Source organism: Hakea prostrata, chromosome 2 (assembly GCF_041222555.1).
Source record: "Hakea prostrata isolate BN-2017 chromosome 2, UWA_Hpros_2, whole genome shotgun sequence".
Taxonomy (NCBI): Eukaryota; Viridiplantae; Streptophyta; class Magnoliopsida; order Proteales; family Proteaceae; genus Hakea; species Hakea prostrata.
The window spans coordinates 25804012-25876100 of record NC_142601.1 but is presented as its reverse complement, the minus strand read 5'-3'; the positions used below and the strand labels follow the sequence as shown (position 1 = coordinate 25876100).

Below are 72089 nucleotides of genomic sequence, written 5' to 3'. Positions count from 1 at the left end.
CTCCGCTAAATCCTCAATGTGTTTTGACCTGGTAGTGCTCTTCACTAGCATATCGTCAACATATGCTTCCATGTTCGTCCTGATCAAGTCTTTAAAAATTTTGTTGACAGCCCTCTGATAAGTAGCCCCTGCATTTTTCAGGCCGAACGACATGACTTTGTGGTAGAAGCTTTCACGATCGGTCATGAAAGCAGTAAACTTCTCATCCTCCTTACTCATGAGGATCTGGTTGTATCCTGAGTATGCATCCATGAAACTCAATGTTTCATATCCTGTGGTGGCATCTATCAACAGATCTATCATGGGCAGTAGATAACAATCCTTTGGACAAGCCTTGTTGAGATCTGTGTAATCTGTACACATTCTCCACTTTCCATTTGCCTTCTTGACCATCACCATGTTGGCCAACCAGACTGGGCATTCTATAGGTTCAATGAAACCAGAGTTCTTCAATTTTTCAACCTCACCCCGAACGGCTTCGTGCTTTTCAATGGAGAAATTTCTCCTTTTTTGAATTACCGGTTTCACCTTCGGATCTATCCAAAGTTTATGTTCTGCAACCTGCCGATCAATTCCCGACATATCCTCTGCAGACCATGCGAACACATCGTTGTTCTGTTGAAAAAAAAGACTTCAGCTCTTTCTTGAATTCTTCTAGCTGTTCAGACCCGATGTAAGTAATTCTTTTTTCGTTATCGGGATATAACTGAATTTGTTCCAACTTCTCGACTGGCTCGAGCCTTTGCATCTCTGCCTTGTCCCGATTGTCTTGTACTTCTATTGGTAATGTAGTTACCTTCTTCGGGCCCTCCTTATCCTTTAAATATGCTACATAGCACTGTCGAGAGATCCTTTGGTCAGAAGAAACCTGACCAATTCCCATTTCTGTCAGGAATTTTATCTTTAGGTGCTTTGTTGAAACTATAGCACCTAACTTCGATAAGGATGGCCTTCCGAGGATGACGTTATAACCCAGAAGTTCTCGAACCACCAAAAAGTTTACCCGAACAATAGCCTTTTTAGGTAAGCTTCCGATCGACAGATCTAGCTGCACTGATCCTTCTGTTATTGCGGATGATCCCGCAAAACCATACAAGTGTGTAGAGGACAGCTCCATCAAGTCTTCATCCACTTTAAGCTTTTGATAAGCTACATAATATAAAAGGTCTGCAGCAGACCCGGTGTCAACTAACACCCTATGCACTTTGCGGAGTGTGATTTCTACCTTGATGACTATGGCATCATCATGAGGTAAACAGACGCCTCTTTCATCTTCCTCGCTGAAGGTGATCGAACCCTCACCATTCGGCCTTTTCCGCTTCGTGTTTCTCCCAGTTCCAACAAACTTGGATTTGGCTTTTAGCTTCCAGAACGACTCAAGTTCGGGATGTAATATCCAGCCCTATTCTAACCCTGACCCTAACCCAGATCCACTATTGTATTCAGGTCCGAAGACCCGAAGCGGTGGTAGAAGAGACCTATGGACCATTCTGATTGATGATCATGATTCGAAGACCGAGCCTATGGACATTGATGATGATACCCCTTGCTTAAATGCATTATCAGTGTTTAAGGAAAGTCTGCGCATCGGAGAAGATTAATCTAGTTGATGTACCTAATGACCTCCTGTGCACAATCCGAAGGTATTCCCCGAAACTAGACTTCTCGATTTAATTGTGGAAGAAAACCTCACTCAAATTGACCTTGTATAGCCTTTCAAATCCCTACTTGAAGTTGCTGAACTAAACCTATTTTTCTGCTGAGAAACATTTTGGTCGATCCTTTTGGTCGATGCCATCGACCAAAACCATCGACCAAAGTTTCCTAGTCTGCCAAGTTAATGATTCCATGGAATATTCCTATTCTATTTATTATGACCTCGAGCCTTGAGACGTTGTGCAATCATTTTCTCACCTGAAATCGTGGGGAGAGCTTCCCAAGGCATCTCCTTGGCTAATGTGAAGGGCACCTCATCTAAAACTCATTGTTTACTATTGATTCTTGTCTACATCCTCCACACCAAGGTATGAATCACCATTCCACTCTCTATCCTACCATTTTCTATTCTTTTCTATTCCTTTCTTGCTGGTGAGACATTGGAAATGGTGCTGCAACCTTGCAACCACCACTCCAAGTGTCTACACATGATTAACCTATGATTTTCTTAGCCATCCATTGATGTTATGCCTCCACCTCATGCCTAGCATATGTATTCCTTAATTTTTCTATTAACATCATGTCATTTTGTACCAAACTGAGTTGTAGGGCATGCTATGTTCATGTTTATCACTTCTATATGATTCCAATCGAAATTCTATTAGTTCCCCTAGCTATTACATGCCATTTCCATGACAATGCAATCAATCCCAACTCATGCCATGATGTTTGTCACTTGAACTTGTTAGCTCAATTTGGGGCTTTTTGTTTGGACCATTGGATTGGGTAAATTTCTTGACTTATAGTGTCCTACTACTGTTGTTAAGTGTTCCTCCAAGTTTCAGATTGATCCGAACACCGGAAAACCAATTTCAGATGAAAACACCCAAAATCCATCATTCTGTCCCGAAGGAAATTTTGGTCGATCCTTTTGGTCGATACCATCGACCAAAGTTGTTGCTGACAGCAACCTTAGCCAATTTTGATCCAATTAATATTCAATCTTCCTAATTTCTTCTCTAACTTATTATTGATGTTTGTTTAGGGCCTTAACAATTATTTTGGACTATTTCATGGTACTCTCAATTCATCATCAATTCAACCCAAGGTAAGGATGGTTATCTCCATAAACATATAGATCACCAACTTATAATTTATGTTCTTGTTTATGAATAGAACCTTTTGATTACTTTTAAATCTTTATAAGACTGTTATATATGTGTTAGAATAGTAGTATTGACATCTTCATACTTTTGTCATGTTACCTTACTATTCTTGTTTACTTATGTCTATGATGATTCATTTCAATATCATGATTTAAATTTTATGATAAGATGCATTGGATGCATGAAAGATGATGAACTTGAATATGTGATTGCTTACGTATGACTTGGGATTGGGGAGTGTTCTATTGACACTTCTGTCCTTAGGCATCGGAGGGAATAGTATGGGATGTTCTCCGATGGTGCCTATAGACACCTTCCCGGGTTATTGGATGACATACATAGGACTGTCTAGTTGGTTGGCTAGGTTTATCCTTGTCGTGTCAGACCTGAATCGGAAGGGCATTGAGACCGAACAACCCGTGGTAGTGGATGGTTGGATGGGCGCTCTAGGCCGGTAATGTGAAACCCAGCCCTGACCCTAATCCGGAAACTCTGTTTATTGTAGGTCCAGTGACCCGAAGTAAGGCAAGAAGTCATCTATGGGCCATTTCTGTTGAAGATTTGATGGCTGGATTGGAATCCATGAGTGTTGATGCTAGTGTTCCAATGGTGGAAACTGCACCCGGATGAAGATTGGATTAGTTGATGGTCTTGGAGTGGTCTCTGTATTGATTCAAAGGCATTTCTAACTCCTAGGTATGTCACTCTAGAGGTGTGCAGAACCCCTTGATGTTTGGACTTGATCTGAGCCTTCAATTCCCTGTTTTGAAGTTGCTGTCTTGATTGGTCGACTCATTGGTCGATTGGATCAATCGACCAATTGATTCTGTTTTTGAAATTTGAATCCTGTCACTTCTATTTAAGTCTAATCTCGGGAATACTCCGCCTCATCTGCCTCCTAAGCCTCTGGAACGAGTTAGAACCCTAATCTAACCCATTCCCTTGCATTCTTTGGTGATCTCTTTCAAAGACTTGAAGGATTCTTCATCTTTCTACGGCAAAGGTATGATCTCAACCACTCTCTCTTCTATCTCTGATTTTCTTTCTTTTATTTTGTTTTCATTGAGATCAGAAAGGTGATGAAGCATTCTTGTAATCATCAATTCTCTGATCTCACCCAATTCTTTAAGACTCATGATCATCATCATGTTCTTAAACCCTATTTATTGAATTCTTGAAAACCTAACCCTAATTCCTTGAAACCCCAACCTGTGTGATTGTCTGGAAAACTTTTGGTAACCTCCCTTGTGAAGGAAAATCTTCTTGAGTAATATTGTGTTAACCTAAAATTTAATCATCTATACTTTCCTGTTTTGATTTGTCTTTGTTCATTCAGATCTCACAATTATTTTCCGAGGGAACCAAAAAGGGTAAAACCCTAATTCTTGGGTAAGATCAAGAACCTCTAGTTTAATCATGGTAACCCAATTATTATGTTTCCTTTACTAGATCTGAATTCTTTCATATTCTAGTTCATTATCTTTAATCTTTCTATTTTTTTTCCCTCCTAACCTATGATAACCCTAATCAGGTTAACCTCATGATTTCTAGGTTGTAACTTGAGAACTGTTTTGAGTTATGGTTTGATATCCTCTATAGCCTAGAATACTACCATGATAATTCCCCTCTTAATTGTACCCTTTTGAACCATCGAATTCGGTTCTGGATTCTCAAAATTCGGATTCTTGGGAGGCCTGTCTCGCATTGGTCGACTCATTGGTCGACTGGTCCAGCAGAACCAATCAATCGACCAATGAGTACAGCAACCTCAATCTTGGTCTGTTTCGATTGATTTATGATCTTTTCCTTTATGCATCTTTCCTAACATGTTGTGTGCATTTGTTTAGGACTGTCTTCTCAGGTTTTGTCAAGATCATACTTGATTCTTTAAGTTTCCATTCGAGTTAGAAGGTAAGGACAGTTGATTCCTTAACTAAATAGATTGCTTGTTCTCTGGTTTCTACTTTATGAAACTATGAGATTACCTACTGTTATTGTATTTTAATTCTGATCTCCTACTGTGGGAACAGTAGCACTTAATTATATCATATTTTCATTGTTTATGTTATATGAATTACTTATTACTGCTTAATCTGATATTGCTTTTACATTCTCTTTTATATGATGAACTACTAGTTGTGTATGTCATGACTGATCTGAGAATGTGTTTGCTTAAGTTTGGTTTGGGATTGGGAAGTGTCCTTTTGACACTTCTGTCCTTAGACATTATCGGAAATAGTATGGGATGTTTCCGGGGTTGCCCATCGACACTTTCTCGAATCAATGATTGTCATACCTAGGGATGTCTAGCAGTGTTTGGCTAGGATATACCCCTGTTATATCAGACCCAATTCGGAAGGGTATTGAGACCGAACGACCCGTGGTAGCAATGGGGATTCACAGGCACTCGAGACCGGTGAGTTATATCCGTGAGAGGACGGGAATCACATTGTGGGGGCCATTTATTGGAGGGTTGCATATGGCTAGACTTGGGCTCATGGGCGCTCGAGACCGGTGAGTTATATCCGTGAGAGGACATGAGAGCTTCCCGTTTACCATATGTGGATAACCAATAGGGTTGATGAGTCCGGTGAGTAATATCCGTGACTCTAGTGTGAAGGATACAGGAAAGGATCCCGAGAGGGGAGGAATGGAAGTATCTGGGAACTGACTTGATGTAACTAAGTAGATGACTTGCATTGGGCTAGGCTTTTCCCTGACATGCGCCGGTACTTATGCCAAATGGTTGTGAGAGAGTGTGTTGACTTAACCCCCTACCATGGTTTGTCCGAGAGGGATGCCCGGACCCACTACCAACAGGAGCCGTATGCGTGACCTACCCAAAGAAGTACGGTGCTATGACTTAAAGCATGTCTGCCATAGAGACCAGCATACATAGAGTTAGATGCATACATACATTACTTGTTTCATACTGCATTGCATCATGTTATGTTTTGCCACATGTTATCTATGATGTTATGGATTAACTACCTTACTGAGTTTCTTCAAAACTCATTCCCGTTGTATATTTCTTTTTGTTAGATTATCCCGCAGGTACGTGGAATACTATGACGAGCATAACAACGAAGCACAAGCTGATGAAGCGTATTACACGCAAAGTGCTGGCAACGATCAAGATTACTTTGATGATCCCCCGGCGGATCAAGCTGCGTACTACTTTTGAGAACGACATTGAGTTAGAACGGATTCAGTGGATTGATGAAGTCCATACTTATGAAGACGTTATCTATAAACTCGAAGACGCTTGATCTTAGTTTATTTATTAGCACATTTGTTTCAGTTGTAACCCCTTTTTGATTTTTATACTACGTTCCGCTATTTTGGTAAAGTGAGTTTCCGCCTCACTTCACCCCTTTTTGATATCATTGGATATCTGGTATCTTTCCGCACTCTGATTATTCTGATTGTTCATTTCTTGTTTTGAACCTTGTTTATAATATTAAACCTTGATTTATTATGTTCATGATTATGTTATTGCATATGTGGGGGGATGATTTCCTCGATACTTGATCTTCGGGGCTGTGGATCACACTCTCGGGTATGCCAGTTAGGGTACCGGCTGGGAGGATGTGACAAGTAACCAATCCGGTAGGGGACATAAACCATGCTACGGATACCCGAAAGGGGCCATTTATTGGTAGGGTTGCAAATGGCTAGACTTGGGCTCACGGGCGCTCAAGATCGGTAACCAATCCGTGAGAGGACGTGAGAGCTTCCCGTTTACTATTTGTGAATGACCAATAGGGTTGATGAGTCCGAAATCTGGGATTTCGCTGACTCTAGTGTGAAGGATACCGGAAAGGATCGCCGGGGGCGAAGAATGGACGTCTGGATCTGACTTGACCGACTGAGTAGATGACTTGCATTGGGCTAGGCTTTACTGTGACATGCGCCAGTACTTATACCAAATGGTGATGTGAGAGAGTGGTGACCTATTCCCTTACCATGGTTTTTGAGATGACTTTATTGAACTTCCCTGGCAGACCCAAGATATCTTGTATGATTGAGGGGGAGTGACTGACCACCCAACGAAGTATGGTGCTATGACTTAAAGCATGTCTACCCTAGAGACTAGCATTCATAGAGTTAGAATCATAGTGCATCACATGTTCCATATCACATTGCATTATGTATGTTCTGTATGTGTATGATTTCTAATTATGGAATAACTACCTTGCTGAGTTCTTCGAACTCATTCCTTTTGTACAAATGTTTTTAGATTATCCTACAGGTACCGAAGACTATGATGGCACCCCATTCGAGACGGACTATGATTCCGCATACTACCCTTCGGGTAGTGGCATCTGTGAAGATCCGAGTGTTGGTGCCGATGAGGATTACTATCCGCACCAGGGTTAGCCCCACGGTTGTGAGGGAGCGGCAAAGCTAGGTTTACTTCATTCGTACCATTGAGGAGACTATTATTAGAGTAGAGGAAACCCTAGCTTAGTGCCCCATTCCCCTGGTGTATTTTTGGAGTATTTGGGCCTGTAATTAACTTGTTGGATTTATCTTTCAGATACTTGGACATGTAATTAACGTTATCACACTTCTTTTCCGCTGCTCTGAGAGAGTAGAGAGTGATTATCATACCTTCTCTCACCTTTATGATTATGATTACACTTTATTGTTATCTGGTATTCCGCACTCGATTTATTTAATCTTATCTTATTCATGATACTTAGTATTAATTGTTTTTACTTTGATTATCTTTGTTCATGATTATGTCATTGTGTATGTGGGAGGCATGGACCTACGAATCTTGATCCTTGGACTGTGGATCACATTCCCGGGTATTCCAAATGGGGTACCGGCTGGGTGGATGTGACACGAGACCTCCAAATATTGTTAGTATGGGCAACCGAGTGGCATCGATCACTTCCTTACCTTTCTTAGATTTAGGAGCCTCCGTCAGTTGTTCTGGACTAACCGAACGTTCCCTCTTGTTGCCTGTGTCTCGCGGTTCCGCTCGTCTTCCTCTGACGAAATTGGACAAGTGTCCTTGAGATATCAATCTTTCAATATCTGCCTTTAAATGTTTGCAATCATTGGTATAGTGACCGTAATCCTTGTGGAAACGGCAATACCTTTCTCTATCCTGCTCCCTAGGCTTCGTGGGAAGCTTTGGAGGCCATTTCAAAATATTCTGTCTCTTGATAATATTTAAAATATCAGCCCGAGGAGTATTTAATGGAGTATACTCACTTTTGCCAGGAGATCTCTGCCGCCATACCTAGCGAGGCTTTCCAACTCGATCACGAACATTCTGCTTCGGCCTCTACTTGTTCTCAGGGGCCTTCTGTTCTTTTGTAGAGGCTTTATTGTCCCCCTTGCGTGCATCCAGTATCTCCGTCACCTCTGCCTGTTTCTGACACCTTTGCACTAGTTCAGCATAAGTGGTAGGCATGTCCTGAAGTAGTAACTCCAAGAGTCGTCGGTTAGTGAGTCCAGTGAACAAAGCAGTTTTAGCTACCTGTTCACCTAGATTCTCTATCTCCATTGTGACCCTGTTAAAATCTTTTTAGGTATTCCCGAATCGATTCGTTTTTCCCTTGTTTGATAGTGAACAATGTTTCCTCGGTCTTTTTGATCTGGATTCCGCTTTGGAATCGTCCTATGAATTTGCGCGCCAACTCTTCAAAATCTACGATCCTTCCCAACGGGAGATTTGAAAACCATTTCTGTGCTGCTCCGGTCAAGGATTAACCGAAAACCCTGCAAAGGATTTCATCAGAATTACCCGCAACAGCCATAGTCTGCTGGTAGTAACTGATATGAGCGATGGGGTCTCCCGAACCATCGAACGTGGTAAAGGTTGGTAAACGGAAATTGTGAGGAAATTGATATCCGACGATGGCCTCAACAAACGAAGTTTTTTGAATAACCGAATAAATATCATCAGTTGTTTTCCCTCTCGCCAATTGTCCGAGTTTTTGATTAATATTGGCCAATTCTTGACCAATATGCGCTGATCGATCTCCAACGACACGATCATTCTCTCAAACCGCATGTCTGATAGTTGGTGAGTGAGTTCTTACTCCTGCACCCAACCTCGTATTTGAATTGATTGTGCTTCCTTGCGGTCCTTCAAACCGATCATCTCTCCTAAGGAGTTCTCCAGTTCTCCTAGGTTCTCTTTCTCGCCTCTAGTCGCCTTCTTGGAAATTTTGACCGACATTCTGGTCATCGATCAGTCTTTGCTCCCTTTGTAATGCGCGCCTTCCCGCATCATGTTGATCAAGTGCTTGTGGGGCCACCACCTGCCTGGTCAACGTACGGAGTGTTTGACTCACCTCCAATAACTGGAGTTTCAGTTGATCCAGTTGATACTGGAGTGGATTTGGAGGATTATTAATTCCCTGACCACCATCTTCCAGCACTTCAAGGGGTCGACTTCCCTCAAGGATATCTGGATTATTTGCTCCGAGAATTTGAACGCCAGCATCTCACTAGGCCGCAGCAGCCGCTGCTGCTGCTGCCGCTGCCGATGATCTAGTAACCATGGGTTTTTGAAGCGTTTCCCACAGAAGGCGCCAAATGATGCGTCCAAAATTTGCTCACCCCTTAGATCTCCTCTGGATGACCTGCAAAAACGAACGTCAGATGTGGCCCGACCGCTGGGATCGGGAATCCACCTTCGAAGGCTAAGTCAGTTGATGAACTTAATCATAAACAACTCTGCTTGAGTGCAGAGCTAAGGAATGAATAACGAAAATACGATTCAGATTGTATGTGTCCTTCTACCTTGTGGGTAGGTGATGTCTTATATAGTGAATACCTTTGAATCTCCTTCGTTGGATGTATCTGAGCCTTCTTCGGTTATCCGTCAGATCTTAACGGATAGATCTGTACTAGGTTGGACTAGTAGATGACTCCTCTGATAATACGGTCGTTGTATGGTAGTTATCCATATAATTGCGATAAGCACTAGCCGCAAATGCTGCCACCCGTCTCTTTGATGATTAGTCCATTCCGATCATAGCGGATTAAGGCGTGCTTGTGATTGAGTTAATTTACTTCCTCAGCAAGCTACCTTTTGGACCCGACCTGCTCGGAAGCGAGTCGATTCCTTTCGTCCTGACAGGGGTCAAGGGTCGAACCGAGGTTGAACCGAGTTCGATTATATTTTCTCCATATCAAGTTGATAAGAAGAAACCAATAATTCATTCTTCAAGGATGATTAATGGAGGAAGATAAAGAATCCCAACAAGGAAGGAATCCCCTTGATAAGAAGAGCCGGCTGACAAACCAAACAGCAGCAGTTTTGCAGAGACACCCCCCCCCCCATCTTCTCCAATCTTACACCTGGTGGTTTCTCAAACCTCACTGGGTACTCCCTGGGAGATTCCTCTATAGCGTGGAGCCAAACCCCTTCGATGGGCTCATGGATTTTGCATAGTTTGCCAGGCAAAACAATTTACACTTTTGCATGCATTACGGTCAACCAAGGACCCAAATGGAATTCTCTATATTTAAAACAATCTTGTCAGACACCCAAACCCAGGCCCACACCTAGGCCCATGGATCACTGGTAAATGTTCTTTATCTGATCTCAATTTTCTTTAACTGCGCCCAGTTAAGTATAGATTACAACCCCAACTCTTCTCTAGTAAGGGCTTAAATGGATAATCAAAATTTGTCTAATTACTAATAGAATACAAATATGGTAATGCACTTTTTTGATCGATCATTATCCATTCAATAAAATAATCAAATTAAATTAATTTTTTTGGATTTTTTTCATATTTATAAAAAAAAAAATTTACTCATGTCATAAATAATATTGATTATGGATATCCATCACCCCCCCCCCCCCAATAGACAATACTTCCAATTGAAGATCTCAACTACCTCAGCATACAATCTTGGTGATTCACATTCCCATCTTAATTGAAGATTACAGTGATCTCAACACACAATGTTGGCAGTTAATATTTCCATTCTATGCACCTTCTATCTTGGGTGGCAATCTATCTTTTCATATCAAGAATATCTTATTGTGTGTAAGAATCATATATTGTATTTCTTTGTAGACTCTGATATTTCCATATCAAAGTAGATGTTCCTTCTACTATAAATATGCAATGCACTCAACTGAATGGACTAATTCTGATTGAATTCATCTTGTTTTTCTTCTTTGTATCCAATATCTTCTTTATTTTATAACACGTTATCAGCATGATTCTACTCGAAGTAATTGTGAACGACTCCGCTTGAAATATTGCGTTTTGAGAAGAAAGACAGCAGACTATGTATCATTATGTTTTCTATTCCAAAGTGAAAAGAATGATCGACCTCCTCGCACGTTTTTGTAAACAATAGAGTTTACCTTGTCCATCTTGAAATGTAAGTGCATCATGATAAAAAGGTATGTGTTTTATTGAATCTAAGAATCAAACAAATAATAATATATTAGATTTTCTTAACAATTGTGATTTGTCATTAATAATTGATTTTATTTATTGTATATAGTGGTTGCTAGCATTGCACCACAAATATTATTAAATGCACCTGAAGTTGCAAGATTTAAAACTGTAAATGAATACAGTTGTACAGATGCACATGAAGTTGCAAGATTTGAAACTGTAAATGAGTACAGTTCTGCAGATGCACTTGAAGTTGCAAGATTTGAAACTGTAAATGAATACAGTTCTGCAGATGCACATGAAGTTGCAAGATTTGAAACTGTAAATAAATACAGTTCTGTAGTTTTTTAAATTAATTATCTATTGAAATTATAAGGAGAAAATATTATTCATGAAAATTTGCCAGCAAATTTTCAAGTTTCAGATTTGTTGTTACAATAAAAATATTGTAAAAGGAGTTTTAAGAAATACTCTGAATGATATCATGCCTATTTGTGGCTGAGTAAAATAATGGACTATTAATGAAAAGTCATGAAGCTCGTCTTATTGGTTCTGTTCCATTCCCTAAAGTGAATGTAGCAATTCATGATATGCCTGAAAAAAAAGGCAAAATTAAAATTATGGTCATGACTGTGAAAGAGGATGAGGCAAAAGACGGAATAATTACCGTCATTATTATGGAAATAAATAAGAGAATAATAAGGATTCTCAATATAACAATTCAAGAAGTGAAGATAATATTTGTTACCGATGTGGTATGAAAGTTATTAGACATGTATCTGTCATACTCCACAATATTTAATTAAGCTTTGTTAAGCCTTAATTAAAGAAATAAAAATAATGTGGAGATAAATTGGATTTTCCAAAATCATGATACTTGAGCAATTTTTGCCTATAAAAGGAATGATTTTGATGGCCTTACAGATATACATATCTAGATGCTGCAAACTTCTTTGAAGATAATAGTTGAAGATTTGATTATGTTAGTCGAGTTCAAATAAAAATACAATTAATATTATATTAGTTTGTAATTCTTTTCTCTTCAAATCTCATCTCATATGTTAGTTTATCTTAAATTTAATATTTTTCTTCTATAATTTTTTATTGACTTTCTATATATCTTTTGATTTATTTTGTTTCATTTTGATGAAGAATGTGAATATTCTCTTATATGCTATGATGCATATTATTCTTAGAGAAAAAAAAATTATCTTATTTGATGATGCGGAAGCCAATGTTCATATAATAATCGATAGTACAACATTGATTGGAAGCTCCAGAAGAGCTAATCTATTATTATCTGGGAGATGAAATTGGTTATAAATAATTCATTATTTTGTAGTAAATCACAAAGAAACTTATTAAGTTTCGAAGCCAATTGCCAAAGCGATTATCAGATTGAGACTATAAATAATGGTAAAAGTAAATATCTATACATCACTATAGAAGTGTTAGATATTTTCTCCCAATTTGTACTACATGAATATTCACATGGTTGAAACACATGCTTGGGTAAATCAAATGAACATTGATTCCAATAATTTTATTATTTGGCATGACTGGTTGAACCATCTCGGATCAAGTATGATGCGAAAAAATTATTGAAAATTAAATTGTCATCCATTGAAGAACTAGAATATTCTTCAATTAAATGAATTTTATTATGTTGTTTGTTCTCAAGAGAATTTTATTATTAAATATTCACCAGCTAAAGTTGAGATTGAACATTTTATGTCTTTGAAACGTCTATATGGTGAAATATACGGGCCCATTCACCCATCATGTGGACCATTCAAATACTATATAATTTTAGTAGATGCATCTATAAAATGGTCACATGTATGTTCATTATGAACTCGCAATTTGGTATTTACGAAATTGTTTGCTCAAATAATTAAATTAAGAGCACGTACAATTTATGAATTATAAGATAAAGATTGTTTGTCTTCATAATATTGGTGAATTTACATCTCAGGCTTTATGATTATTATATAACAACTGAGATCCCAATTGGATAACCTGTTGCTTATGTTTATATCCAAAATGGTTTAGCAAAATCATTTATTAAATGTCTCTAATTGATAGCTAAACCATTGTTTATGAGAACAAAGTCTCATGTCGACATGGAGATTTATATGAGCATTATTATATGCATTTGGCTAATAAGTTGTCATAAATTCTCCCCATTACAATTGGCTTATGGTCAGAAGTCAAATATTTTTCATCTTAGAATTTTTGGTTGTGCGGTTTATATTTCAATTGATCCACTACAACGCACAAAGATGAGTCCCCAAATAAATTTGGGAATATATGTTGGATATGAATCTCCTTATATAATTCAATATCTTGGCGAAGGTAGGAGATTTATTTAAAGCAAAACTTGCTGATTATTATTTTGATGAATTAATTTTTCCAACATGAGGGGGAGAGAATAAACAGTTGGAAAACGAGATTGATTGTAATGCATTATCATTATCTCATTTTAGATCATCGCACTGAGCAATGTGAACTTGAAGTTCAAAGGGTAATGCAATATATATTATGAATCAACTACCAGATTTGCTGACCTACTAAGAGTTACTAAATCTCATATTCCAGTTGCAAATGCTCTAATTATAATTGATGTCACAGCAGGCAATGCAAATGAAATTAAACCACGGTTAAAACGTGGAAAATCAATCGGTTCCAAGGATAAAATCCTAGAAAATGAAAGGAACAAATGATCAAGATGGTCATAATATGGAGACAATTGATTATGAAAATCCTGAAGACATAACTTTCTATAAAACCCCAGAAGAGGTTCAGGTACCTGAAAATAATGAAGAGATCTCGATTAATTCTGTCATTGCAGGAAAAAGATGGAACCAAAAATATAAAGTTGTCGACAACATTTTTGCATATTATGTTATTATTGAAATAATGCAACAAGAAGAGGATCTTAAACACAAATTTGTTGATGAATGTAAATGAAGAAATGATTGGCCAACTAAAAACGTAATTCAAAGAGCAATTAAGGATGTAATCCACTGAAGTATAAAACGTGGGAACAATTGAGTTCCAAAAATGAAATGAGAAAAAGAATGAAATTGTGATACATAAAGTATAAATTGTGGCACAAGAATTTTTGCAGAGGCCTGGTATTGATTACATGGAAACATGTTTTTTTGTGGTGGATGCAATCACTTTCTAATATCTTATTAATCTGGCAGTATATGAAAATTTTGACATGCGTCTAATGGATATTATTACAGGCTATTTATATGGCTCACTCGAGTGTGAAATATATATATGAAAATTCCTGAAGGATTCAAAATACCTGAAGCACATAAAAATTCCTAGGAAGTTTATTCAATAAGGCTTCAAAGATTATCAAGGCATATATGGTATAATTTCTTTAGTGGATATTTACTAAATGAAAAGTATAAAAATGATCCAATTTATTACTGTGCCTTTATTAAAAGATATGGATCTAATTTTAGTAAGTGTATATGATGATGATTTAAATATCACTGAAACTCCTGAAGAGCTTCTAAAAGCAGTATACTATTTGAAGAAAGAATTTGAAATGAAAGATCTTGGAGAGACAAAATATTGATCATTTGACGAATAGAATTATTCGTTCTCATCAATTAACTTCTATAGAGAAGGTTTTGAAGTGATTTTACATAGACAAAATATATCCATTGAGTACCCCAATAGTTGTAAGATCGTTTGACATAAATGAAATATTCATTTCAACCCCATGAAAATATGAAGAACTTATTGGTCTTGAAGTATCATATATATGTGCAATTGGGGCGTTAATGTATCTTGCTAATAATATATAATCGGATGTAGCATTTTCTATAAATGTATTAGCAAGATTTATCTCTTCCCCAATACGAAGACACTGAAATGTTATAAAACATATATTTCAGTATATTCGAGAAATTATTGACACGATATTATTTTATGAATCTGGACATCAACTTACTTGTTATGCAGATGCAAGATTTTTATCTGATCTATATACAACTAGATCTCAAACAGGTTATTTATTCACAAGTGAATATTAACTATTTTATATTTGGTTTAGATCAATGATACAACATATTCAGGAAGCATGCAGTCTTCTACTAGAATAAAGGGTTTGAACAATATTATATGCAGATTATACTGCATGCAAAGCTCAATTGAAGGGATGATACATTAAAGAAGATAGAACGAAGCATATTTCACCGAAATTCTTCTTCACTCATGATCTTTAACAAAATGGTGAAATCGATGTTCATTGACTTCGTGCAATTGATAATTTGACAGACTTATTTACTGAGGCATTGCTTACTTCAAAGTTTGAGAAGCTGGTACATGATATTGGAATATGCGTATTCAAAGATACTCAACGATGTTATCATCAAGAGGAGTAAAATACGTGTTGCACTCTTTTTCCCTTCACCAATGTTTTGTGCCACTGGATTTTTCTGGTAAGGTTTTTAATGAGGCAACTACCAATACGTATTATTTAGATATGTATACTTTTTTTCCTTCACTAAGATTTTTTTTCCACAGGGTTTTTTCTTAGTAAGGTTTTAACGAGGTTCATTATCTATTGATGGACATCCAAAGGGGAGTGTTATGAATAATATTGATTGTGGATATCCATCACCCCCCAATAGACTATACTTCCAATTGAAGATCTCAACCACCTCAGCATACAATCTTGGTAATTCACATTCCCATCTTAATTGAAGATTACAGTGATCTCAACACACAATGTTGGCAGTCAATATTTCAATTCTATGCACCTTCAATCTTGGGTGGCAATCTATCTTTCCATATCAAGAATATCTTATTGTGTGTAAGAATCATATATTGTATTTATTTGTAGACTCTGATATTTCCAAATCAGAGTAGATGTTCCTTTCTACTATAAATATGTAATGCACTCAACTAAATGGACTAATTTTATTGAACTCATCTTGTCTTTCTTCTTTGTATTCAATACCTTCTTTATTTTATAACAACTCGACATATGTGAATTTTTTTTCTTCAAAAATAAATTCAAAGGATAATCAATCGTAAATAAACTTGTGAAAATCAAAGTCTACAATTAACAGAGGTAAAAAGATGAAAAGTTGCTAAATTATTGAACTTCAAACTGTTACCAAACTTATTTTTCATTCCATAATTTAATCTCAACAAATGTTACCAAATCATTTTTCATTATTGACCAATAATGAATTCTTGTACTTATTTACTTTAAATAGGCCTAATAGAGAATGAGAATTGATACAAAAAAAAAGCCTTAATCGTGAACCTGTATTCAAACTGTATTCATAGAATCTATTCCAACCCATCAAAGGTTCCATTTTTCACTCTTCCAACAGTAGGGAAGTTGTCATTTCAGAATGCCTACCAAACTGATTAGTTTAATTTACCATAAAACAAAATGGCACTCAGTTGTAGACCTATAAGTCTGTGATTCATCTGGAAAATAACTATCGGTTGATTTATCTATCATCAGCCACCACATAAACGTATTCAATCAACATTCACATTCATGCATGCCTAAACCCTGTTTGGGTTTTGACCAAAAAAAAACCCTTGTTTGGGCTCACAACAAATTACAAGTAGCCCCTGCTATTCAAGCTAGAGCCTTGAGCATTCCACAAGGATGTGCCATTGGAGTCAAGTCACTTTGAGATATCTCTATAGTTCTTTTCCCCAGAAGGGGCTCGACTTTAGTGCTTCGCAATTAATGCGCAACACTGTTAATTGCACAGTACTGTGTTGCGAACGGTTGAGATTGAAATCTCAGTTGAAATCTCGATCTCGGCCGTTTGTTGTAGGTGTTGCGCATAAATTACACATCACCCCAGCAATATCCCCCCAGAAGAGGGTAGTCAACTAATTAGTACTTCAGGCTGGCTTTGGGTTTGGGGTGGATAGTGCAGAAAGATATCATTGAATATGGGTTGACGAAAAAAATAGCAAACAGGGTCCTCCAGCATGTCATATGCTCAAGGGACCCTTTTGTTGCTACCTCACAAGTATCTCCCATGCAGCTTTCAATCTTAACATGTAAAGATCTAATTGATGTGATTATAAAGGAGAGGTCGTAGTTATTAATTGAATCTTGAAAATACCATCACATAAATGTTTCCAGGTAGCAAAAACTAATAAGGTTGCATGCATTAATTCAGACGTTTCGAAGGGTGAAGTTAGGATTCAGCATTGAGGTGCATAATGACTTATTAACCAATTTGTCATTATTCTTAAAAAAAAAATTAATTAATAAAAAAGATTAAAATGTTAATATTTCACACATTAAAAAAAAAATTTTAAAAATAAAAAATAAAAAATAAAAAAAAAGAAAGAAAAGAAAGAAGAAGAGCCAAAAAGAGATCAAAAAGATCTCGTTTTAGATACTTAACAAAGAGTCCGGATCAGCGACCTGTACGGGGAGCACTTTGTGCTCCCCCCACGCTTCCCGACCACAAACATCAGTGGGGCCCACGGTAAAAAACACTTTTTGGAAGAAAGAAAAAAAATTCACCAGTGGGACCCACTGATGTTTGTGGTCAAAAAGCCATGGGGGAGCACAGACCCGACGGGGAGAAGATCCGGATTCCTTAACAAAGGGGTGAGGGGAGGGCGGCTGGGGAAGCTCTGCCCTGAGCGTCATTATATGCAAATCAAATCTCTCTTTTACGTTCAAGTGTCACAAGAAGGGCTTGTACTGAAGCACTTTCATGAAAGAAAATGCCGCCATTATGTTGTTTCGGAGGACTGTTCATCATGTGTCATGATCAAGGAGCGACATCTTGTTGAGATGTTGTAATTCGGTGGTAGCCGAAACCAGTAAATCGGCGAAATCTCGTCGATTTACTAGGTATCTTTCGTTCTAATATCAAAAAAAGAAAATAAAAAATAATGGAAAAAGTAAAACCTATCTCTACGCGTGAATGCTAAATCATTTCCATCCAGCTTTCACACAGCCCAAAACCCTGATTAATTACCCTCCATGTGATGTGAAGTCACTCAATCGAATATTCTCCATCCAGCCCGTCACGTAACCCAAAACCCTCATTGATTTCTTATCTTTGGGGTTGCGTGCGCACTTGGTTTTTGGGATAAGATTGAACTTCATCCCTTCATCTTCCCCATGGAGTTGGACTAAAGAAAACAAAACTCAGTGGCTTATTTTCTTCCACCGTTCCACGACAGGAATCCAGCCTTCTATGGGAAATCTGTCTCAGTTTTGTGAGTTAAAGACGTTTCTGATTGAGTCTCTGAACTAAAACCGTCGAATGGTCTTTCGTTGCCGCTGCTAGTCCATTAATTCCTTCCAATGGATGCTAAGCCATTGCCATAGCCGTCATTGGAATAGCTGTCATCACTTCAAATCTCCTTCGTCCGCAGAGCTTAGCGTCTTCTTCTTCTTCAATCTTTTCCATCAAAGCAAGGATCAATCGGCAAAGCTTATTTTTGCCCTTTTTAACCGATTAGGCATTTTCCACCAATTATTTTACAAGTTTCCGGCGATATCGTATACTTTCGTCTTTCGATCTAGATTTCGGTTCGGTAGTCACCGAACTGGGCGAATTTCACCAAAATGTTTCACCTTACTCATGATTTACCACTCTCACAACTCACGAATGGTTTTGGTCACCAAGTTGGACTCTTTCATCCGCAACTTTTAAGGATATCCAAATTCGTCCGACTTTTAATAGGATACTAATATGGTAATAACCATTTTCAACCGATTATCATTCATCATCTTTTCTGACCAAGTTATTTGGAAATGTTTTTCTTATTTTTATAATTTTTTTGACTTGAGATATTGACTATTTGTCAAGATTTTCTACTAAAGTAATTATCAAAATTGCTAAATTCTTAAATTTCAAACCTAACCCTCACAAATAAAATGGTAAAAATATCAACAGGTAGTCGAAAATGAAAACTTGTTCAATCTGTACTTGTACAAATTTAGAAGAATCTGTTTCAGAAAATAGTTTATCAAAAAACCGATAGAATATTATCTGAGTCCACCCGAATATAATAGGATGCATATATGGTATTACCACTATCGAATCCATTTACACCCCTACTAGAGGAAGCCACTTAAGTGCAACTTCTTGGTAATACCAATAAAGATCCAACCGTTCCCTATAGCCACAAAGCTTCCTCTAGTACATCCCAAATGTGAGAAGTTTCATTTCACGTGCTTGGAGTTGATGGCGCCAGCCACCACTCACAACCACAACCAACAGTTGATGAAACCAGCATAGCTCATCCAAATAACTTTGGTGGCAGCAAGAAGTTTGTACCCGCTTCTACAGACTCTCTTCATCCAAATCAAATGAAGTTCAAACGAGGACACATCCATTAATCATACATAAGCTTTAGTACATGGGTTTCATTCTTTACGCATAGTTAAGATCGGAGAAAAGACCCATTTTGAAGGTTAACCTGTTGCTGCTTGAGCTCATGCAAGAGTAACACAAGGTAAGCATACATCAAGCTCAACATATGAAGGCTGTATAGCATGATCACGTTCCCTCTGCAGCATAAGTACGCGTCCTGCCAAGAATGGAAAAAGAATCAGAAGTTAATCACACATATTTCAAATGAATTTCTGGGTTTGAAATGGGTACATTTGATATATAAAGTTATAAGATAATCTATTAAAACAAACACCACGAAATAGCGAATAAAAAAAACGAAAACACAGAGATTTAATGTGGTTCACACATCGATGTGGTATGTTACGTCTATGAGTGAAGAAGAAGAGGTTTTCCACTATATAGAAGAAGAACAGAAGAAAAATCTCACAACTAATTACCAAGAACGGTATCACAAGAACTCTCACCCAAAACCCTAATCGAAAATCTCTCAATAATATGTGGTAGGTGAACATAAGATACATATATATAAACTCTAATCAGGTAAACTGCTCGACTCATCAGGCCGAGTCGTACCATACCGCGGGGGCTCCTGCACCCCTCCACAAATCTCCGCAAATGGGTCATTCAGGTTGCCCTCCAAAATATGTTGCTGCAGGTCCATCTTCCAAAACGGGTACAAGAATTCGGGTCAAAATATAACACAATCATTTTCCTTATCGATTTTCTGAGAAGTAAAAGTTATAGCCGGCTACAAACCATGTCCAAATTATAGAAGTAGACACAAAAATCAGAAGATTGCACAAGTCAACCAAACTATGCCTTAACAACAACTCAATGGGGTCAACTACATAAGTCTTCCGTTCCACCCTTAGACGCTATTCAAAGCCAACTTTCTTGATCATAATCAACATGGATCTATTCATACTCATCTAATAGTTATTTTAGGTTCGCCACTCACTCTACCAGACTTCTCCAAGCTGGACCGAATCGCAAATCCTTATGGGAGACTTCAAAGGCCTTTGTGGCACATGCAAACGGTTCATAATAACATTTGGGGGGATGAACATTCTATTGATGAGCATGTAGCTAGCATTGAGAGATAAAAATTAGGTTACAGATATGCCTTGGGGGAAGCCATAAAGAAAACTTTGGAGTTGGAAGTATCAGTAGGCATTTCACATAGTTTATGCCTTCCATGTAGAAGCTTGCAGAACTTGCAAATAGCTCAAGAGCACTCAAGAAACCTACTGTATATTTTAATGCAAGTCAGCTACTCAAGGGTGAGATTCACGTCAGTTGACAAATAGCTTGATTTACTACTTTGATGGTACTAAAGGAATCCCATTGTTACTAAACTCAGTTGTAAGCATGGTTCACTCATGCACAACATAAACCAACAAAACTAAGAGACCAATAACTTAGAGCATAGCGGAGGAGAATACAGTCCGGAGGCTGAAGATGACAATGGCAGATGAGGATCAGGATAAGTGCAGGTTCACGGAAGGAAAAAGTCCATAACAGAGAGGGACGGCAGACCAGGTAATGTAGTACTGTATTTGAATGATCAAAACAGTAGCCAAATAGGACCTTTCACAGGGAATCAATCTTCAGATTTGATAGACTTAAGATAGATAAAATTCAGATATAATGGAAGGCTGAAAACTGAAGTGGTAGAACAAGGATATTGGTTTAAGAACAAGGACTAACTAGGTCTTCAAAACAGCAGTATGCTATAAAGAAGAATGGATGGAACAATATAAGAGAATTAAGAGAACAATAAGGACAACAAAGTAACACCCGGGCTTCACATCGCAAAGTGGATCGATTGGATCGAACACCAACCTACCTTGATCAAACACAAGGGTTCTCCAAAGAGGAGGAATGCTAGCAAGCAATTTGATTTCAATTCATAAGTTGTTTTTTTTTTTTTTCCATCTCTTACATAAGTCTCTTATATAGCACTCTAAAAAGACATAAACAATAAGGGTAACATCCAACCACTAGCTAACACAACCTACTACAAACATTAATGGAAACATCCAACTACTACCCAAGACCACTAGTCAAAAACAATAATGGAAACATCCAACTACCACCCAACACCACTAGTCAAAACAATAATAGAAATATCCACCTACTATACCCCACCACTAACCACACCACCTACTAGCTCCTTTTGTTGACTTTTCAAAGCTAGACTTGGGCTTAGTTCAAAATAGTGGGCTGATATTCTTCTTCCACTAAAGTGATCCAAGCCCATGAAACCATGGGCTCATTTTAACCCACTCCAATAGTCCTAGCCCATGCAAGCCATGGGCTGTTTGGGGTCATGTCCTTAGGCTTTAATGGGCTTAAGCTTTGGGCTATTCTCTCTTTTGTATCTGTTGCCAATTCTGCATCAACTCTCCCCGGCTTGAAAACATTCATCTCCGACGAATGGGTGACTGATATGTAACGCTCACACCAATCGGGATCGAGTTTCTCGAAGTTGCCAGCATGAATCCAAGTGCTCTCATTTCGTGGACGATTCTTCCATTTGACGAGGAAAGCATGGTATCCAGTGCCACGACGAGTGGCTTTGTAAGAGTCATCCAAAACCTCTTCAATGATGTTAGTGATTGGTGGCTTGAGTTGGGGCAGCCTCAACATTTGTTCAGTGTCTCCCTCATCAGAGTGGTGTCGCCATGAGCCATCCTTCTTTGGAGTGAGTAATGACGGTACAACACATGGACTTAAGCTCTCTTGAATGACTCCTTTATGTGGCAACTCACCCACCTGTCGTTTGAAGTCATTGTGCTCTGCTAGGCTGAGGTGATAGGTTGGAAGGTTTGGTAACACCACACTCGATACCAAATCAATGGCATGCAAAATATCGTGCATAAGAGGTAGCTCGTTAGGCAACTCATCAGGAACCAACTTAAGGCAATCAGAAGGCAATTGTTTGATAAGTGGAAGGAATGTCACCTTAGGTTGAGGGGTAACTTCTCTTGTAACAGGAGCCAATACCAGCCCTGTGTTATGGCTAGTGTGAATGAACTCCTGGTGTTCAAGCTTTACCTTTTGAGAATCACCAACATGCTCATTGAATTTAGGTAACTCTTTGATGGGTGGAGGGTGTGGAGCATGAGTAGAGGTAACAACTTTAGCCTTCATTGCTGAGCGCCTCTCTTCCTCGTGCTTGTGACTTGCAGTGAGTTGGTTGCTCAATTGTTGCAACATCCCCATCATTTGTGCCATAAGGTCAGTATCCAATCAAAAAGTTTTACTCCCAGTCATGGCTCTGATACCAAATAATGTAGTACTGTATTTGAATGATCAAAAAAGTAGCCAAATAGGACCTTTCACAGGGAATCAATCTTCAGATTTGATAGACTTAAGATAGATAAAATTCAGATATAATGGAAGGCTGAAAACTGAAGTGGTAGAACAAGGATATTGGTTTAAGAACAAGGACTAACTAGGTCTTCAAAACAGCAGTATGCTATAAAGAAGAATGGATGGAACAATATAAGAGAATTAAGAGAACAATAAGGACAACAAAGTAACACCCGGGCTTCACACCGCAAGGTGGATCGATTGGATCGAACACCAACCTACCTTGATCAAACACAAGGGTTCTCCAAAGAGGAGGAATGCTAGCAAGCAATTTGATTTCAATTCATAAGTTTTTTTTTTTTTTTCCATCTCTTACATAAGTCTCTTATATAGCACTCTAAAGAGACATAAACAATAAGGGTAACATCCAACCACTAGCTAACACAACCTACTACAAACATTAATGGAAACATCCAACTACTACCCAAGACCACTAGTCAAAAACAATAATGGAAACGTCCAACTACCACCCAACACCACTAGTCAAAACAATAATAGAAATATCCACCTACTATACCCCACCACTAACCACACCACCTACTAGCTCCTTTTGTTGACTTTTCAAAGCTAGACTTGGGCTTAGTTCAAAATAGTGGGCTGATATTCTTCTTCCACTAAAGTGATCCAAGCCCATGAAACCATGGGCTCATTTTAACCCACTCCAATAGTCCTAGCCCATGCAAGCCATGGGCTGTTTGGGGTCATGTCCTTAGGCTTTAATGGGCTTGAGCTTTGGGCTATTCTCTCTTTTGTATCTGCTGCCAATTCTGCATCACCAGGTGAAATGAAGCTGGTCCCAAATAGTTGACATGGCTAGTTTGGTGGTGCATAAAGCTGTCTCTATAAGTTTCTTATTTTTAGTTCTGCAAAAGGGTGTAATACAAACAGGACGAAGAAAACACAAAAGAAAAAAATGAACATTTGGGTTAATTACCATCTCTTATTTTGGGGGTTTGTTATGTCCTTTAATCAATTATAATCCCCTTAACAGGTATTCAACAGAAAGAAAGAGCTCAAGGCCATCCAAGCAAGCTTGAGGATGAAGGATGAGCTACAAAGCAAAATAATAATCATATCATTGCATTGAGTTTTAAGGAAAACTGTCTTGGTTCATACTGAAAATGATATCAAGATAAAGCAATGAGAACATAGCAAGACCCATATATTCCTAAGAGAAAAACAAACCAAACAAGAAGAAGAAACAGGAATGTGTTAATGAAGGCATATATCATAAAATTTAATTTTTTCTAATTTGACAGTTTCAAATAACATCAAAATGATGTCTTGTGCTGCAGTAGAAATTCAGATATGCTAGAGATATTATGAGAGAATTTGCATAAGGGTTCTCGAATTGCAAGATTGAAACTTGATAAATTTGAGAGGTACCTGCAAGTTATATGAGCTTTCTCAAATAGGTTTGCTATACCTTGGCTTTCTTCACATGCCTCATATCCCACGATTTATTCTGTTCTCTCACTTCGTTATGTTCCAAATAAAATCATAACCATCGCTCTTCAGCCCACAGTGACGAAAAAGGAAAGGACATAATCAAGAATGCTAACTATTAAACAGAAAGCACTAACTGTCAATACAAAATCATTGTAGGAGACTAATAATGGAAATTGCTATCATTTATGTATATTTGGCCTGATATGATCTTGGTAAATGTAATTTTGTCGTCCAGAAGTAATTGTTCCTATGTTCGGTAGTCTTTGAATTCCATCACCATTGCCAGAAGGCATTTTGAGAACCAAATCTGCATAAGGAGGATTGATGTATCTACTGGTTGCGGGTACTCCCCTGCTCATATCCGTAAAAGTATCAAGATATGACTTCTGAGTAGAGATATATCCACCCTCCATGTAAGGGCTGGCAGTGTATCTATCTCTAGCAGCACCTCCAACTCCCATGTTGGGATAATTCCTTGTTAAACTAAGATGAGAATCAGGAAAGGGGCCCAACAAACTCATCTGGGAATGACGAGTATTTTCAAATTTCAAGTCAGTTGGTACTCTGAATAACCCAGCACATCCAACAGGGATCTCCATGGCATCACAGATCTTAATTGCTGGAAAAGGAGCATCTGTGGCTCCCACCATTGGCCCCTCTATGCCCGATAATGGTGATCTATTGAGTTCATGTTTCAGAGATGATTTAGCATGTTTCAGTGCCTCCAACACACCATAAAGGCTATCTTCTGATTCATGCAATGGCACCACTTGGGGTTTGCTCTGCCCAACCAATGAGTCTTGTTTGCAAAAATTGTCATATGCATGGGATGCAGATTTATGCACACGGCAATCTTCAGAGGATGCATGCAATGGTTGATGAAGAGAGTTGTCCAACAAGTCTAGCTTTTCCTTCTCCCTGGTGTTAGTTTCTGTTTTTGGTTGGCTTGGAAAATATAAACTAGTGGAGAATTTATCAACCATGCCGCCGTGCGGTTGAACCGATAGGCAACCCATTTCAGCATGCACTGTAGGAACAACTCCATTCGCAAGGGGTTTGTCTACTTTATCTCCATAATGACAACCATATTCTGTATCTGATCTCACTCCTTGAACATGAGATGGAATGGTGTCAGGTGGATCAACAGTTTCTGCCTTGATGTCATCCCTTTCTTCAGTGATGTCAGACTGATTCCCAGGTTCACCTGGATCCTGCATGTTCCATGGTCAATAATAGCAGATGTTAGCTTTTGGTAAAAAACCCAGAAAGGAGGGGACCATTACAAGAAAAGAAAATTAAAGAGTTTTTTATGTGTGGGTCCCTTTACTAGACCATAAACTAATGTTGGGTCCCCTTAATGCAATATAGTACGTGTGGGTCCCAAGCAGACTAACACCGTTAGCCGTCATTAAGTATGTTCAAATTTCAAAAGTGAAAAGACCAAAGTACCCCTTAGGTTATTTAATACATTGTGTTAATTTAAAAAAAGAGATAATTGGTCATTAAGCATTAATTATATGGTTAAAAAAAATATACATATCCAAAAAAAGGGGGGAAAATCTATAATAACACAATGTATTAAATAACCTCAGGGGCATTTTGGTTCTTCCATGTTTGAAATTTGAATATACTTAATGGCGACTAACGGTATTAGTCTGATTAGGACCCACATGTAATATATTGCACTAAAGGGACCCAACGTTAGTTTGCGGTCCACTAAGGGGACCCACACGTAAAAAACTCAAAATTAAAAGAAAGAATAGAAGTCTAAAGAAATAGACCAATTTAAAATGGTACAGAAAAATATGGATTGGATAAAACAAATATGGAAAATCTAGATGCCACCATGTCTTGTGAAATAGAAGTACATGAGTACATCCTTGCAAGTGAGGAGCAGAAAAACATCTCCTGGTCAAATTGGCTTAATATGAGTAGAAGAAGCATTTGAAATTTAGAAAGATGTATTTGGTACGATTTTCGGTCAGTTCTCTTAATTTAGGGTAAAATTGACCATTGTAATCTATGTGGGTCCTCAATTCAAATGGACTAACCCAAGTACTGCAAGTTTAGAAACAATGAAGAGCATAACGTTCAATTAATATTCAAATCTGACCATGATGATTCCCAAAATCAAAATTAAAAGCAGAACTACCTAGCAGATAAATTCAATGAGGAACTCAGGAACACTCAAAAATTTGCTCATCATATCTATAGTTTAAGTTTTTTGATGCACCCGGTAAAATTATAAATGATTGATTCCAATGAAACATGTTTTCAACAGATGTTCAAAGAAGGTATTACTGAAACAAAGCATATCAATATATTTAAAGTTCAAACGATGCTGAAGAAGCACACCAGATTACAGGTGCTATTTTCTCTAAACTTTTCTTCCCACTCTCTCTGAGCGTTTTCTTCTGCTTCATACTGAACAATGAGCTGGGCCTGATGTTCTAGTGCCCTTTCCATATCTGCATTTCACCCAATTGATTGGCATAAAGACCATTATCATACAAATCTATGATATTCTTCAATTGAGACTGGGACTCTATACCTTCGAGAAACAGTTTCTCTTCCTTAGTTTTAGATCTTTCTTCTGCAGTCTCGATTGAACGATCTTTAGAGTCATTGGAAGTGTCTCCTGATGTGATAGGTTCTCCATTTCTTTGAGAATCATGCTGGAAAGACTCACCTCTCACTTCATCAGGTCCTGATCTGACATCACCAGTAGATAATGCATTGAGACATTGCAAGTGATGGTAGCAGTACTTATCTAGCAGCAGTTATGCATTGGGAGGTTCTTTGAGAGATTTATTGGATTTATGACATCAGTCATATGATAATGAAAAACAAATTCAAAATCAGATGGTGCATATGCAAATTTAAAAGCCAATTTACAAGATTTCCAGAGAAAAAACAGCGAATATTAAAAAGAAAAGGAAAAAGCATTGAGAGCCTGACCTTATTTCTTTTCTTTTTATCTGGCGGCACGATTTGCCCAAATTTCTTCTGGAAGAAGATCCACTTCTAGAAATGAAACTGCTGCTCCTCCTAGTCTGATCTATGTATTCTGACTTGGAAGAAGTTGGACTCTTGGTGCAGTTTTTCCAAGATAAACTTCTACTAGTTACAGAAGTTTTCAGCTCTGAACCAGAAAACTCCAATTTGTTAGCCCTGGCTTTCAAAGTTACAGAGCTGTCCTGTTTCTTTTCATGTCCAATACTCTCAGATTCACTTTGGAATCCTTCTTGGTCAGAACTTGAGTCAAAAGTATCTGAGAAGTCACTGACTCTATGGTGTCCCAAAATTGCTAGAACCTCAGCAGTTGCTTTCTCGGCTCTGTTCCTTTGAAGAGTCACAGATTTTAGTTGTTCCTCCAGTTCCAACACCTATGTTTTTCCCAGAAAGAAAAAGAAAAAAGGAACAGATATTACTGAGAAATAGAAAATTGAGTGTAACTGAGAATTTTATTTTGGAGAAATTACTGTTACCCCTGGAACTATTGCACCTTTACTTCCCAAACCCGTACTTTCTAGATTTACCAATACCCTTCATGCCTGATGGTGTCAAGTTTCTTTTAGCTGTCACTGTAAAAGTCCTCTATACCCTTACATTTTTTTTCCAGGCTTATCACTAAAAGTTGAAATTTCCACTTGCCCCTTTATGCATTTAACATTTGAAACCCACCCAACCCCATCCATATCCAGTGCATCCAGTAAGCTCAAACAGAAGCAAATCCAAAGGAGGAGGGAATGAATCATGATCTCTGGCCATCTCCAGTGAAGGCCAGCAGCTCCATTTATGTCCCTCCAGTATGCTAATAAAAGGGCTTTTCAACGTTTAAATAGAATAAACTGATTAGTTCTTTGAGTAACTGGTTATTCCTACTTATAGATTTCTTAATCTTGTTCCGCTTTTGTTGTAGGAACTGCAATGCCCTGAATTTCGGATTGATTCTAACAGAAAATAAAATTCTGCATTTTTCATTTCAATAGAAAAGAGAAGGGACGTTTTTAGGGATTGCTGAGATACTATACAGTACAATCAATCAAAAGAACTCAACCGAATTTCAATAAAAAAGGTCAGGTTTAGTAATCAACCCAAAACAAAAGAGAACATTTCCATCTAATTTATAATATTTTAGCAGCATGGCCAAGTGGTAAGGCAGGGGACTGCAAATCCCTTTTCAATAGTTCAAATCCTGGTGTCACCTGAGCAACCAAAGAGTCACAATACCTTATATTCTGCTATTCTGCTGATATAATTGGGTCTTTGAGCTTTCAACATATCAACTGGCAAAAACCCAAATGAAAGAACTTGGGAGAAATCAAAAGGAAGGTTCGGTTTGTGATTCAAAGTTTTTCTTTTCTTTTTATTTCCCCCCCTTTCTTAAACTTCACTTTTGGATTTCAAATATCTTATCTAAAAGGAAAAGCTCATTGCTATTGTTCTTTTTTTTTTTTCCGGGTGGGTTTTTTTGGGAGGTCGAGTTAGGAAGGATTAATCATCTGTTAGGGTAAAGATTGCTTATTTCCTGGAAGAATGTGTACAGGTTTTGAAGACCAATGCCTAACCAAAAGTTTGTTTGGTTTTTCATTCCAGATGTCAGAGAGGATAAAGGATCTCATGTGTTATGCTCAGAATGAACTACCTCTACCTTCCTTAAAACATTCTCATTCACTGTTGAGATGATAGGAGGAAGAGTTCCCATTTCTCCAGACTCTCAACATATGCTGCCGGGAAGATTGAAATTGCTTTGTGACAGTTGGAAAAAAAGTGTGACTGGGCTTTGATTCATCCGATCATGAATGCAATTTGAAATTCAGAAACTTGTGGAAGCTTTATCTTGCAATGCAAAATGGATGCTTACCCCAAAATGCAACTTAGGAAGCAAAGGAAGCTAACTTCTAGTGAGTTTATCAGTCCATCCATCACCATGTGGATACTCTAGTTTTGGATTCACTTTCAGTCTGCTAGGAGACATGAATTCAGTCTGCTTGTTCAACTCATGTCTCCTACAAACCTTCTCTATGTCAGTTCAAATTTAATTCCTAATCTTCTGATATACATTCCTTTGTATTTCTGAACACAAACCCTATTCTTAACCTTCCATCACCATCTCAGAACCTGGCCTGTTGTCTTCTAGGAATACAATTCCCATCATCCCATTAGTCCGCCCTTCAATAAAAACAACTTGACCAAAGTTTCAGTCTCACTGAACCCTACTTTCAGAGCTACAAAAAATGTATATTCCAGTTATAGTACGACCCCAGTTTCTATTCAAATTACTTACTCAGATTTCAGACATGACTTCTCTTAGATTCTGCTGAAACCAACATATTCAAGTTTTAGATATGGCACTAAAAGAAGTGTTTTAACTTTTTCAACACTGGAAGAGTGGTTTCAGACACCATCTCAGAACCTGCCCTGTTCATTAACTAGGGAACTTGGTTTAACGCAAAAAAGGGAGGAAAGAATGGAGATAGAATAAAGAATTGGGGCAAACAACAAACCTATTCTGTTTTTTGGGTATTTTTTTTCCTCTTTGGGAATGTTTTGGGTATTTTCAATAAAGGCTAAAATATAATTTACGTTTGGGGGGTATATAGTAATTACATGAATGCCTATAATAGTCAGGGCTAGTTGGAAAAAAAAACACATGCCACATCAGCAGTTAACATACCAGGGTTAATAGTAGGGGGCAACAGGAAACATATGCAAACTACAGGGTTTGATTAGTAATTTGCAAAAGTGTAGGGGGCCAACTAGTAATTTTGCAATGGTTCAGGGGGTACCAGTAATTATCCCTTTTATGTTTAAAAAGAAAAGAGTTCGAGAACATACCAAAAAATGGTTTCCAACATCAGATTAAAAAGGAAAGGGGTTCACTAAAATAAATAAATACATAAAACAAACCCTTTCAGCCAGTTCATCAGCTCTCTGTCTAGCACTCTTTGATACAGATCTTTCAGCCAGCAACCGAGCACGAAGAAACTCAATTGTCATTTTAGCAGAGTCCTCCTTTTCAGTCATCTTTCTGACGAGTAAGAACCAAAGGATTCAGTTTCTCAACAATGCTAAAATGCTTAATTGCAGTTCTCACAATATGATGAACTCCATGACAGCCAGCAACAAAGACAATACGGCAACCTATCATGAAATGATATGTCCAAAATATTCTTATGTCTCCTTTCTATCCTAATTTCCAGTGGCTTGTTTCTTTTAACTTACTTTGCCTACAGTGGATTATAATACAACTTAATAATGCTGTTCAAATAAGCAGAATCAGCAATGTGTTCTGATCCAGCCAGAATAAACCAAAATCAGCTCAAATCACCTGAACCATACAATAATGCCCCAAATCAGCCAAGTGTAATTGGAATCAGCCTCCTGGAAGAAGTCTATACACATACAAGCATGTACATCTTGGCCTTGCTTTGACCAACCACCTAACTGCCCTTTCACCTATCTGATTCAGAGAGATAACAGTACAATATTTTCCTTCCCGGTCAGCAAACAGAAACAAATATTATTCCTTACTTAATCTAACCACCAGTCAAACTCAGTGTTAGGACCCCTTCCGGCATGAATTTGAATCTGCATTCTCCCACTTCAGAGACCAAGTTCAACTATCTATATAAAACATAAATGTTCAAATACATTACCAGAAACACATCACCATTTTTGGATTTTGGAAGGTCTGTATCTAAGCACTCTGTCAACACTCATCTCCTTGAGAGATCACAAATTCTGATGGTCAAATAGGATCCATTGACTAAACTCCCATATCTCCTACTTATCCAGGATTAGTGAAAGCTAGAACTATGATGAAAATTAAAATTAACAATCGTTAACAGTAGAAATCAGAGGAAGAATAGAATCTCCAAAAGATGACTGCAACCAAGGACGACACCTTCACTCGTTTAATGAATGAAAATGAATTCCAAACATCCACTACGCTAGCAATACTGTGATATGTACAAAGTACAGTAGAATGTAAAGTTTCACAACCAAAGCCCTAGCTGACATGCAGTACAGAACCCTTATTTCCTCAACAGCTAGTCACATCCATAGGCACAAAAGATTAGAGAAGAAACAAATAACAAAAGAAAGCAAAACAAGCAAGGCTCCTTACTTCTGATCCTGCTTATTTAGATCTTCATCCGGCGAATTCTGCATTATAAGAAGACAAGTGGAACCAATCCTACAAAACCCCAGCTATAAACCTCAGTTTTTCTACTACGTCAAAAGCATCAAATCAGATCACTTCCAATTTCCTGTATTCAAGCAAAACCCAAGCTAAATTAAATTCCAGAAAACAAAAACGTGAGGAGGAACAAAACTGACCACAAAAGACAACTTGATCAACTACTCCATTAAAAATCCTCGCTGAGAAGAAGAAGAAGAGAATAACTTGATCAACCTCTCCATTAGAAACCCTAGATGATAAGAAGAAGAACAACAATTAATTAGGGGAAATTGGGTTGGTGGCCTCGGAAAAGGGCTGCTGTAACTTCGTTTCCTTCGTTGTTTCCAGATAGTCTACAATTCAAGGCCTGCTAGCTGACAGCACTGAGTAGAGTCAATTAATTACTAAATCATGAACGGAATTATAATTTTGTTTTCTACCAAAAATAACAAGAAAAATTTATATCAATTAACTAAAAATGATATCTAATTAATAATCATGTCATCCAATAATCATAAATATGCTAATAATGAAATCATTCAGTACAAGTCAAGGAAAGGGAATTGTTCTCATCTCCTACCAACTACAGATTATCAAATGCAAAAGGAAGAATTCAAGTCGTTTTAGATTTAGTTGATCACCGTCCATGTGTTGATCGAACGGCTGAAAGATGTTATAATCTTACATAGATGCTATTTACTTTGATTTACTTATCTTGAAATATATAATTTCATTTCATTTGATTCGATCTATACAAAAAAGAAAAGAAAAAAAAGTTGTCCGCTGAATTTTTTTTTTCGGTAGAAGGTTGGAAGTTTGAATAGAAAGAAAAATCACCCCTACGGTCCTACCAGCAAATCTAATCCATACTAAAGACAAGGGTTGGAGATGTGCCACAGGTTTGGTCATCACTAACAATGGCATCTTTTCATTTCAAGGGATCGATAGCTTGAATGATGTGAAACGATTCAGCTTTGTTACCATGATTCATTTTCTGTGGCTGGAAATGAATAATCGTACTTTTCAGAAGGGTTCTCGGAATGACCTCGACATCTTTTGCTTAGTGGCTAAGATGACCCAATTACGGTTTCAATTTGCTAAGCTAGTGGTGGAGGATTGCCCGAGACTGAGACAGTTCTTCTCTAGTTTGGGTATTTCGATTTCTTTTGCCAAGGTCAAGAGTTATGTTTATTATTAGCTACCACCGCCATGGGGTTGGATCCTGATTAACTGTGACGATTCTCACCAGGAACATATTAGAGGGTTTGGTATTGTGGCTCGGAATTGCAGAGGTGATGTTATTTTTGCTTGTTCTAGTGGCTGTGCTAATGTGGGTGTTTTTCATGCTATGATGCTTGCAATTCGATATAGCTTGCAATTTGCACAACAATATTGTTGTAATAAGGTTTTGGTGCATTCAGACTCCCAAGTGGCAATTAGGACTTTACTGGGTACTTACTGCCTACATTGGGGGATATTACACATTATTGAAGATATTCTTCACTTAAGATCTTTGTTTCAAGAGTGTATTTTGGTGCATGGAGTTAAGGAGACTAATAGGTGTGCAGATTATTTAGCCAGATTGGCAACGGTGGACCAAGAAATTCTGTTGGATCTTCTCTCTTTGCCTGCTCAGCTCTCTTAATATGTTGTGGAAGAGCAGCAATGACGTAGGTTTTGTTTTATTTTATGTATTCTATTTATTTCTATTAATATAAAATTTCATTTTCTCCCAAAAAAAAATGGCATCTTTTACCAGAAAAAAATAATAATAGTCATTTGGACTAATCATACATAATGATGGGGAGATGTGGAGGAACAAAGGCTTAAAACACCTTTAACACATTCACAAGATTATTGTTAAGATTAATTTTGCTTGTTACAATGTACTTTAGGAGGCTCATTTCAGGCTCATTTCAAGGTCTAATCATGTCAGATCACCAAAATAAGGTGTTCACCAGGGTCGTATAGTTTTAAGTCATGTTCACAATTTTGAGCTCTTCAAAATGATTGGGAGTGAACCTCCAAAGTGTGGAAATGAGTCGGGAGGTTGGGGGGGGGGGTGGGGAGGAGTGTGGAAGGACAAGAATTAGATTCCAAAACCTCCTTGATTTTATTGCCTCCACATAAGATTTAGATTTTTTTTAAGGTAAAATTGGTAGCTTTATATTAGGGGATGAGACTATTACAAATACCACAAGACCATCAAACATGTGACTTCACTAAGATGAGCAACCCTTCAATGGTTCACCATTCAAGTTCTGTCTACTCATAGAGAAAGAGAGAACAAAAGTGGCTATTTATACGTTGCTGAGATTTAAAAGTCCTAGCTATTAAGTCCTAACCAAACATCTTTTGGGTTATCTCTCTCCTTAACCTAAAAATGAATTCATAATTACTTGAGAACTTTAGAACTTTAACGAGGCTCCGTTAAAAAATGGCAAACATCTGAAGTTTAAAAGATTAGCTGAGATAGGTAACCAGGACCGGCTATGAATGGACAGATTCATCTGAGAGTTCCTGCAACAATAAACCAAGGATGGCAAGCTCTATCTCAATTGCAATATCACTAACTTGCGCTTGGCTTCTCTTCCACTCTTGGCCTTCCCTTCTCAACTCCTGATCAACCATCATATCTATGGTATCTGATTCCACCTCACTCCATCCCTCCAATTTCGTGCTCACATTGTTGACCACCATTTCGTTATCAACTTCAATATTGTCTCTTCTTTCTTCACTGATCAAGTCTAATATAAGTTTCTTCATATCCCCTGGTGCAGTCTTCGTCTTCTGCTTCCTCTCTTTTAACCGGCCGATCACCGATTCAACAATACTATGTTCGCCACTACTGTCGTCATCTTCTTCATCATCACATTCTTGTGTTTCATCAACATCTACCTCTAACATTCCCTTCTCAAGCTCAATGGGATTTAAATCTGCAAAATTTTCAAATCTTCTTAGCTTGTGCAATAGCTGTTGCCTTGCTCCTGTGGAAGAAAACCAATATGAAACGCATCTTTTAGATAAATTTTCGAGAAATGAAGAATAACCACCTATAAGCATTCTACATGAATTCACTGAATTGTGTTAATGTAACAAGTGACGGGAATTCGGATAAATTACCCATATCGGCATGTTTAAGAACAGTGCTTCACCATTCATACCGATATGTTAGTCGTCCCCACCTCATTACAGATCAATTTAAGAAGAGCCATGTAACGGTAACAAGATATGATATAGGGTTCAATATAAACACCTATAAAACCCTAACATCCCCTAATTGTGTGCAACATTGACCTATGAATGGTGAAGATCAAAAGTGGTGGTCGAGATATTTGTTGTGTTTTTTTTTTTTTTTTGGACTTGCACTGACTGAAACCCAAAACAAGAAAAAAAAGAAAAAACGAGTGGTTGCGATCAAATCCCGACCACCACTTTGAATCCTGACCATAGACAGCTCAGTGGTGCTCAATCATGCATTAACTGCACGGCACTGAAGTTGAGCCCAACGTCTCATCCATCACATATTCTCATCCATCACACATTCAAGAGTAATGACTAACTCCGTATAAAAACAATGTGAAGCAACCTAAATGTATGGTAGATCCAAACCTCTCCACCAAAGAAAGCTGTACGCCTGTACCCTCTCTCGAAAGGGCCTTACACAAGCTTGCTCATGACACGAGCAGGCCTAGATAGGAGCGCGGACAGGTGGGTGGAGAGGATCCGTACACTAGAGTAGTATTATCCTCCACCCTATAAACCGGCAGACCTATTGGTATGTTGATATCAAATTAAAACCCTGATGTGACTCATCCGTCAGCAAAGGATCATCAAGAGAGAATGGGCTGGGTTGGTATGTCAATTCGTGCCCATAAGGGGGTGGGAGCTGGTAAGCTAGGAATGGGCTGGGCTGACACAACCAAGCAAAGGAGATTGAATTGGTCTTTGACTCTTTGCTCACGAGAATAAGAGGGTGGGGGCAGGTAAGCTAGGAAACGAGTATTACAGTTGCAATGACGAAATGATAACAAGGACCTAACACGTCACGGCCCGTGCACTGTACTTGCTAGATCCATATGGATGGTGATACAGCGTGAAATGAGTCCATCTAGGGGTTGCGGTGAGCAGTTTGATCATTTTGACTTAATACTTTTTCCAAATGTACATTCATGACTTGCAAAGTAGGATTTTTTACTCTGCACTGCCACGTATGTAATCATTTGCCATTTATTTTTTTTTTAAATTTTTGGTGTAATATCTGTTCTTGACTTCTTGGAAACCACATAGCCAATAACAAATAATAATAGCGAATCAAAATTGAGGTAAAAAAACAAAATGCAATAAATTATTTGATAATAATTAGGAATTGACGTACTTTGTACGATGGAGCAGCTGCGCTCCAGTGCATCATCATCATCACTATCACCCTCCTCCTTTTCAAATCGACGGTGGTGATTCAAGTCCAACTCATAATAGGAATCTGATTGATAGTGTCGGTTGTCACCTTCTTCATCATCATCATCAACACCGTCGGTTTCGAACGGTTGGTCCAACACAGAAATGGGACTGCTTTGTTCCTTCTCTTTTTTTTCTCCCTCCTCCACCTGTATTACATATAATTATTAATTAATTAATTAATCTCAACTTGAAATGGTGACAGATTTGTCCTTTCAACTTCTCTCGTGTGGCTCTTTCTGTTCTCGGTTTTTGAAACGATTTACTGACACAGGCGTGATCAAAGTACAATCTCTTCCAGAGACAACTGTTCGACATCGTCGGACACGTGAACTGACATTATTACCCTTTCAAAATTACGTACGTGAGTAAACCCAAAAAAAAACAACTCAAACACAAACCTCTTTAATGTGCCGTCTAGGAAACGCCGCCGGTGACGCGAATTCTGGCTTCCGGCAACCTTCGGATGGGCTCGACTCTGCAAGTCTGCTGTTGCATGAACACGATGAACCAATCTCTGAAACTGCTCTGTTTTCCTCAAGAGCCTCCACATTTTCTTGATATTGGTGCTTCTCTATTGCAGATGAATCCGACTTCAACATATCCTTCGCCGAGACCCTCATCTTGATTTCCTTTGTTTTTGGCCTTTGATTCCTCTTGCAGAGATTTATCCTCTTCAATATTGTACCCAAGAAACCAGAACCCAGAATCTTACTGGTGGAATGGCGTTTAGAGGGAGATGGCTGCTCCAGAATCCGGATAGCAGCTTCAAGAAGCAGAGCTGCAGTTCTTGATGGTATATGAACGAAAAGCTTGCTCGAACTTTTATAACATGGACTTTTCAGTGGAGAAGAGAAGTCGAACAGAGGGGATTTTTTGAAGTCCGGAGAGTCATGGAAAGAGAAAAAGCAGGCATTTTCACAGAAGTTAGCAGGAAAAAAGGAGTTACCAGAGAAGGGCTTCCGCTTATTAATCTGCAAGTGATCTCTAGGTACAGATCTTTTCAGTTGCCAACGTTTCTCTTCAATGTAGTTTTGCAGAATGAAAGGCTTTTGATCTTCCGTTAAAAGCTCACGAAGATGTTTATGAGCCATTTTCGAATCTTCTCAGAATAGGAAACAGTGGAATATTGGAATACCTTTAAGAAGCTTCAAATTGATTTGAGATAACACTCCATGGAACGGTACCAGAGATTTCAACAAATATGTGAACCAGTGAGAGGAAGACTATTAGCTGGTAGGGAAGTATGAAGAAGAGGCTTTTGAGTTTGAAATTCGTGATGAGCAGAATTGAATAGTTTTGTTTGCTCTCTAGAAAGAAATGCTTAATTTAGTTTACAGTGAAAACAGAGACAGGCCGCCAGTCACGAGTCTCATTCTTCCTTTTGAAGTGATTTTGCAGAATTTTTTTTTTTTTTTTTTTTGAGAAATCAAAGAGTAGAGAGAACCCAACAGAAGAAGACTTGAAACCTGGACTTCCCCAGCTCGGGTGTCTCGCGCTTGCTCCTTTGCCTACAACTAACTCCACCGGACTATTTAATTTCACTGGTGCAGTTTATGTCCGCTGTTATTGTACCATTAGGCATGAATTCATTGGTTAGTTTCTTTTACCCTTTCTTGAAATTTGGGAAAAGCTTAAATTCGCGTGCCATTTGAACATGCCGCTATCTGGTTGCCACCCAGGCAGGGACTTGATAATTTAACAAGGTAAAAAAAAGAAAAGAGAGATGGGGTAAAGACACGTGGTATATATTCAATATAAATTACTTTTATATATTCAATATATATATATATATATATTTGGTAAATTCTATATCTCCATTCAAGTAATAGAAGAGAGAATAATCCTTACCAGGATTCGCTTATTCCAACTCCAATTTAGAATTATTGCATCAGGAGTAAATATGATTCCACATCTTCGTTCTTTCACGAAATCGTCACTAGTAAGTTTCCGTAATCACGAGGAAAAGGAATGGATTCCACAATCCAAATGTCATGTGGATGGAAGAAAGTAGAAACCAAGACTGAGAAGAAGACGATACATGAAAACATTCTCCTTCCTGTGTTTCTTGGAGAGAGGAGGGAGAGTGAGAGAGAGACGCCTTTCAGAAATCTCACATATGCATAATGCAATCACTTACTCAAGTAATGGGGTGGTTACCAAAATATATAACCCTCTATTTTGTAACTGCCCAAAAGTGAATTTTCAATTTTGCCTTTGGACATATTATAATTAATAAAACACAACATTTCCCACTTGCACAAGGGCAATTATTAATCTTTCTGTCACAATGTGTCACAGACACACATGTATATCCCAGATATACATATTCAATATTTCTATCACAGTGTGTCCTAGATATACATATTCTTGATCTCCCTACTATGTATCCCAGATACGTAGACCACTTATGTCCTAGACACCAACATCCACAAGTCATACTGCCAAATGGGTCGTGTGACCGGTGATATATCTACACTCGTGAGCCCCAAAGTAGAAACCTTCCCAGTAGGTCAAAATGTCACATCACTCAAAGAAATACATCAAATAAGCATTAGTATACCACAATGTCCTAGGTTTATTCAAACTCATCAGACTAAAGGTATCTCGATCTCTCTGAGAGATCACTTTCTTGTCCTTAAAATGTTCACTACTGTAACACTTACAGTTGGCGCCAGCAAACACTTTTAGGGTGTAGTTGAATCAAACCTTTCCTTTTGCCCCAGACCATCACTACACTTGGGATTGACTCATTTCTCGGTAATGTCCTTTTAGGCCGAATCAATCATAATCATTGGTAACACCCCAAAGTAGCCACATCAACCCTTCGTTTCATGATGTATTCGAAAGTCACTAAGAACACTAATGGACCATAAGGTCTAGGACTCACACAATGAAAAGAGTAGGGATCCATCCTCTCATTTTCAATGATCGCTAAGCACACATAGTATGATATACGTGCTATGGTAGAGCATTCTATATACAATAGAATGTATGTCTCTCAACACCATACAGGTCTTAGTCTAGTCGCAACCTCTTGCGCCTAACCCGAGTTTCTTTATTGTGACTACCCTAGCGCCATATAAAGTACTCGCACCTAGCTTCTATAAGCAACATGAATAGTGGGAACATTCATGTCTATTTTCTTCATAGTAGAGAAACTCATCTTGATTCCAAATTAAGGTGACAACGTGATTATGAATTGACCTACACAATGCCATTCACAATCCGTTTCATCTCTGCTCGCCTCTAAAGCGCCAAAGGTGAATGCTCGTGTGAGTGAACCATTCTCATGCCTATTGACATATTACGTTTTATTCTAGAAGAACACAACCATACAGAAAGTGAAAAAACAAATGCTGGAATGAACCCATATTACTCAATAATAAGAAAGTTTCAATACAAAAAATAAGTCACAATCTACGCAAGCCTAATGACTTTACATGAGAAATAAAAATATTATTGGCTATAGGTTTGGTAAGAGGATCAGCTAACATCTGACTAGTAGATATGTGCTTAAGTACAACTTTCTTCCTTGCTATAATGTCTCTAACAAAATGATATCTCACTTGTATATGTTTGGTCTTTCTATGATACTTGGGGTCCTTGACATAACTAAGAGCTGTTGTACTATCACAGAAGACAAGGGCAGGCTCTTTGGATGTCAACACAAATCCACTATGTCGTAGGAATCTCCTCAACCAAACAGCCTCTTGAACGCAGCTAAGCATGCCACATACTCTACTTCCATGGTCGAGAGTAATATACAAGTCTGCTTCTTGCTACCCCACGAAATGGCCTCGCCATTCAGCAAGAAAACATCTCCAGAGGTTAATTTGCGCTCATCAATGTCTCCAGCCCAATCGGCATCGCTATAGCCAACTAATCGCAAATTCGATCCTTGGTAACACAGCATGTAGTTACTCGTTCCTCTGAGATATCTCAATATCCTCTTGACTGCTTTCCAGTGCTTTATGCCTAAGTTTGACTGATATTGACTAACCAAACCCACTATATAACAAATATCCGACCTAGTACACATCATAGCATACATAAGGCTACCCACTGCACTAGAATATAGAATTCTTTCCATTTTGGTTTTCTCCATTGGAGTCTTAGGACCCATGCCAATGCTCAAATGCAAACCCTTCTCCATTGGAGTATCTATTGGTTTGCAATTGTGCATCTGGTATCTCGTCAAGACATTATCAATATAGGTCTTTTGAGATAAACCCAGTAGTATCTTTTGCCTATTTTTGACAATCTTGACACCAAACACATAGCTTGCTTCACCCATGTCCTTTATATCAAATACGGAGGACAACCATTTCTTAATGGTTTGCAATAGCTCCTTGCTATTGCTAGCCATGAGTATGTCATCTACGTACAGTGTCATAATGATATAATTACCATAAGATCTCTTGGTGTAAACACAATGGTCTTCCTCAAGCATGGAAAAACCATTTTCCGTCATAGCTTGGTGGAAGCACATGTTCCACTGTCTAGATGATTGCTTTAAGCCATATATGGACTTCTTGAACTTACACACTTTACGCTGTAGTCCATTAGCTTCAAAGCCTTGAGGTTGATCCATATAGATCTCTTCCTCAAGTTCTCCATTGAGAAAAGTAGTCTTTACATCCCTCTGGTAAAGCTCCAAGTCCAAGTGAGCAACAATGGCTAATATGAGGCGGATGGAGGCAAACCTAACCACATGGGGAAAAGTTTCCTCATAATCAACACCCTCTCTTTGGGTGTAGCCTTTAGCCACTAAACGAGCCTTAAATTTCTCAATAGATCCATCCGCCTTTCTCTTGATCTTAAGAACCCACTGTTCCCAATTGCTTTACGGCCCGGTGGTATGTCAACCAAGTCCCGGACATGATTAACTTTCATTGACTCTAACTCTTCCTCTATCGCTTTCAACCATTCCTTTGAGCTTGTCCCCGCAAGAGCTTCATGCACACTCTTCGGTTCATGCTCATCGACTGGAGTCATCTCACAGTCTGTATCTTCAGGAGCTACCATGTAGGCTTCATCCTCTATGTCAAAACGTTGACGAGGAACTAGCCCGCGCTCACTACGATGCAAGTGCATGTTAGATTGCTCATCCTCCGAGGGAGCTATCACATCTGCACTCCCACTAGGATCTTTTGGATGAACCCCAGGTTCATTATCCAGAATTGAATCCTTGGAGTGACAAGATCACTATCTTGTATTTCAAAGAATTTGATGATTCTTTGCTAAATCCTGCAAGAGATGGAAATCATTTTCCAAAAATGTTGCATCCTTAGACTTAAGTTCCGCTCTCCTCTCACTCTCATCTAGCCCAATAAAGACATGGCCCTTCAAGAGATTTGAATATCTTACAAAGATACACTTTCTTCCTCTGGGTCCCATATTGGTCAGAGGTAGAGTGAAGATATGCTACACATCCCCATGCGCGCATGTAACTCAAATCTGGCTTCCTTCCAGTTCACAACTCATATGGTGTGGAAGGAACCGATTTGGTTGGAACTCTATTGAGGAAATAGGTTGCAGTCAGCAAAGCATCTCCCCAATAAGAGATGGGTAGATTTTCTTGCACCATCATGGATCTCACCATGTCTAGAAAGGTTTTATTCCTCCTCTCAGCAACCCCATTTTGCTATGGAGTCATTGGAATAGTAAGTTGTCTAGATATCCCCTTCTCATTACTCAACCATTTGACCATATCAGAGAGATACTCTCGACCTCTATCCATTCTAAGAGTTTTAATCCTTTTATCTAATTGATTCTCAACTAAGCTCATGAATTTCTTAAAACATTATAGAGCTTCTGACTTATGAGAAATTAGATAGATGTGACCATACCGTGTATAATCATCTATGAATGTGATGAATAAACCTGTTCTTTTCTAGTATGCACATTCATGGGTCCACACACATTTGAATGGATAAGTTCTAAAGGAAGAGAGGCTCTCAAAGCCTTTTTGAATGGTTTCCTAGTTGCTTTCCCTCCTAGACATGATTCACAAGTTGGCAAATCAGATAGTGAACCTTGGCCCAAGAGACCTTCTCTCGCCAACTTTGTTCATCCTATCTAAGCCAAAATGTCTTAATCAAGTATGCCACATATTAGAATTAATACACACAGTATCTTTGTCACATCCACCCTAAAATCCACCTAGGGTATACCCTATCTGGATTACTCAGGGGAGTGATCCACAGTCCTGACGATCCAGTTTAGGAACGATCATAACCACTTAGCACAATAATATAATAAAAAAGCAAGAACAAATCTTTGTATTCAAGTAATTTAATAATAAAAGTCAAGAAAGGATCTTAGAAGGATCACAAAGAACATCAGAGAGCGGAAAATGATACTAATAGAATAAATAGTCAAAGTACGAAATAAAAGGGGAAACCCATTCTACAATAACAGCGAAAGGTAGATCGAATGAAAGTAAAGGTTACAACCAGTTCTCAAATAAAAAGGGGAACAACTAAACTACAGTCTCAATGAATCAAATAAAAGGTCAAAAGAGAATAAGACGATATCCCATCGCTGTCACACAAGTGTAAAAGCCGGACTGCTCAAGATAAGTACCAATCTCGTACTGATAGTCTTCATCAACTTAATCGCCATAACCAGTATTGTGTGAGTCACCAACTTGGTCTTCAGAGTGTTTGGCCATTATAGTCAACAGTAGTAGTACCTGCAGAAAATTCTAACAGAATGTGTTGCAAAAGGAGTGAGTTCAAAAGAACTCAGCAAGACAGTTATTCCATAAAACACAAAGCCATATGAATACAAGCCATAACATGATGCAATATGATATAAAACACATGATGCAAGTATGATTCTAACTCTATAAATGCTAGTCTCTAAGGTAGACATGCTTTAAGTCATAGCACCATATTTCTTTGGGTAGGTCCGCTCACACCCTCAACCATTTAAGATATCTTGGGCAGCTGGTTGGTAATGGGTCCAGCATCCCTCTCGAACATTCCTTGGCTGAGGATTTGGTCACCACTTTCTCACACCACCATTTGGCATAAGTATTGGTGCATGTCACAGGAAAGCCTAGCCTAATGCAAGTCATCTACTTAGTCGTATCAAGTCAGATCCGGATACGTCCATTCCTCCTCAACCATTTAAGATATCTTGGATCCTTTCCGATATCCTTCACACTAGAGTCAGCGTATTCCCTCTCGGACTACGGACTCATCAACCCTATTGGTCATCCACAAATAGTAGACGGGAAGCTCTCACGTCCCCTCACCGATCATTTCACCTGTTTAATAATAAAAATCAAGAAAGGATCTCAGACGGATCACAAAAGAACATCAGAGTGCGGATAACAAGGTACTAATCAAAATATAACTGTAGAGTATAGCGGAAATATACCCCACAAACAAACGCGAAAGGTAGATAGAAATCTAAAGCAAAGTCTAAAGCTATCAAAATTAAAATAAAAGTCTAGAAGAACAAGAGTAAACTAATCAAAAACTTTTGTTGGCTCTCCTTCTTCTTTAGTCTTCATCTTCTTCACCGTAGGGTTGTGCTCTTGAAGCTTCAGGTTAGCATCAAGCTCACGATCCCATCAGCAAATAAGAAGATGCCGGCTGCCATCAATAGGAGTCGTCAATGCAGTCCAAACCTGAGTACTGGTCACACCATTGGTCATGACCTTCTCCATTAACTTCCTAAGCTGAACCAAGTAAGGAAGGGTCCTCCGTACAGTAGCACGGGTTCTCTTCCAATCCTGTAAAAGCATCTAAAAACATGTCCCCCGAAGGGTAAGCTCAAAAAGAACTTAACAAGTATCCAATCCCAATAAACATCTTCACACACATTCCAAGGCAAACATAAATGTAATGATATGAAACAATAAATGCAAATATGCTTCTAAATCTATATATGTATGCTGGTCTCTAGTGGCAGACACGCTTTAAGTCATAGAACGATACTCCTTTTGTCACATCCACCCAGCCGGTACCCTACCTGGCATACCCAAGTGTGTGATCCACAGCCTCGAAGAACAAGTATCAAGGAAATCATCCTCCCACATGCACAATAACATAATCATGAACATAATACAATCAATGTGTAATAATATAAACAAGAGATCAAGATAAGAAAAGAGAATGATAATATAATCAGAGTGCGAAAAATGATACCAAATATATGTGTATAATCAAAAAGGGTAGAGTGAGGCGGAATCTCATTCCACGATTATAGCGGAATGTAGTTCAAAAGTCAAGAAGAGGATTACAACTGTTTCCAAAAGAAAGTAAGGAAAGAAATAATCAAATTAAACTAAAGTATCTTCTACTTTATAAAGAACATCTTTATAAATATAAACTTCAGAAATCAAGCACGGTCGCTTCCACTCCACGGTTGGGCTAATCATGGTACGTAGCATGATCACACGAGGGATCATCACTGAGATCTTCATAACCGCCAACACCTTGCGTGAAGTATGCTTCTTCAGCTTGCGCTTCCTCATACTGGCCGTCATAATACTCAACACTTGTAGTATAATCTAACAAAAGATATTTATACAAAAATGTGTGAGTTCAAAAGAAATCAGCAAGGCAAGTTATTCCACAACAACATAAATAACATGATAGCAAAACATAGCATGATGCAATGTGATATGAAACGGACAATGCATGTATGAAGCTAACTCTATGTATGCTGGTCTCTATAGGCAGACATGCTTTAAGTCATCGCACCATACTTGTGAAACCCGGCCCCTAACCTTAACCCGGATACTCTTTGATTGTAGGTCCGAAGACCCGAAGTAGAAGTGAAAGTCAACTATGGGCCATATTGGTAGAAGATATAGTGTTCGACTCCGAAACTATGGAGATTGAAGATGATGCCCCATACTTGAAGACAGTGTTGGATATGGAGAAGAGACTGCACCTTGATGAATAGAAGATTAGTTGATGACCTTAGAGCTTGGTGGGATATGATTTAAAGCCATTTTTCCATGCTAGGTATTTTATAGAATATGTGTTTAAAGTTTCATTTGATTCCGAGTAGTGGAAGACCCTCAAATCCCTATTTTTGGCCTTGCTGTCAGCCTGGGTTGAGTGCTTGGGTCGATTGGCCAATGCTACCCAGCCAATCGACCCGAGTTGCTTGAACTCGAACGGGAATCTTCTGTTTTGAGAATCTTGCTATATATACCCCATGACTTCGTGATTTTAGTATCCCTAGCCTCCATAACACTTAGAGAACGAAGGGAAACCATCTCCAAGCCTCCAAGAGTGAAGAAGAAGACCTAATCTTGCAAACTTGCAAACTCTCTCTCTTGTTCTTCAATTAAAGGTTAGTAATCTATCTTTTATGTTAATGATTTATTCTTTCTATGATCACTCTCATCTCTGAACTGAGATTATGATGAAGATGCTACAACCTTGTAGTCATATCTTTACAATCTCTTTTCATTCTCTTGTACTATGATCATCTCATTCATTCTTGACATGATTCTTTTGATTTCTTCTTAAACTATGATAATATTTCCTATTTTGATTCATTCTAGCATTATAGATGCTTCTCTATGATTATTCATACCTCTGATCTACTGTGTTCTTGTACTAGAATGAGATCTAATCATCTCTAGTTCATCTCTTTCATTCATAGCATGTTTCCAATGAAAACTATGATTTTTACCAAAATAGAAACTATGGTTCTAAATTAGGAAGTAATGTTTTAATGGTGGTTTGATGTCTAAATTATGCTTTCTAGGCTTAGACTCTTCGTGTTAGACAATCCCTCCAAGTTTCGTCGCATTTTGGTTTGTGTAGCATAGGTTTCGGATCAAGATTCTATTTTTATTTTCGGATTTGCTCTTGGGCAGATTGCCTGGGTCGACTGGCCAATGCTACCCAGCCAATCAACCCGCAACAGCAGAATCTATTTTCTTCGTCCGATTTGATTCGATTCATGCTTATTCTTTTAGGACTACTTCCTAATGATTGTGTGATGCTATTCTAGGGATTATTTGCTAACTTTGGATTCATCCTCTTGTCCGTCCGGAATATTCTCGGATCTATTTAAGGTGAGGAAAGTTGTTACCATATTAACATAGATTTGCATAGATTTAGTTTCTAAATTGGGAACTAATTAGATTTGCTACTGTTATGTTAGTTTCTATTATGATATGAATGCTGCAAGTACATTAGAATCTTATTTCCTTATTTACTTTATGTACTTGATTATGTATGAATACTTACTCATGTATGTTTCCTTATTTATTTAATCTTGTCTTATTATACTCTTTCATATGATGAGATATTTGTTGTGGATGATATGACTGAATTATGATTATGATTGCTTAGGTATGATTTGGGATTGGGGAATGTCCTTTTGACATTTCTGTCCTTGGACCTCATTGGGAGTAGTATGGGATATTTCCAATGTTGCCCTTTGACGCTTTCCCAGATTATTGGTTTTCATACCTAGGACTTGTCTAGCAGTGTTTGGCTAGGTTATACCCTTGTTATATTAGACCCGAATCGGAAGGGCATTGAGACCGAACGACCTGTGGTAGCAATGGGGATTCATGGGTGCTCAAGACCGGTAAGTTATATCCGTGAGGGGACATGAATCACATTGTGGGGACCATTTGTGGGTAGAGTTGCATATGGATAGACTTGGGCTCATGGGCGTTCAAGACCGGTAACCAACCCGTGAGAGGACATGAGAGCTTCCAGTTTACTATATGTGGATGACCTATAGGGTTGATGAGTCCGTATTTGAGAGAGTCGGATACGCTGACTCTAGTGTGAAGGATACCGGAAAGGATCCCGAGAGAGGAGGAATGGACGTATCTGGATCTGAGTTGATATGACTAAGTAGAAGACTTGCATTGGGCTAGGCTTTACCTTGACATGCGCCAATACTTAGACCAAACGGTGATATGAGAGAGAGGTGACTTAACCCCTAACCATGGATTGTCCAAGATGGATGAAGGACCCACTACCAACTGGCATTGTGTGATGAGACCTACCCAAAGAAGTATGGTGCTATAACTTAAAGCATGTCTGCCTATAGAGACCAACATACATAGAGTTAGACTCATACATGCATTTTTGTCTCATATCATATCACTTATTGCTTTGTTTGTGATACTATGTTATTTATGCTATTATGGAATAATTTGCCTTGCTGAGTTTCTTTTGAAACTCACTCCTTTTTGTACAATATCTTTTGTTAGACTATTCTACAGGTTTTGATGGCTATGAAGCGCAATATGAGGAAGCGCAAGATGAAGAAGTGTACCATACGCAAAGTGTTGGCGATTACGAAGATTACTGTGAGGATTCCTCGAGTGGTCTCTCTTATTTCCAGGATTAGCCCTACTGTGGAGTGGGAGCGTCTGAGCATCATCGATGAAGTCTACGTTTATGAGGACATCCTTTATAAAGTAGAAAAGACTCTAGTTTAGTTAGACTATATCTTTCTTTCCTGTCTTTAGAATCGGTTGTAATCCCATTTGATTTTCGAACTACATTCCGATGTACTCGTGGAGTGAGATTCCGCCTCACTCTACTTTTGATTTATATATCTATTGGTATCTTTTCCGCACTCTGATGATTATCTCGTTACTTATCTATGATTCATTTGAATAATATTGTTAACATTGATTTAGTCTTGTTCTTGATTATATTGTTGTGAATGTGGGAGGATGATTTCACTAACTAATGGATCTTATGGACTGTGGATCACACACTCGGGTATGCCAGATAGGGTACCGGCTAGGTGGATGTGACAATACTTCTTTGGGTAGGTCTCAAATCACTCATCCTCGGTTGGCAAAGGGTCCTTCATCCATCTCGGACAATCCATGGCTGGGGTTTAAGTCACCACTCTCTCACATCACCGTTTGGTCTAATTATTGGCACATGTCAAGGTAAAGCCTAGCCAAATGCAAGTCATCTACTTAGTTATATCAACTCAGGTTCAGATACGTCCATTCCTCACCCCGGGCGATCCTTTCCGGTATCCTTTTCACTAGAGTCAACATAGTCCCGGACTACAGACTCATCAACCCTATTGGTCATCCATAAATAATAGACGGGAAGCTCTCATGTCCTCTCACGGATATAACTCACTGGTCTCGAGCGCCCATGAGCCCAAGTCTACTATTTGCAACCCTACCAATAAATGGCCTCTCGCGAGTATCCACAATGTGACTCATGTCCTCTCATGGGTTGGTTACCCATCTTGAGTGCCCACAAATCCCATTGCTACCATTGGTCGTTCGGTCTTAATACCCTTTCGTATCCGGTCTGATATAACAGGGTATTCCTAGCCAAACACCACTAGATAAGCCCTAGGTATGACAACCAATAATCCGGGAAAGTGTCGAAGGGCACCATCGGAAATATCCCATACTATTTCCACTGATGTCCAAGGACAGACATGTCAAAAGGACACTTCCCAATCCCAAATCATACCTATTCAATCACATTCCCAATTCAGTCATAACATACACAACCGATATCTCATCATAGAGAAAGAAGCATATAAACATGAGCAATCACATATGTAAATGACAAGAATAAGTATTCATAATCAAAAGAATACATGAACATGTTACTATTGTACTTGAAATTCTTACAACAGTAATATATAATAAGAAAATACAATTATGGTAGTGAATCTAAGAAAATCCCAAAATAGAAACTAAGATTCACGCAATCTATGTAATTATGGAAACAACAGTCCTTACCTTAAATAGCTTCGATGAATATTGATGAGCACATTTATGTGTGAAATCTTAGGGCATAAAACATGCATTTTACACACTTAGAGTGGAGTTACCTTGGGTTTTATATTGTTTTTGCAGATTTTAGGACTTTTCAATATTTAAGCAAATATTTCGAGTTTTGGGCAGGAATCATGCAATTTTACACGTCAAGAGGTCCATTCAAATTCTCAAATGTGAAAATGGGCCTGATTTGGAGCATGATGGGCTAGAAATGTGATTATGGGCCAACTTCGAAATATTGAAGAGATAAAGAAGGCAAATTTGATCTACGGCTGAGATTATAAATTATCAATCAAATCTACAAAGATATTATTGAGAGAGTTCAAATGGAGAAAAGAGTCCTTGCATACTTCAATATCTTATTTCCTATTTGGGATTTGATTAAAGAAAGAAAAAGAGGAAAAATAATTATATTTAGAGAAGGAAGAGGCAAAAATCCCATTTTTGAATGTCTTTGTCTAGTTTCAATCAAGCCCTTCATTGAACGGTCATCCGGTGTCCGATCGTGCTTATTTTTGGAGGAGAGCTTCACGACTTCTTAAACTCAAATCCAACGGTGGAATTATGCATTTGATTTCTCTAAGTTGATCCGATTAGTACGTCAAAACCCTAATTGGCTGAGTCAGATACGAACCTTGAGTTTGATTCAAATTCTGTCAAGATTCATATCTCATGTAAACTCTATAAAAGAAGAGCATACTCCATCAAAGAAGAACGTGCTTTTTAGAGCTTAGTAGAAGCACTCTTTCTTCTCTCTTCAGTTTATTTAGGCTTTCTCTAGTTTTCTTTGCTTGCATTTGTGAGATTTAAATTTTTAGATTGAATGTTTAGGTTTAATTTTTCTATGTAATGCAATTCAAGTTCAAGTTTCTAGTTCAAGTTTCAAACTTTAAGATTCGTTTTTCTCTGGGTCTAGCAATTGCAGATCTAGATCAAGATCATTTTAGATCTAGATCTGGTTGTTAGGGTTGGTTGAGATTCGAATTGTTTGTTCAATTCGCAAGTAACCTTCTTCAATAATCTTCTCTCCTCCCTCCATTCCCGCTTCTATCTACCCCTCCATATTTTTAATTTAGGATTTACTTTCAGCATTTATTTATTGTTCTCCCTTCCCCTAGGTCCTTGATCAGAAATGCCTACAGTTGTGCTTCTCTTTGGTTAAGGTTTCCCTTTCCTTTTATTACTTTAATTATTTCTTTTCTGCAATTTCTTTTTCTCTAATATCCGTTCCCCCCATTGGTGGACTGTAAGCTATGGAAAAGGGTCAACGGTCAAAGTCATTATCATTATACACCCCTTCCCTAGATCCAGAGCTGACACTCGGATCACTTCTCTTTTATTTTTATTTATTTATTATTCGCATTTTTCTGCCATTATTAATTATGCGTTGATTATGTTTGCTTTAATTTTCGTTTCAATTCGATCGCATTAGATTTATGAATTGGGACCGTTCGTTTAGTTTAATTAAGTAATTAACAAATTTTAATCATTGCACTCTCGTATTATCATTAAGAAATTAATTCTAAAGTGGCATATCTCCTTGAGATCGACCCGTTAGTTACACGATACCGTGTGCTTGCGGTTACTTTTAATTTCAAAAACAAGTTTTTTGGCGCCGTTGCCAGGGAGGTATTAGTCCACTTTATTTTTCTCATTCTTAGGTAAGTCGAAGTGTTTAAAAAAAAAAAAAATCAAAGATATTACTCTTAACTAGAGGAGAAACAAAAACGTATTGTAGTCCCCACTCTACTGCAGAATCCCTAGGATTCGATTATGGTGGATCCGAAAACTATATGGATTCCCTTGCTGTCAAACCTATACAACGCTCAGCTATACGACAACCTTACAACTTTGGAATCATTGTTTCAATCTTTGTGGTGGGGAAATTCATTACTTTCCTTTTTGTTTTCTTTTCTTCTTTAGTTACTTTATTATAAAAAATAGGGATAATTACTATTGACCCCCTGTACTTTGATTTTATTACTACTGTATCCCCTATACTTTTCAAAATTACTAATCTAACCTTCAACTTTGTCTACAATTACTATTGCCTCCTGCCGTTAAGTTCCATTAGTTTACTGATGATGTGGCATCTTTATATTTTCTCATAAACCCCAAAATACCCTTATACTTATCTATTTACTTATTTACCCTTTTGTCAAGTTACAGTAGTACCCTTAATTAATTGTGGATAAAAAAATTAACTATAATCCGTTTTATTCTAAAAAAAACCACCAAATAAAGAAAGAATGATTGAATAAAACTCAAATAGAAACCAAAGAGGAAGGAAAATCGAATTCAACTCAAATTGGAAATTGAATTTCATCTAAAATATTTTCAAAATAAATGAAGTTTAGTGAAGGTGGGAAACCAAATCGGATTTGGATTTCGCCCATTTCATTAATTCAAAATAAATGAAGTTTAGGATAAAATTGACATTTAATTTTGTTTTTATAAATGGGGTAGCATCGTCTTTTGATATTTTAATTTTAATGAAGGGCAAATTAGACATTATATATATTCAAACTTAACGGCTACTTAACACCGTTATAAGGAAGGGGGGCAACAGTAATTTCATAAAGAACAGGGTTTTATTAGTAATAAAATCAAACTGCAGGGGGGCAACAGTAATTATCCCTAAAAATTAAAAAATAAAAAATAAAAAATAAAAAATAAAAAAACTTCATTCTCTCATAAGAGCCATTTATTGCATTAGGTGGTTAGTGCATGTGTGCCTGGACTCGTGATTCCACAAATCGAATTATTCGAGTGTCTACCTTGACTATGGAAGACCTACCTCCATCTCCTCCACCTAAGAGTCTTAGAGATAGATTTTATCCAACTCGATCCGCACAACCCTCCTATATACGTTTACCTGATGTGAAGGGTAATAATTTTGTACTTAAATCTCATTATCTGTTTATGTTACCCCAATTTCATGGGTTACTTAATCAAGATGCATATTTGTTCCTTAGGGAGTTTGAGGAGGTCTGTGTTCTTATGAAGGTACAACAACTCACTGATGATGCTGTAAGACTACGGTTTATTACATTTGCATTAAAGGACCAAGCCAAAAAGTGGCTTTATAGCTTACCTAGGGATAGCATTACCACATGGGAACAATTTACTGTCTTATTCTTGAAAAAATTCTTTCCTTTCTCTAAGACGAATAAAATAAGAAATGATATTCTTCAATTTCGTCAGAAACCCAATGAGTCCTTTGCTAAGGTAATGGAGAGGTTCCAAAGCCTTCTCCAAGAATGTGTTCACCATGGTATAGAATTATGGCATTTATGCCAAATAATTTATGAGGGTATTGATTATCAAACAAAACAACTCTTGGAATCTATGTGCCCCAAAGGATTTACATCGTTTCAATGATGATTCCAAAGCTTGGGAATTTCTTTTAGACCTAGCAGATAGAACTAGAGAATGGGAGTCAACCCAAGAATCTGAAAGGACTAGTAGGGGATATTTTGTTGAAGCCAAGTTCATAAGGAAGCACAAATAGATAATCTTTTGAAAAAGTTAGAGACTTTGGTAGTTAAAGCTGCACCACCACCACCTAGTCAATCATATTTTATTGACAAATCTATTGCTATGTGTGCATGGTGTTAGTCTCCTACACATGTAATTGAGGAATGCCCTAGCTATTTTGGAGGCCAACATGAAAATGTCAGTGCGATGTTTCCAAACCCGTACAGTAACACATACAATCCTGGGTGGAAGAATCATCCTAACTTTTCATGGTTTCAAGGGCAAAACCAAAATGGATTAAGCAATTATTCCACACAGAATCACTTTGGTGCCCCTAAAAAACAAAGTGCCCAATTTTCTCATAATCCAAATGTCCAGTTCCCTCAAGTCCCAAATTTCCAGAATGCCAATTTAGCTAGGCCTGTCAATCCACCTATTGTGCCTCATATGTCTCACATTGCACAAAATCAATCTTATTAAACACCGACAATGTACTCAAGTAAGGGGTATCATCGTCAATGTCCATGGGCTCGGTTTCCGACTCATAATTATCAATCAAAAGGGTCCACAAGTCTCTTCTACCACCGCTTCGGGTCTTCGGACCTAAAACAACAGTGGATCCGGGTTAGGGTCAGGGTTAGAATAGGGCTGGATTTTACACATTTCCTCATTCTAACTTCATTCTAACCACTTCAAAACGTGAGAGAGCTCTGGGGAAAAACTTCTAAAGTTCTTCCAATTGTTTTTGGGGTGATTTTGTGCTTCAACAACAACACCACATCACACATTCATCTCATACAAGGTAAATCCATCCTTACTTCTTTCATATACAATCTCTTATGCTTGCATTCTCATAGAATTCATGTTTTACTTGTATCCAATGTTAGAAATCCTGTTTTGAAATACTTAGAAACACATTCCCTAGGTTTTAAACACAATGCCATGCATAGACAACAAGTTCTAACACATTCTAGCACTTTCACAACGTTTTCATACTGAAATCGTTAACTTTAGAAAAATTTCGATTCCTTACAAACCGCTTGGAGTTTTCACACGAAATCAAATGCTACATGTTTGCAATGATGTTGAAGATATGACCATGTAGTTTGAATTGACCAATTCCAACTTTTCAAAAATTAAATTTTGCCCTACAACAACAACAACAACAACAATAAGCCTTTTCCCAACTAAATGGGGTCGGCTACATGGATTCTTGCCCTCCAATCGGTTCTGTTCAAGGCCATGCTAGATACAAGGCCTAAGCTATACATATCCTTTCTCACCACTTCTCCCAAGGTTATCTTAGGTCTACCCCTAGCTCTTCTAGTTCCTTCAATATGGATTATATCACTTCTCCGAACAGGAGCATTTATAGGTCTCCGTTGAACGTGGCCGTACCACCTCAAACGACTTTCTCTAAGTTATCACTTATGGGAGCAACTCCCAGACCAACTCTAATATGATCGTTTCTTATCTTATCCATCCTAGTTTTGCCACTTATCCATCTTAGCATTCTCATTTCTGCTACAACCGAGTTTATCTATATGATTCTTTTAACAGCCCAACACTCTGCACCGTACATCATAGCTGGTCGGACAACGGTCCTATAAAATTTTCCTTTAAGCTTTAATGGAATACGCCGATCACATAAGACCCCAGATGCACCTCTCCACTTCATCCACCCTATTTTAATTCTTTGGGAAACCTCATCTTCTAAATCACCTCTTTTACTTATGATTGAACCTAGGTACCTAAAACAATCACTCTGAGGAATCTCTTTATCGTCAAGTATCACCACTTCATCATCTGCCTGATCATGACTAAAGTTACAAACTAGATATTCTGTCTTCGATCTACTAAGTTTAAAGCCTTTTGATTCCAAAGCTACTCTCCATGATTCTAATTTGGTATTAATCCCCACTTGGGTCTCATCAATCAACACAATATCATCCGCAAAAAGCATACACCAGGGGACCTCATCTTGAATGTCTTTGGTTAATTCATCCATTACCAAGTGCAAATAGATATGGGCTTAAAGTTGACCCTTGATGTAGCCCAACTGTTATTGGGAATTCATTACTTTGTCCCCCCACTATTCTAACACTAGTCACCGAACCATCATACATATCCTTAACTATATCTACATATTTACTTGCAACACTTCTTTTCTCTAGTACTTGCCAAATTAACGCTCTAAGGACTCTATCATAAGCTTTTTCTAGGTCAATAAATACCATATGAAGGTCTTTCCTACATTTTCTATACCTTTCCATAAGTCTCCTAATTAAGTAAATAGCCTTCGTTGTAGATCTTCCCGGCATAAACCCAAATTGGTTCTCCGTAACTGTAGTTAAGTGTCTCAACCGGGTTTCAATTATTCTCTCCCATAATTTCATCGTATGGCTCATCAATTTAATGCCTCTATAGTTATTACAACTTTGAATATCTCCTTTATTTTTGTAAATTGGAACCACAAACACTTCTCCTCCAATCATCTGGCATTTTCCCTGTGCTTATAATCTTATTAAACAACTTAGTCAACCAAACTAGTCCATGGGTTCCTAAGCTCTTCCATACTTCAATTGGGATTTCATCAGGACCTTGTGTCTTGCTGAGTTTCATCCTCCTTAAAGCTTCTTTTACTTCGGACATCGAAATTCTACTTATATAAGTTCGGACACCAGTGCCTTGGTGAAAAGTGTAATTGTCCGAAACATAAGTGCTTGAAGAATGCTCATTTAGTAAACTAGAGAAATAGGTTTCCCATCTTTTCTTAATATCCTCCTCACAAACTAATACTTTACCATCTCAATTTTGCCCTAATTTACAAAAATCCCCAATTTCTTCTTATTGAATTTTCAACTTTTCACCAAGTTTTCGATCAATTTTCTTCAAATAAACTTCATGATCATGCAATTCCAAGTATTGTGCACATGTTAGTATCTTCAAATCGAATTTTCCCCAAATTTTAAATTTTGATGAAAATTACGAAAATGACCTTTTTGGTTGAAATCTTGAAATGGCACTAACTAGCAATGTCCTTTGTCTCTTCCACAGAGATACACTATGCAGAGAGGAGGGCGAGGTCGTATGGTAGGGGCACTTAGGGGTAGAGGTCAGGTGCCTTCACAACCTAGAGAGGAGGTTCGATGACCAGACAGATTCGATACTCCACAGGCCGAGTTCTTATATGAGGCCTACTTTAGTTATTGAAGTATCGAGTTCGGACATCTTCTTCACCTGCGACAGCTCAGGGTGTTCAAGATTTGGCAGAGATTTGACACTATGGAGTGGACACATCTCTTCACTGAGGATTTGTCAGTGTATCCCGAGCTAGTGAGGTTGTTCTTTAGGAACCTTACATCTACAGAGGAGTCTAGAGGTCCAGGACATCCTCTTTGATTAGTCCTCAGGAGCAAAGTCCTTCAGACACTGTCACATCCACCCAGCCAGTACCCTAACACATAAACAATACATAATCATGAACATAAATAATCAATGTGCAAAGTATAAATGAGAGATCCAAATAAGGAAGGAATAAATCATATATCATTAGAGTACGAAAGACAATCAATGAATCTAAATCACAAAGTAAAGTGAGGCAGAATCTCACTCTACAACAGCGGAAAAGTAGTTCGAAAGTCAAAAGGAGATTACAACTAATTCTAAGAAAGAAAGATATAATCAAACTAAGCAAGAGTCTATTCTACTTTATAGAGAATGTCTTCATAAACATAGACTTCATCAATGACGCTCAGACGTTCCCACTCCACAGTAGGGCTAATCTTTGTAACAAGTAAGACCACTCGAGGAATCCTCAACGTAATCTTCATAGTTGCCAACACCTTGCGTAAAGTACTCTTCTTCGATTATGCGCTTCCTCATATTGACCTTCATAGTCATCGGTCACTGTAGCGTAATCTAACAAAATATATTGTACAAAAGGAAAGGAGTGAGTTTCAAAGAAACCCAGTAAGGCAGTTAATCCATAATAACATAAATAGCAGGATTTCAAAGCAGAGTAAGATGCTATATGATATGAAACACATGATGAAATATGATTTTAACTCTATATATGCTGGTCTCTATTGGAAGACATGCTTTAAGTCATAGCACCGTACTCCTTTAGGAAAGTCTCAATCACTCATCATCAATTGGTAATGGGTCCGGCATCCCTCGAGACATTCCATGGCTGGGGGTTAAGTCACCGCTCTCTCACATCACCATTGGTCTAAGTATTGGCGCATGTCAGGGTCAAAGTCTAGCCAAATGCAAGTCTCCTACTTAGTTACATCAAGTCAGATCCAGATACGTCCATTCCTCACCCCTGGCGATCCTTTCCGGTATCCTTCACACTAGAGTCCTCATAGTCCCTGACTATGGACTCATCAACCTTATTGGTCATCCACATATGGTAAACGGGAAGCTCTCACGTCCCCTCACTGGTTGGTTACCGGTCTTGAGCACCCGTGAGCCCAAGTTTATCCATATGCAACTCTACCAACAAATGGCCCCCACAATGTGATTCCTGTCCTCTCACGGGTTGGTTACCGGTCATGATACCCCTCCGATTAGGGTTTGACATAACAGGACATCCTAGCCAAACACTACTAGACAACCCTAAATATGTCATCCAACAATTTAGGAAGGTGTCCGAAGGGCATCTCCGAAAACATCCCATAATATTCCCGTAGTTGTCCAAGGACAGAAGTGTCAAAAGGAAACCTCTCCTTTCCAAACCATACTTAATCATTCACAAACATAAATACATCATATCACATATATGGTAACTTCTTATATGGAAAGAAATCAATAACAACATCCAACTTGTATATAACTGGTAAGTAAATCATGCATGAATCAATTAGCATAAACAAGTAATGCTATTGTAATCAAGGTAGTTGCATCAGTAGTATATTAGTGTAAAGAATCTAATTAAGGAAATAAATCAAAGATTCAAATATAGAAACTAGAACATGCAATCTATGTAATTAAGGAAATAACCATCCTTACCTTATATAACTCGCAAAGGATCTTGGGGAATCAAGTAAGACCTTGTCTAAACTTGGAAAGAAAGTCCTAAACAAGTATATATAACATATTAGGAAAGATACCTAGAAGGAAAGAAATCAAATCATCCAAAATAGGCCAAATATGAGGTTGCTGTCCTCATTGGTCGATTGATTGGTCTATCGCTCGATCGACCAAGTAGTCGACCAACAGAGACAATGGCCTACAAAATCAAAGATTTTTGAATACAAAACAGAATTTGGTGGTTCAAAAGGGTACCAAACAAGGGGGAAACTACAAGGATAGTATGCTAGTATATGGAGGACTTCAAAACTCTAATCACACCAAGTCTTCAAGTTACAAATTAGGAAACAAAAACTTACCATAATTAGATCAATCATGGTTCTTGAAGAATTCATAGCAAAAATCATGGACGAAAAACTATAGGATGATGGATTACTAATCCGATAAAGAATTCATGAAAAGCATGCATAGATCCTCAAGAAAAATAGATCTAAGACTGAAGAACATCAATCTAAATAAGGAAAGAGAATAGATACATGTTTTCCTTCAAAAGCGAGTGATGATCTTGATGAAGATCATCCACCAAGCTTTAGATCCTTAGGAAAAGAGAGGGAATGAGTAAAGTGATAGTTGCAACAGAGATGCAACATCATCTCTACTGTCCTCAAACAGAAAAGGAAAGAAAAGTAATGAAGAATCAAAAATGAAACATAGAAGAGGATGATCACATACCTTTTTGTGTAAATGCACGAGATTTGACGAAGATCCATCAAGAAAATCACCAAGGATGCCAGGGAGATGACTTGTAGAGGGCTCTGGTTCGTTCAAAGAGTTTGGAGGCAGAAAATATGAAGTAGACTCAAGATTGGACTTAAATAGAGGAAGCAAAGACCTAATCAGCAAAATCAGATCTCATTGGTCGATTGATTGGTCGACTGCCCCAGTCGACCAAGCAATCAACCAAGCAAGACAACAAGTCCAAAATAGGGAGTTGAAGTATCAGATCAAATCCAAACATGAAGGGGTTTTGCACACACACTAAGTGACCTACCTAGTAGGTAGAAATGCCTTTGAACCAAGTCAAAGAGTACTCCAAGTCCATCAACTAATTCCTTCTTCATCAGGGTGCAGTTTCCATAAATGGAACACTGTCATCAACACTCATGAATTCTAAGCCAAATACCAAGTCCTCCACTGGGATGGCCCATAGTTGACTTCTTGCCTTACTTCAGGTTGTCGAACCTACAAACAACAGGGTTTCTGAGTCAAGGTTAGGGCTGGTTTTCACAGACACGGATCCGCTTCTCCACGAGGGCATTAGCTGAGATCTTACGGGTACCTTACTATCCACGGCAGTGCGTGTGGATACTTGCGGGGGCAGGGATAGATAGCTACTTACTGCCATACGAGCTGTATGAGATATGCACTACACTATGGGATGATCGTCGATGCTACACTCTGCGGAACAGCGGGTAGATGATAGATTCAGCACGGATTATCGGTCGTATTGTCGGCCAAAATATCATGCCGAAGGCCGGACATCACCATCGGGTCACAGTGATGGAGGCCTTGGTTATTTATCGCATCTACATGGGCTTCTAGATAGACTTATCTTACACCATTCAGCAGGTCATGCTGGATCTGGTACTGCGGCCTAGTATGTGGAACCTTTGCTATGGGAGGCTTTTGACTTTGATCTTTCGGCACTTCGAAGGTAGTCTTGAGGATACACTGGTGGACACTGGTGCACTAGGGTATACGATCGGGACTAGGACCATCCGACAGATGAGGCTAACACAGACAGTGAGATCTCCTGGTCTAGAGGGTGAGGACGACGAGACAGAGGAGGAGAGAAATGAGTCTGATGATGGAGGAGAGGATGTCGGTCCTGATAGTGATGATCAGGATGGAGATGACACAGAGATGCACAAGGCTGAGTCGGAGCATCACGAGATTCCTCTTTCATCACACTTGGAGGTAGGAGGCCCTTCTCATTCAGTCCCAGAGACTTCTGATCTCGGTGCATAGATGAGATCGATGACTTCCATGCTGGAGAGGATGGGAGTCAGACAGGAGGAGATGTATGAGAGGATGTGTGAAACCAAGCCCTAACCTTGACCCGGAAACCTTGTTGTTTGTAGGTCCAGCAACCCGAAGTAAGGCAAGAAGTCAGCTTTGGGCCATTTCAGTAGAAGACTTGGTGGCTGGATTGAAATCCTTGAGTGTTGATGTTAGTGTTCCATTTATGGAAACTAAACTCTGTTGAAGATCGGATTAGTTGATGGACTTGGAGTGCTCTCTGTATTGGTTCGAAGGCATTTCTACCTACTAGGTATGTCACTTTAGGTGTGTGCAAAACCCCTCGATGTTTGGACTTGATCTGAGCCTTCAAATCCACCTTTTGAAGTTGCTGTTCTGATTGGTCGACTGAACCAGTCAACCAATTGATTCTGTTTTTGTAAATTAGGTCGTGGCCACTCTATTTAAGTCTAATCTCGGGAATACTCCGCCTCATCTGTCTCCTAAGCCTCTGGAACGAGTTAGAACTCCATTCTAATCAATTCCCTTGCATCCTTGGTTGATATCTCGCAAGAACTCAAGTGATCTCCTTCCTCCTGCAACAAAGGTATGTCTATGTTCTCTTTTTCTTCCATCTCTGATTTTCTTTTCTTTGATCTATTCTTGGTTGAGATCAGGAAGATGATGCTGCATTCTTGCAACCATCTATTCCATGATCTCATTCGATTCTTAAGATCTATGATCATCGTCATGATCTTAACGCTAACCAGTTGAACTCTTGAAACCCTAGCCAATTAAATTCTTGTAACCCTAACCCTTGAATGATCTTTCTGAAAACCTTTTGGTAACCTCCCATGTGAGGGAAAACTCATGGGTAATATTTAGGTTAATCTAAATTTGATCTTCAATGTTTTTCTTATTATTATTGGCCAACAATTTACTTCCCTTTCATCCTATGATCTTAACCTTTCATGAGAGCCAAAAAGCTTGAAATCCTAACTTCTTGGATATATGTGACCCTGTTAATAGCCAATTAATGTGTTTTCCTTACAAGAATTGTAACTTATCATCCTCTAATTCTTTATCCTTGATCATACTATGTTTTCTTCTTGATCCATGATTTAACCTAATTAGGTTAACTTTTTGGTTCTTGAGTTGTAACTTGGAAACTTGATTTGGTTGGTGGTTTAATGTCCTCTATATACTAGGATGCTGCCATTGTAGTTTCCCCCTTATTTTGTACCCTTTTGAACCACCAAATTCGGTTTCTTATTCTAAAAATTTGGATTCTTGAAGGCCACTGTTTTTGTTAATTGACTCATTGTTCGACTGAGGCAGTAGACCAATCAATCGACCAATGAGTACAGCGACCTCATTCTTGATCTGTTTTGATTGATTTGATATCTTTCCTTCTATGTATCTTTCGTAACATGTTGTATACACTTGTTTAAGACTTTCTTCTCAGGTTTAGTCAAGGTCTTACTTGATTCCCTAAGTTCCTTTACGAGTTAGAAGGTAAGGACAGTTATTCTTTAATTACATAGATCGCATACTCTCTGGTTTCTACCTTATGAAACTATGAGTTTACCTACTGTTGTTATACTTTATATTTCTGATTTACTACTGTGAGAACAGTAGCACTTGCTTATGTTTTCTTTTTATTATTTAAGCTTATGTGAACTTATTACTATATTGTTTAACGATTAGATCATGACTGTATACTCTCTTGTATATGATGAACTGTTGATTGTGTACGTCATGTCTGATCTGAGATTGTGTCTGATTAGGTATGATTTGGGATTGAGAGGTGTCCTTTTGACACTTCTGTCCTTGGACATTATCGGAAATAGTATGGGATGTTTCCGGGGTTGCCCATCGACGCTTTCCCGAATTATTGATTGTCATACCTAGGACTGTCTAGCAGTGTTTGGCTAGGATGTCCCTGTTATATCCGACCCAAATTTGAAGGGCATTGAGACCGAACGACCCGTGGCAGCAATGGGGATTCACGGGCACTCAAGATTGGTAACCAACCCGTGAGAGGACGGGAATCACATTGTGGGGGCCATGTATTGGAGGGTTGCATATGGCTAGACTTGGGCTCATGGGCGCTTAAGACCGGTAACCAACTCGTGAGAGGACATGAGAGCTTCTCGTTTACCATATGTGGATAACCAATAGGGTTGATGAGTCCGTAGTCCGGGACTATTAGGACTCTAGTGGAAAGGATACCGGAAAGGATCCCGAGAGGGGAGGAATGGAAGTATCTGGACCTAAGTAGATGACTTGCATTGGGCTAGGCTTTACCCTGACATGTGCTGGTACTTAGATCAAATGGTGTTGTGAGAGAGCGGTGACTTAACCCCCAACCATGGATTGTCCCGAGGGATGCCGGACCCACTACCAACAGGAGCCGTGTTCTGCCAATAGAGACCAGCATACATAGAGTTTAGATGCATACATACATTATATCTCTTCCCGTGTGCATAGCATCTTGCTATGTTCTGCCACATGTTATTTATGTTGTTATGGATTAACTACCTTATTGAGTTTCTTCAAAACTCATTCCTTTTTGTACAATCTCTTGTTAGACTATCCCACAAGTACTGATTACTATGACGGACAGTACGTTGAAGTGCAAGCCGATGAAGCGTACTACACGCAAGGTGTTGGCGACAATCAAGATTACTCTGATGATCCCTCAGTTGATCAAGTTGCGTACTATGATTAAAGGCAACGTGGAGTTGGAACATCTCCGTTGGATTGATGAAGTCTACTATTTTGAAGATGTCATCTATAGGATAGAAAACTCTTAGGTTTAGATATCTTTCTTATTTCCTTTGTTTTAGTTGTAATTCCTTTTAGACTTAGATACTATGTTCCGCTGTATTTGTGGAGTGAGTTTCCGCCTCACTTTACTTCTTTTGATATCTACAGATATCTGGTATCATTTTCCGCACTCTGACTATATTGTTTATTCATTTGTTGTTTTGAACCTTGTTTATAATATTAAACCTTGATTATTTCCTGTTTATGATTATGTTATTGAATATGTGGGAGGATGATTTCCTCGATACTTTATCTTCGGGGCTGTGGATCACACTCTCGGGTATGCCAGTTAGGGTATCGGCTGGGAGGATGTGACAGATTGGTATCAGAGCCCAAAGTTCAAGGAAATCCTAACCACAGAAAATAGTAACATAACATTCCTGAGTCATAGATCTAGAAGTGACTCATCTACTCTTAGATGTGAATAATAGAACACTTGGACTAGAAACAGTGTAATGAAGCATAACTGAATACTTCTGAATAATGCACAATAATTATACTTAAACAATTGTCACTTAATGCAATACAAGAAAAGTGCATAATACACAATAATAAAGTGAAACAAAGTGAACTTCATTAATATTAAGAGTTTTACAACGATTACATCAGAAAAGCATAAAGGGAAATCCTCAATACAGTCTATCTAGGTGATCTCCTCTGATCTCTTCAAGCTCTGAAGTCCTCTAATAGCTGAGTCACTTGATGCTCTATCCTATCCTGTCGTGACTCCATCCTTTCATACATCTGCTCCTGTCTGACCTCCATCCTCTCCAGCATGGAAGTCATCGATCTCATCTATGCACTGAGATCTGAAGTCTCTGGAACTGCATGAAAAGGGCCACCTGTCTCAAAGTGCGATGAAGGAAACTCGTGATGCACTGGCTCAGCCTCGTGCATCTCTGTATCATCTCCGGCCTGATCATCACTATCAGGACCGACATCCTCGCCTCCATCCTCTGACTCCTGCTCCTCATCCTCTGTCTCCTCATCCTCACCCTCTGGACCAGGAGATTGCACAGTCTGTTGCAGCCTCATCTGACGAATGGTCCGAGTCTCGATCGTGTATCCCCGTGAACCAGTGTCCACTGGTGTATCCTCGAAACTCACCCCGAAATGCCTGAAGATCAAGGTCAGAAGCCTCCCATAGCAAAGGTTCCGCATACTAGGCCGCAGAACCAGATCCAGCATGATCTGCTGAATGATGTAAGAAAGGTCTATCTCGAAGCCCATGTAGATGCGGTAGATGACTAAGGCCTCCATCACTGTGACCCGATGGTGATGTCCGGCCTTCGACATGATGTTTCGGCCGATGATGCGATCGATGATCCGTGCTGAATCTGTCATCCGCCCGCTGTTCCACGGAGTGTAGCATCGGCGACTATCTCACAGTGTGGAGCATATCTTGCACAGCTCATATGGCATCAAGTAGCTGTCTATGTCTGCCCCCGCAGGTATCCACACGCACTGCTCTGGATAGTAAGGAGCCCGCAAGATCTCAGCCAATGATCTCGTGGAGAATCGGATCTGTCTGAAAGACCCTGCTCCTGAGGACTAGCCGAAGAGGATGTCCTGGACCTCGAGACTCCTCTGTATAGGTAAGGTTGTTGAAGAACAACCTCACTAGCTCCGGATATATAGGCAAATCCCCTGTGAAGAGATGTGTCCACTGCAAAGTGTTGAATCTTTGCTGTATCCTGAAGACTCTGAGCTGACGAAGGTGAAGTAGACGTCCCAGCTCGATACTGCAGTAACTGAAGTAGGCCTCATACAAGAACTCGGCTTGTGGAGTGTCGAATTACTCTGGTCTCCGGACTACCTGTCCAGGCTCTGAAGGAACCTGACCTCTGCCTCTGAGTGCCCCTACCATGCGACCTCGACTTCGTCCTCGTACTCCTCTAGGCATAGTGAATGTCTGTAGAAGAAACAAAAGACATTGTTGTTAGTGCTATTTCAAGATTGTAGCCAAAATGGGTATTTTCGTAATTTTTCGAAAAATTTCAAATTTGGGGAAATTTGATTTGAAGATACTAGCATGTGCACGATACTTGGAATTGCATGTCTATGAAGTTTGTTTGAAGAAAATCGAACGAAATCTTGGTCTAAAGTGGAAAATTCAGCAAGAAGAATTTGGGGATTTTTGCATTCTAGGTCAAAATTGGATTTTTGAAAAGTTGAAATTGGTTAAATCAAACTATAGGGACATATCTAAAATATCATCTTGAGCATGTAGCATTTGATTTCGTGCGAAAACTCCAAGCGGTTTGTGAGAAAACGAAATTTTTCTAAAGTTAACGATTTCGGTACGAAAACGTTGTGAGAAGTGTTGGAATGTGTTAGAACTTGTTGTCTATGCATGGCATTGTGTTTAAAACCTAGGGAATATGTTTCTAAGTATTCCTAAACATGATTTCTAACATTGGATACAAGTAAAACATGGATTTTGTTGAAATACAAGCATGAGAAGAAAAAGATAAAAGAGAAAATGAGAGATTTACCTTGTGTGTGATGAATGTAGGTTGTTGTGTTGTTGTTGAAGCACCAAATGACCTCAAGAATACTTGGAAGAACCTTTGGAGTCTTTCCCCTGAGCTCTCTCACTTTTGGAAGAAGTTAGAATGAAGTTGGAATGAGGAAATGAGGCTTATAATGTGAATTTTCGTATTCTGTGAGCATTGGTCGACTGGGCCAATCGACCAATCAATCGACCAATGGACCCAGTAACCTCATTTTCTGTTGGATTTTTGGAAAATGTGATTTTTGTCCTATGGATTGTTGTTGGATGACTAAATGGATGTATTTAAGCATGATTTAAAATTTCAAATCATTTGGACTTGTGGATTATGTTGAAACTTCGAAATTCATTATTTTGATGTTCTCAGTTTTTGCAGAATGGTTACTCTGAGAAGTGGACGTGGGGAATCCAGTGGTCATGGAGGTGGTGAAATACCTATTGGTGGTAATGATCAGCAGACCAATACTGGTGATCAAGGTACCCATGACATACCCGGTGCCCCGAATGTTGGAAGCTTTCGTGATATTGCTAATATCATGGGCAATATGATGCAGCAACAAGAAGCAGTTTAACCAGATGTTGACGGGTTTCATGACTCTGTATAATGAGACTCGTGCTGGTGTTAATGGGAATCCTCATACTGTAGTCCCGAATGCGGGAGGTTTGGCTGGAACTCCTCATACTCGTCTGATGGAGAGTTTCCTGAAGATGCAAGTGCCCAGTTTCACTGGAGTTACCAAGGACCTCTTGTTCCCTAACAAGTGGCTTCATGAGTTGGAGAAGGCTTTTCGTCATTTGCAATGTTCTGAAGCTCAAAAGATTCTGTTTGCTGAACGAAGTTGCAACATGAAGTTGACGCTTGGTGGACCTCCACTCGGCCTGTTTTGGAAGGTTTGCATGCGAGTGTTGTAATGTGGGAATTGTTCAAAGAAGCTTTCTGCATGAATTATTTCCCTGAGGCGGTGAAGGATGCAAAAGAAGTTGAGTTTATGGTTCTTGCGCAAGGATCTTTGTCTGTGTCGGAGTACCAACAGAAGTTCGAGGAACTTCATTTCTTTGCTCCTGATTCTCTGAAGCTTGATCTTGCCAAAGCGAAGAAATTCTGTAAGAAGACTGACCTAATCCCTGCATTTGTTTTATTTGATACGGGTGCATCTCATTCGTTCATATCATCTGCATTCATCAAGAAGACTGACCTAATCCCTGAGAAATTGTCTACTGAATAGCACACCTACTATTCCTGTTGTGAAACTAGATAAAGTGTTAGTTAATTGTCCTGTGTTGAATGGTGAGAAGAACTTGGAAGCCAATTTGGTACTTCTTGATATGAAGGACTTTGATGTCATTGTGGGAATTAACTGGTTGACAGCCCACAAAGCTGTGTTTATTTGTTCCTCAAGGAAGATTCAGTTCCATATTTGTGGAAGTCCGGTTTTTGAATTTCAAGGTGAGAAAAGAAAGGTTTGTAGGAAGATACTGTCTGCATTGATGCAAATCTATGCCCTAGTAGATGATGCTTCATCTGAAGGCAAGAGTAAAGTGGAGAAAAGAGTTGATGAAGTCAAAATTGTCTGTGACTTTGTTGATGTCTTCCCTGATGATCTATTGGGAGTGCCTCCAGATAGGGATGTTGAGTTTTCTATTGATCTTATCCCTGGTGCCGCTCCGGTATCTAAGGCTCAGTATAGGATGGCTCCTACTGAGCTGAAGGAGTTACAAAACCAGTTGAATGAGCTCATTGATAGAGGTTTCGTACAACCTAGTGTGTCACTTTGGGGAGCTCCGGTTTTGTTCGTCAAGAAGAAGGATGGTAGTATGCGTCTGTGCATCGACTATCGTGAGTTGAATAAGCTGACTATCAAGAATAGATACCCGCTGCCCATAATTGATGATCTCTTCGATCAGTTGAAGGGTGCAGCTGTGTTCTCAAAGATTGATTTAAGGTCTGGATATCACCAGTTGAAAGTGAAGCCTAGTGATATTTTCAAGACAGCTTTCCGAACATGGTACGGCCATTATGAGTTCAGAGTCATGTCTTTCGGATTGACTAATGCTCCTGCAGTGTTCATGGACCTCATGAACCGAGTCTTTTACGATGTGCTTGATAAGTTTGTGATCGTCTTCATTGACGATATCCTGATTTATTCGAAAGTGTGAAGAAGAGCATGCAAGGCATCTAGATTTCACCTTGCGAAGACTGCGAGAAAAGAAGCTGTACGCCAAGTTTAGCAAGTGTGATTTCTGGCTCAAGAGTGTAGTATTCCTCGGCCATGTGGTTTTAGCTGAAGGTATGCTTGTTGATCCTGAAAAAGTCCAAGCAGTGGCTGATTGGGAAAGACCGAAGACAGTTACGGAAATAAGAAGTTTCCTTGGATTGGTGGGTTACTACAGAAGATTTATTGAGAATTTTTCTCGGTTGGCTGCTCCTATGACAAAGTTAACCAGGAAAGAAGAGAAGTTTGTTTGGTCTGACGCTTGTGAGAAGAATTTCCAAGAGTTGAAGGATAGGTTGACAAGTTCCCCGGTTTTGACTATACCTGATAGTTCCGGTGGTATGACAGTCTATACTGATGTGTCAATGATTGGTTTGGGTTGTGTACTGATGCAGCATGGTAAAGTGGTAGCCTATGCTTCTCAGCAATTGGAAGATTATGAGCGGAATTACCCCACTCACGATCTAGAACTTGCCGCTGTTGTCTTCGCTTTGATATAACGGGGACATCCTAGCCAAACACTGCTAGACAGTCCTAGCTATGACAATTAATAATTCGGAAAGCGTCGATGGGCAACCCCGGAAACATCCTGTACTATTTCCGATAATGTCCAAGGAAAGAAGTGTCAAAAGGACACCTCTCAATCCCAAATCATACCTAATCAGACACAATCTCAGATCAGACATGACATACACAATCAACAGTTCATCATATACAAGAGAGTATACAGTCATGATCTAATCGTTAAACAATATAGTAATAAGCAATTCGCATAAGCTTAAATAATAAAAAGAAAACATAAGCAAGTGCTACTGTTCTCACAGTAGTAAATCGGAAATATAAAGTATAACAACAGTAGGTAAACTCATAGTTTCATAAGGTAGAAACCAAAGAGTATGCGATCTATGTAATTAAAGAATAACTGTCCTTACCTTCTAACTCGTAAAGGAACTTAGGGAATCAAGTAAGACCTTGACTAAACCTGAGAAGAAAGTCTTAAACAAGTGTATACAACCTGTAGGAAAGATACATAGAAGGAAAGATATCAAATCAATCAAAATAGATCAAGAATGAGGTTGCTGTACTCATTGGTCGATTGATTGGTCTACTGCCCCAGTTGACCAATGAGTCGACCAATAGAGACAGTGGCCTTCAAGAATCCGAATTTTTTAGAATAAGAAACCGAATTTGGTGGTTCAAAAGGGTACAAAATAAGGGGGAAACTACAATGGCAGCATCCTAGTATATAGAGGACATCAAAACACCAACCAAATCAAGTTTCCAAGTTACAACAACCAAAAAGTTAAGCTAATCAGGTTAAATCATGGATCATGAAGAAAACATAGTATGATCAAGGATAAAGAATTAGAGGATGATAGGTTACAATTCTTGTAAGGAAAACACATTAATTGGCTATTAACAGGGTCAATAACATATATCCAAGAAGTTAGGGTTTCAACCTTTTTGGCTCTCAGGAAAGGTTAAGATCACAGGATAAAAGGGAAGTAAATTGTTGGCCAATAATAACAAGAAAAACATAGAAGATCAAATTTAGATTAACCTAAATATTACCCATGAGGTTTCCCTCACATGGGAGGTTACCAAAAGGTTTCCAGAAAGATCATTCAAGGGTAGGGTTACAAGAATTTAATTGGCTAGGGTTTCAAGAGTTCAACTGGTTAGGGTTAAGATCATGACGATGATCATAGATCTTAAAGAATCGAATGAGATCATGGAATAGATGGTTGCAAGAATGTAGCATCATCTTCCTGATCTCAACCAAGAACAGATCAAAGAAAAGAAAATCGGAGATGGAAAAAAGAGAACATAGACATACCTTTGTTGCAGGAGGAAGGAGATCACTTGAGTTCTTGCGAGATATCAACCAAGGATGCAAGGGAATTGATTAGAATGGAGTTCTAACTCATTCCAGAGGCTTAGGAGGCAGATGAGGCAGAGCATTCCTGAGATTAGACTTAAATAGAGTAGCCACGACCTAATTTACAAAAAATAATCAATTGGTCGATTGATTGGTTGACTGGTCCAGTCGACCAATGAGTCGACCAATCAGAACAACAACTTCAAAAGGTGGATTTGAAGGCTCAGATCAAGTCCAAACATTAAGGGGTTTTGCACACACCTAAAGTGACATACATAGTAGGTAGAAATGCCTTCGAACAAATACAAAGAGCACTCCAAGTCCATCAACTAATCCGATCTTCAACAGGGTGCAGTTTCCATAAATGGAACACTGACATCAACACTCAAGGATTTCAATCCAGCCACCAAGTCTTCTACTGAAATGGCCCAAAGCTGACTTCTTGCCTTACTTCGGGTTGCTGGACCTACAAACAACAGGGTTTCCGGGTCAAGGTTAGGGCTGGGTTTCACATTCTCCCCCCCTTAAAGAAATTTCATCCTTGAAATTAAAAGCGTACCTGTGCTTCCAAAGAGGTGAGGAAACTTCTCCTACATATCTTCTTCCTTCTCCCAAGAAGCTTCTTCAGGGGTATGGTTCTTCCAACGAATCTTTACCAAAGGGATGGTGCGATTCCGCAATTGCTTGTCCTTCTTATCCAAAATTTCGGCTGGCTTTTCATCATAGGTGAGATCAGCACTAAGTCTTTCAGGTGCTTGCTGTAAAATGTGTTCCGGATTCTCTATATATTTCCAGAGCATCGAAACATGAAACACATTGTGCACAGCAGCAATAGACGGGGGTAATGCCAAACGATACGCAACAGGTCCGACCTTCTCCAAAATCTCAAAAGGTCCAATGAAACGAGGGCTTAGCTTTCCTTTAACATTGAATCTCATCACACCCTTCATTGGCGAAACCTTCAAGAAAACTTTCTCTCCAACTTGAAATTCTAAATCAGTCATTCTCTTATCAGCATAAGATTTCTTTCTTGGCTGAGAAGACTTAATCCTTTCTCTTATCATATCGACCATCGCACTCGTAACTTCAATCATCTCAAGACCTAAGACTTTTCTTTCACCAGTCTCAGTTCAGTACAACGGTGTCCTACAAGTATTACCATACAAAGCCTTAAACGGAGCCATGCCTATTGTTGCTTGATAACTGTTGTTATAGGCAAACTCAACCAAAGCTAAGTGTTCATCCCAATTTCCACCCATATCCACCACACAAGATCTGAGCATGTCTTCCAAAGTCTGGATTGTCTGCTCAGATTGTCCATCAGACTTTGGATGATGAGCTATACTCAAATTCAATTGGGTTCCCAAGGCCTTCTACAGACTGTTCCAAAACCTTGAGGTAAACCTAGGATCACGATTAGAAACAATACTCATTGGCACTCTCGTGCAGACGAACCACATTGTCCACATAAAGCCTAGCTAGCTTATCCAGAGTATGAGTGATCTTTATAGGAATGAAATGGGTTGATTTGGTCAACCTATCAACAATCACCCACAGAGTGTCATTGCCTTTACTTGTCCGAGGCAAGCTAGTCACGAAGTCCATAGAGATATCCTCCCCTCTCGTTGATGGCTGGGAGGATGTGCCAGTTAGTCGCTTCTTTTCCTGCATTTGTTTTATTTGATACGGGTGCATATCATTTGTTCAAATCATCTGCATTCATCAAGAAGACTGACCTAATCCCTAAGAAATTGTCTAGTTGTTTACTGATTAGCACACCTACTGGTCCTGTTGTGAAACTAGATAAAGTGTTAGTTAATTGTCCTGTGTTGATTGGTGAGAAGAACTTGGAAGCCAATTTGTTACTTCTTGATATGAAGGACTTTGATGTCATTGTGGGAATTGACTGGTTGACAGCCCACAAAGCTGTGTTTCTTTGTTCCTCAAGGAAGGTTCAGTTCCATATTTGTGGAAGTCCGGTTTTTGAATTTCAAGGTGAGAAAAGAAGGGTTTGTAGGAAGATACTGTCTGCACTGATGCAAATCTATGCCCTAGTAGATGATGCATCATCTGAAGGCAAGAGTAAAGTGGAGAAAAGAGTTGACGAAGTCAAAATTGTCTGTGACTTTGTTGATGTCTTCCCTGATGATCTATCGAGAGTGCCTCCAGATAGGGATGTTGAGTTTTCTATTGATCTTATCCCTGGTGCCGCTCCGGTGTCTAAGGCTTCGTATAGGATGGCTCCTACTGAGCTGAAGGAGTTACAAAACCAGTTGAATGAGCTCATTGATAGAGGTTTCGTACAACCTAGTGTGTCACCTTGGGGAGCTCCGGTTTTGTTCGTCAAGAAGAAGGATGGTAGTATGCGTCTGTGCATCGACTATCGTGCGTTGAATAAGCTGACTATCAAGAATAGATACCTGCTGCCCAAAATTGATGATCTCTTCGATTAGTTGAAGGGTGCAGCTGTGTTCTCGAAGATTGATTTAAGGTCTGGATATCACCAGTTGAAAGTGAAGCCTAGTGATATTTTCAAGACAACTTTCCGAACAAGGTACGGCCATTATGAGTTCAGAGTCATGCCTTTCGGATTGACTAATGCTCCTGCAGTGTTCATGGACCTCATGAACCAAGTCTTTCACAATGTGCTCGATAAGTTTGTGATCGTCTTCATTGACGATATCCTGATTTATTCAAAGTGTGAAGAAGAGCATGCAAGGCATCTAGATTTCACCTTGCAAAGACTACGAGAAAAGAAGCTGTACACCAAATTTAGCAAGTGTGATTTCTGGCTCAAGAGTGTAGTATTCCTCGGCCATGTGGTTTCAGCTGAAGGTATTCATGTTGATCCTGAAAAAGTCCAAGCAGTGGCTGATTGGGTAAGACCGAAGACGATTACAGAAATAAGAAGTTTCCTTGGATTGGCGGGTTACTATAGAAGATTTATTGAGAATTTTTCTCGGTTGGCTGCTTCTATGACAAAGTTAACCAGGAAAGAAGAGAAGTTTGTTTGGTCTGACGCTTATGAGAAGAATATCCAAGAGTTGAAGGATAGATTGACAAGTGCCCCGGTTTTGACTATACCTGATAGTTCCGGTGGTATGATAGTCTATACTGATGCGTCAATGATTGGTTTGGGTTGTGTACTGATGCAGCATGGTAAAGTTGTAGCCTATGCTTCTCGGCAATTGAAAGATTATGAGCAGAATTACCCCACTCACGATCTAGAACTTGCCGCTGTTGTCTCGCTTTGAAGATTTGGAGACGTTACCTCTACGGTGAGAAGATTGCCA

The 72089-nt window shown here is 38.8% G+C and overlaps 2 protein-coding genes across 4 annotated transcripts; both read right to left on the bottom strand.

Moving 5' to 3' along the window:
* Window positions 1–18782: 18782 nt before the first annotated feature.
* LOC149024150 (uncharacterized) lies at window positions 18783–32179 on the bottom strand. 3 transcript variants are annotated; one of them, XM_089144472.1, is made up of 8 exons: window positions 31765–32179; window positions 31553–31621; window positions 30334–30454; window positions 27379–27806; window positions 26972–27132; window positions 26776–26888; window positions 24358–25631; window positions 18783–19771 (listed from the first exon to the last, which is right to left on the bottom strand). In XM_089144472.1, the coding sequence occupies exons 2-7, from the start codon at window positions 31594–31596 to the stop codon at window positions 24600–24602; spliced, it is 1899 nt and encodes a 632-aa protein (XP_089000598.1). In that variant the 5' UTR covers window positions 31597–31621; window positions 31765–32179; the 3' UTR covers window positions 18783–19771; window positions 24358–24599. The 3 variants fall into 3 exon arrangements, with proteins under 3 accessions (XP_089000598.1, XP_089000599.1, XP_089000600.1); XM_089144473.1 differs by having other exon boundaries at window positions 31553–32179; XM_089144474.1 differs by lacking the exon at window positions 31553–31621.
* Window positions 32180–34095: 1916 nt separating this feature from the next.
* On the bottom strand, window positions 34096–37397 carry LOC149024149 (uncharacterized). Its single transcript, XM_089142894.1, has 3 exons — window positions 36466–37397; window positions 35985–36213; window positions 34096–34593 (listed from the first exon to the last, which is right to left on the bottom strand). Exons 1-3 carry the CDS (start codon window positions 37156–37158, stop codon window positions 34097–34099), a joined length of 1419 nt encoding a protein of 472 aa, XP_088999020.1. The 5' UTR covers window positions 37159–37397; the 3' UTR covers window position 34096.
* Window positions 37398–72089: the final 34692 nt, after the last annotated feature.

Excerpts from the sequence above, each read along its gene's own strand:
- LOC149024149 (XM_089142894.1), bottom strand. The coding sequence starts at position 37,158 with ATGGCTCATAAACATCTTCGTGAGCTTTTAACGGAAGATCAAAAGCCT. Across the intron at positions 36,214-36,465 it reads CTAGACGGCACATTAAAGAG|GTGGAGGAGGGAGAAAAAAA; the intron begins GTTTGTGTTTGA and ends TATGTAATACAG. Across the intron at positions 34,594-35,984 it reads CAGCTGCTCCATCGTACAAA|GAGCAAGGCAACAGCTATTG; the intron begins GTACGTCAATTC and ends TTTCTTCCACAG.
- LOC149024150 (XM_089144473.1), bottom strand. The coding sequence starts at position 31,596 with ATGCAGAATTCGCCGGATGAAGATCTAAATAAGCAGGATCAGAA. Across the intron at positions 26,889-26,971 it reads AGAGAAACTGTTTCTCGAAG|ATATGGAAAGGGCACTAGAA; the intron begins GTATAGAGTCCC and ends GGTGAAATGCAG. Across the intron at positions 25,632-26,775 it reads AAAATAGCACCTGTAATCTG|GATCCAGGTGAACCTGGGAA; the intron begins GTGTGCTTCTTC and ends TGGAACATGCAG.